This window comes from Lygodium microphyllum, chromosome 17, assembly GCF_053477565.2.
Source record: "Lygodium microphyllum isolate KBCC chromosome 17, Lygodium_microphyllum_v1.1.10, whole genome shotgun sequence".
In the NCBI taxonomy this organism is placed as follows: domain Eukaryota; kingdom Viridiplantae; phylum Streptophyta; class Polypodiopsida; order Schizaeales; family Lygodiaceae; genus Lygodium; species Lygodium microphyllum.
The window spans coordinates 14,653,220-14,725,308 of record NC_141151.1 but is presented as its reverse complement, the minus strand read 5'-3'; the positions used below and the strand labels follow the sequence as shown (position 1 = coordinate 14,725,308).

At 38.1% G+C, this 72,089-nt stretch overlaps 1 protein-coding gene across 6 annotated transcripts; it reads right to left on the bottom strand.

Annotated features, from left to right (window-relative positions):
• Positions 1-44,517: 44,517 nt before the first annotated feature.
• Positions 44,518-69,434, bottom strand: LOC148021591 (3-oxo-5-alpha-steroid 4-dehydrogenase (DUF1295)). Of its 6 annotated transcripts, none has more exons than XM_087697032.1 (11): positions 69,199-69,433; positions 69,049-69,127; positions 68,891-68,960; positions 68,733-68,800; positions 68,500-68,561; positions 47,155-47,236; positions 46,835-47,068; positions 46,193-46,321; positions 46,037-46,098; positions 45,000-45,147; positions 44,518-44,876 (listed from the first exon to the last, which is right to left on the bottom strand). In XM_087697032.1, exons 2-10 carry the CDS (start codon positions 69,097-69,099, stop codon positions 45,003-45,005), a joined length of 903 nt encoding a protein of 300 aa, XP_087553158.1. In that variant the 5' UTR covers positions 69,100-69,127; positions 69,199-69,433; the 3' UTR covers positions 44,518-44,876; positions 45,000-45,002. The 6 variants fall into 6 exon arrangements, with proteins under 6 accessions (XP_087553158.1, XP_087553163.1, XP_087553157.1 ...); XM_087697037.1 differs by having other exon boundaries at positions 45,044-45,147; positions 69,049-69,104; XM_087697031.1 differs by having other exon boundaries at positions 69,049-69,104; positions 69,199-69,432.
• Positions 69,435-72,089: the final 2,655 nt, after the last annotated feature.

Sequence of the window (72,089 nt, the reverse complement as noted above, 5' to 3'; positions counted from 1 at the left end):
GTGAGATCACTTGCTTCCAAAGGAACTTAGTCGTATTCTAGCATCATTCTTTCTCGTGCCTCAAGCTTCGGCCCATTTTGTAAGGTAGTCTATTTCCACAATGATATATTTGGCTTGGGAGTACTGTGTCATGGGATTGATTGGACCAATGAAGTCAATGCCCCATTTTTCGAATGGTTGGCATGCTATGACTAGGGTCAACTCCATCATATCTTTACAAATAGGAGCCTTAGTCCTTTGACACTTATCACAATGCTTTACAAATTTGGCAGCATTGTGGAATAGGGTGGGCTATCACCATTGAGATTGTAGCACCTTGCAAGCCGTAGTATCTCTACTGAAGTATTCTCCAACAATTCCACCATGCACTTCGGTCACACATCATGCATTTCATGCTCACATACGCATCTCCGCAATATGCCATCTTGTCCTAACCTATAAAGTTGGCCGGCGATCAATTTTGATCGAGTTGAATCTTAAGGATAAGGCGCCTTAGCCTAGCCTTCTCAATAGGTCTCTCTGGCAGTCAGTGCTCTAGGATTTAGACTATATCATCAGCCCAATAAGGCTTCAAATCAGCTCTAAATAAATTCTTTTCATTGGACATGCTAAAAAAGTGTGCATCAGGTAGATCATCTATAATGCCCTATCTAGCGTCCTCTCCTCTGGGTACGTGGGACATGTGATCTACCATGTAATGTTGCTTGCATTTGCATACAACCATAGAAAAATCAAACTCTAAAAGCAGAAGTAGCTAATAAGCTATGTGTCCAATAGCACAAGGTTTGTTGACAAGATAAAGCAAGGCTTGATGGTCAACAAAGAAGGTAAAGGGCATAGCCAAAAGATAATGCCGCAAATACCATGGCCAAACTCTTCCTCTCCATTGTGGAGTAGTTGGTCTCCGTATCTGTGAGTTTTCTCTGCTAGCAAAAGCTCACTACATTATCAAGGTTATGTTCACCAAGCTGGCACAAAACGACTCCAATGGCAAACTTTGACACATCAATATGCACATGGAATGTTATGTTTTAGTATGGGGCTCGTAAAATTGGTATGGTAGTGAGAGCCTTCTTCAATTCCTCATAAGCGTATTGGCACTCCTTAGTCTACTCAAATACAATCAACAACTTGTAGAGTGGTCTAGTAATCAATGCATCCTTCAGAAGCTCCAATAATACCTTGTGTGTCCTAGGAAGCATTGAACTCCCTTATAGTTGGTTTGTGGTGGCAAGTCGACAATAACCTTGATCTTAAAGAAGTTAGTGGCAATGTCATTCTTGGACACCATGTGTCCTAAGATACATCTATGTTTCACCCAGAATTGGCACTTAAAGGGGTTCAAAGAGAGACTATAGAGCCTACATCTTTCAAAGACTACAGGAAGCTTATCCAGGTGTTCTTTCTAACTAAAGTGCACACATAGATCATCAACAAATACTTCTAGCTCTCATCTAAGCATGTATTTGAAGATGGTGCACATTAGACATTGAAAGGTAGTAGGTGGGTTCATCAGCCCAAATGGCATGACTATGTATGCAAATATACCCTATTCCATGGAGAATGCTATCTTATGCCTATCATCGATGTGTACTTGAACTTGCTTGTAACTTGAGAAGCCATCCAAGAAACTATAGGCCTCTCTCCCTAGTACTCTCTCAAGCATGTGCTCCATGTAAGGCAACAGATAATTATCTCTCTTAGTTATTGCATTGACCTTCTTGTAGTTCACGCACACTCGGATTTTTTTGTTCTTTCAAGATGATCATAATGGATGACACCCATTTCATGTGCTCATTCTCGTAGATGAATCCTGCCTTCAATAGCTTATCAATCTCTTTCTTCATGGCATGAGCATGCTTTGGCTTCATCAAGTAAGGTCAATGCTTTAGTGGCATTGCATCACGAGTCATTGGGATGTTATGCATTACGACTCTTGGATCAACTCCTCTAAGTTCATCTAAGGACCACGTGAACACATCTATATACTCTCGCAAGATAGCAATAAGATCAGCCCCTTCTTGCTTGGTCAAGTCGTCGGCTATAAACACGGGTCGAGACCTCTTCCCTCCCCTCCTAAGTTGACTTCCTTGACTTTGGCAAGTCCTTCTATTAGTTCACTTGTCCGTCCTTGTCTCTTTGCGCCCAACAAGATCATTACCATGTCCCCTTTTCTTGAATTTAGTAAAGCACTTTGGTAGGTCTTAGGGTTTCTTTTGATGTTCGGCTTTCAACCTCTTGGTTCTCTCTTTTGCTCCTTCAACTGTCTGTGCCTTAGGTGGAATGGCAAGTCCCCTTTGGTGTGTTTGGTTTTAGGTGGTTGGGGTATCTGTGAATCACTCTAGAGCTTACCTCTGATTCCAAGTTGAAGTCACAACGCTCACTAGAATATGGAGTTTCTCTTGGTGGTCGCAACTCTAAGGTTGACTCTATCCTGAATAGAGGGGCAACACTTGGCTGAACTAGCCCTACTTGCTCATAGTCTATCACACCTAAGTGATCCAACCAAGTGTGATTGCATTGAGTTCTCAAGACTCCTCTTTCAATTCTAAATGCATTGGCTCTCTATAGCTTGGAGTCTACTTTTATTTGTTCGATCACTCGGTCATGAGTGTCGTACTATATCATCTCGGCCTCTTGTTCACTGCTTTCATTCAAGGAATAGCAATCCTAGTACTCCTCGCTTGAATTATTACATTCTGACTGCTTGTCGTCATCTAGGTCTCTATTCTCAACTCTCTTTTCATCCACCGTGAGTGCCCAATCATACATAAGGTTTAGGTTGTGCACTCTAGTCCATCTCGAATCTTGGAGCAGCTTAAGGTTAGCAATTGGGTGATTAGCTAGCTCCCTTATTGGCACTTGTGTACCAAGCTGATAAACCATACTTTATGGCCTGCTTCTAGCTAATGATTGGTGGCCTAGCCATAGGTCCTCTTGCACTAGTACCTGCCTTTGAGGAACATATTAGGTTAAGGCCCATTAGAGCTAGCTCTTCTACTCTTGAGGGTTGCTCTAGTAATCTTTTAACTGCTAGGACTATGGCTTCTTGCTCTTGTTTTCTAAGACACTCCTCCACCTCTTGTTGTTTTTTCCTTTGTTCCTCTTCTTCCCTCTTAGAGGCTTCTTTTTCTTTTTCAAGATCTTTCTCCTCTTCAAGCATGCCCTTCTCTTGTTTAGCTAATACCCTGATGATAAAATTTTCCCCTTATTTCCTTTGATTAATCATGATTGTGGTTTCCATAACTGCTATTGGGTTTCTAGCCTCTGATATTGTGGATCTTAGAACCTCTTACTTCTCAATTGGGGTGGTCACTCTAGTGCCATGACTTGAGCCTAAATATTTGTGCTATTATGGGCTATGATTGAGTTACTTCTTGTTCTCAAATTGAGCTTGTCATGAAGGCTTTGACTACCATACTTTTACTAGGTGATTTCTTGGTTTAGAGCTTTTGCCATGTGGCTATGAGCCTTTTAGCAATCTCCTCTATCTCTAACTACAATTTTTTGATTTTGTGTTCTTCTTGATCTCTCGAGGGTCCGTGCTCCAGGGTTTCAGTGCATATGGATGACACCTCTTGTGTTGCTATGCCTAGATGTTCTCGTGTTGATATTTTTGCTATTGGATGCGATTCATTGATGGCTTATTGTATAATGGATGTTAGTGCACCCTCGAACCCTACTACAGTGGCCTTGGTTGTTGCCTTCTTCCTTTCTACCTCTCTAGTTGCTAATATGGGACCTAATTTCTTAGACTCTTATGCTCCAAATCTTAATGCCTTTGCTGCATCATGGATCGTTTTTATGATGTAGGCATTGAGATTTTTGTTATCCATCACCCAAGCAACCACAATTTCTAGCATTGTTACTTGGATCCTTCTCATCATGAAGTTGCATCTATTTCCAAAGAATAGAGCATGTATCAATTTAGCTTGAATTTTAATTGAGGGATCTAGGATTTCTTCTAGACTAATGCCATCATTAGTGAAAACCTTCTATTTATCCATCCTTAGCATTGCATAGGAATCTCTCTTTGGTCCCTTCTCTTGCTTGTTTAGCAGGCCAATTTTTCCATGTATTCGTTTAGCCCACACTAGTCTACTAATTCCCTAGCATCTAAATTTTTAGTTGTCACCTCTTTTAGGTTTTGTACCACAAGTGGCAATATCCCTTAACTTTCATGATCTACTTGTACTCTGCCTAATCTTTTTTTAGAAATGGTGTTTGGGCTTGGTCGTCTTTTCCCATGTAACTTTTTCTTCTTGTCCTGCCATATTTAAAGTCTAATAATATTTTATGGTGAGATTTTGAGAAGTATTGAATCTATTAAGAATGAAAAAAAAAATACATCTTACCAAGAAAACTAAAATTTCACCAAAAATAAATGAAATTTGCATATCAAAAAAATAATAAATTTGCAAAGTTTATGCTAGGTGCAAGCTTCTCCTCCTCCCAATGGATTGCAATACTTTCACAAGGGGGTCTAAGGATTTGAGTCTGAAACTACTAGTCCACTATCTTACATACAAGGAGACTCTCAACTATTTTTGCAACCACCAATCGTAGAAGTGTAGATTATATACCATGGTGGCGTAATGGTCCATATCCTATGATCATATGCTAATATAAGTAATACATGTCAAAAAATTAATGAGAATATCCTTTGAAGCTATTTGGCCATATCATGTGGTCAAATGTTAATATGAGTAATACACGTCAAAACATTAATGAGAAGGTCCTATGAAGCTATTTGACTAGCAATATGAAGCTCTTCTTCACTAAGGACTAGATCCATGTATGGATACGCTATCACATTATCTTCTAATGGATGTCTATGGATTAAAGCAAGTACCTAAAATGAAGTGGGGGCAACATAAGTAGGATCATACTCTAACATCTTAAAGCCATGTTGTTGCTTTGCATTGGTTATGATCTGGCATCCCCCTCTTTCCTATTATACTCATAAACTAAATCAATTCTACAAGAATGAGGAGTTGGTTTGTGCAAGATGATCGAGGTTAGCAAGTTCATTAGGGGTGCTCTCAACACAACTATGTTTGAAGGAGGTGATTTGTCTTCCCTTCAAGGCCTACTCTTATGAAACTTGAGTTGGAATGAGCTCCTCAATGATTGAGGCAAGCTTAATAAAGATGAATTTATATTTCTCCCATGAACATGGTAGAGACTTCACATCCTTTGTGATATTTTCATCAAGGAGCCCTAGATCAAGTCATTCGCAGAGCTACATGCAAATAGAGTAAACGTGTTATCCAGCCATCAAATTCATGTGACTATGCTATCTTTAGTATCCACAACCTTGCTAGCAGCTAGTTCCAAGAGAGAATACCTCTCGTAAGAAGGTCAGAGGCCTAGGGGAAATTTTGGCTTTTGGTGATTGATTTGATCAAGAGATATGATTGCTTAATTTTGGCTTGGAGTCATTGAGTTGAGGGAGTGTTCTTAGGTTCAAATAGGGGTCTCCTTAACTTCTATTTAGACTTGGGTTTGAGGATGAGAATGAGGCATAATTCTAGTAGTCCTTGACTTCTCCTCACATTTAGAGATTGCTAGCCTATGTGGGTGGGTTTGTTAGTTTAGTGAACTAGGATTCCTTGCAAGTTTGACAGTGTTCAAAGTCTAGGCTTTTTGTAGGATTGACTTATTCAGATGTTGATCTCTACATGAGCTAGCATCCACAATGCGCCTTGATGATGTGGCACGATATCATTCACTAGCATATTAGGTAACCGACACTAGGATACACCAATGATTCTACAGTTGGACTACACACACGTGGTCCATCCTTAGTTATGGCACATTCATTGTGCCACCCCTTCTTTCCTAACAAGTTCATACTTAGTGACCATGTGTACATACATTGTGGTATTTTCACATTAGTCTTTTATCATGTTGTAGACTTAGTTTCTTTGTATGGAAGAAGAAAGGAGAAGAAGATTTTAGCCCTATCTCTCTGTGTTCTCAAGTCTCCATTGCTTTTTTGTATGTGTGCTCTTGGTCTCTTCACCTCTCTTTCCTCTCATCTATTTTCATAATATCAATTACAAGTTTTTGCAAGGTCTTTTGTTTTGTCAATGTCTAACAATTTCAACCAAATTATAAGCAAAAAGATTGATAATAACAATTATCTTGTAGGATGACAAATTTATTAAAGGGTAAAGGTGTTTGGAATTACATTGAAGGAGACATGGCAGTAGCACCTAAAGTTCTTGTAGGAAATGCTACTATAGAGCAGATAAAGGCTAAGAAAGATTGGGAGCAAACATAGAGTATAGCTATGTATTGGTTGTCTTGCCAATGTCACAAATAGCATGATGCACTATTTGTAAGAATATGAAACCCCTGCCATTACATGGAAGAATTTCGCAAGGCTATTCGGAGTAAATACAAAGGTCAGTAAGCTACAACTCAAGTCAAAGTCGAACCAAGTGAAAAGAGAAAACATGTCCACTAATGATTATGCCTTGAAGATCAAGAGTATTGTGAAAGATCTTGGATCTATCAGTGTGGTAGTTGATGATGATGTTGTTGTGTATGCATGCTTAGATGGACTTGGAGATGAATACAAGAGTTTTAGATCATCTATGAATACAAGGGATGATATCTCTAATCTTGTAGACTTGATTTCTATGTTGATACTTGAGGAGAAAAACCTTGGCTTGGATTCCTTTTCTTCTCAAAGCAAAAACAAGTCTGAACAGGGTTTTACTCTACTAGTAGAGAAAGAGGTCGTGGCAGAGGTCAAGGTAATAGTCGTGGTAAGGTTATAATGCATAGCAAAATAGAGGATGATAGTCCCAATGAAGCAAGAGTCAAAGAGGGTAAGTTGTAGATTCTAATAGGCAGCAGAATTTTAGTGATAGTAGAGAGTGGTGGCATTGTGGTCAAAAAGGCCACATTTCTAAATATTGCTTCAAAAAGAAGGCTAACATTAGAATGGAAAAAAGCAGCAAGGTAATTATGCATCCAGTAAGCAGAAACAATAATGACAGAAGTGAACAATTGTTTGCTATGCAGCACTTTATGAATACTATGACTGTTAATGGTTCATTAAAGAATGATGTATGGTATGTAGATTTAGGTACCTCTAACCACATGACTTCTCATGGAGAGTGGTTTAGAGAGATGCACCGTTCAGAGTCTTTGGGCTATGTGGAAATAGGGGACGATACACTTCACCCCATTATTCATATTGAAAATATTCCTTTGAGTATGCAGGATGGCAAAAGTAAGTACTTGGTTGATGTGCTGTGTATATCAAATATTACAAAAAACTTGGTTTCTATTGGTTAGATGGTAGAACAGGGATTGCAGGTTTCTGTTCACATTTGATGGTTGTTGTGTAGAATATCTCAAAAATGATTGCATGTTGATTGCAAAAGGAAAACATGCTAGCAAATAGTTTGCTCTTGATATAAGTCTACGTAAAATGGATGATGCCATATTTGCACAAGGTTCAGGTGTTGTGATTGATATTGAAATTTGGCATAAGAGAATTGGTCATGTGAATGTGCAATGATTGAAAGACATGCAGTCAAAAAATTTTGTGGATAGCTTGCCCAAGTTTAGGATTGATGGGATACATAAAGTATGTGAAGCATGTCAATTTGGAAAGCAAGCAAGGCATGTGTTTCCACATGAAAAGCATGAATGCAAGAATCCACTTGAATTGACTAATATATGGGGTCCTATAAAGACTGCAACTTTGAGTGGTTGTAGGTATTATGTTTCTTTTATTAATAATCATACTCGCAAAGCATGGTTTTACTTTATGTGTGAGAAAATTGAGGTGTTCACTCACTTTAAAAGCTTTAAGGATTTGGTTGAGAATGCATATTAGATGCCTAAGGCTGAATGGAGGGGGTGAATATCTCTCCAATGAGTTTTCTAATTTTTGTAAGCAAAGACAATATACATTTAGATATACTCCATAGCAAAATGGAGTTGCTGAGCAAAAAAATAGGCATATTGTAGAGGTGGCTTGTGCACTAATGTTAGAAAGAACCTAGCCTCATTACTATTGAGATGAAGCAATTGCTACTTATGTATACATTATGAACAGGATACCCACTATTATCGTATATGGTATGACACATGAAGAGAAGTTTATGGGTAGAAAACCAAATCTATCCTGTCTAAAAGTATTTGGATGTATTGCTTGTGTGCATATTCCTGATGAGTTGCATAGTAAATTGGATCCCAAAGTAAAAAAATGTGTATTTGTTGGATATTCTCTTGAGTAAAAGAGATATAGATATTATAACCATGTTACACATGATCTGAGAGTTAGTAGCGATGTTGTTTTTTATGAAATGAGTAGCTGGTATAGTAATGTGCAGAATACAATTGGGATTGATGAGCATGAGAGTGTGGCTGTGTAGAAAATAGGTCAGTAATCACAAACATTGAGTGGACCACAAGAGTCTCTTAGCCATGGTTCTGTTGACATACCTTGGAGTGGAAGATTAAGGTCACAAGTTACTCCACCAAGTATATCACAGATGTCAAGAAAAGATAAAGAGAAAGTTGGGAACTCACCTATTGTGACATATGTATCATCGTATTTCTCTCATGTTGATACTGATTCAGATGCCTCTAAGCATAGCTTGGATGAGGAGTTTGGGATTTTGTCTATTAAAATACCTAGTGTGTGGAAGGCGCAAAAGAATGCTAAAGCACTTGATAGTGATCTAGGTCCATGCAAGTCAAGTAGAGTGAGAAAGCCAATGTAACAATTGGCATATGATAGCTATGTAGCTCATCACTATGCATACATGGCTAAGGTTGTGAAGGATGTGGAACCCACTTGTTTTGAGGATACATTGGATAATGAGTATTGGGATCATGCTATATATGAAAAAATGTATGTACTTATGGATAATGACACATGGAAGTTAGTGCCCTTACCTGAAGGTAAGAAAGCTATTAGTTGTAAATGGGTTTACAAGGTCAATAGATGGATCTATTGAGTGCTATAAGGCATGATTAGTTTGCCAAAGGGTATGTGCAGACCCATGGTATTGATTATGAGGAGACATTTGCTCCATGCTAAAATGGTCAATGTAAGGGTTGTCATAGCAGTGGTTGAATCAAAAGGTTGGATCATGCATCAAATGGATGTTAAGAATGTTTTCATACAAGGGGAGTTGCAAGAGGAAGTTTATATGGAGCAGCCACCTGGTTATGTGAACAAGAATCATCCAGATTATATGTGCAAGCTTCGTAAGGCCTTGTATGGGGTAAAGTAAGTACCTAGGGCATGGCATAGTAGGATTGCAGAATATTTTGTCAGCATTTGATTTCACAAAGGACAAGTTGATCACTCACTCTATGTACATGAGAGTGATGCAGATATTGTGGTCATTACTATATATGTGGATGATTTGATCATTGTGGTTGATACTAAGATAGAGATTGACAATGTGAATCGTCTTCTTAAGGTTGAATTTGAGATGAAGGATTTGGGAGAGTTGTGATATTTTCTCAGCATAGAGTTTATCATGACTCTAGAGCATATGATTGTCACAGAGACAATATTGGATATGTTGAAGAAGTATGGTATGGTTGATTGCAAGTCTATCTCTATACCTTTGGATATTAATGCTAAGCTTAGTGCATATAAGGGTGGCTTGATTGAGGATGTTACTATGTATTGAAAGATTATGGGCACCCTTATCTATTTGATGATCACAATGCCAAACCTAAACTACATAGTTGGTTTAGAGAGTTAGTTTATGCAACTTCCATGGAAGCCATATTTGGGTGCAATGTCATGCACATTGTGCTATATTAAGTCCACATTTGACAATGCCATATTATACAGTGCAAGTGTACCATTGGATTTGCATGGTTACAAAGATGTAGATTGGGCTAATAGTATTTCAAATAGAAGATCTACCAGTGGTTTTATGTTTTCCTTTGGTAGTATTGTTGTTACTTGGAGCAGCAAGAAACAAGTGATAGTCACCTTGTCTAGTACTACGAAGGCAGAGTATAGAGGTGCTACAATTGCAATATGTGAGGTAGTTTAGTTATGCAAGAAACTACTTGGTGATCTAGAAATGTAGGTGGATAAGAAGGTTATCATCCACTATGATAACCTTAGCAATATTCAATTGGCTAGAAACCTAGTGTATCATGCATGGACCAAACACATTGAGATCTATTACATTTCATTTGGGAGTGGCAAGAAGATAAAGAAGATTTTAACCCTATCTCTATGTGTTCTCAAGTCTCCATTACTCTTGTGTATGTGTGCTCTTAATCTCTTCACCTCTCTTGCCTCTTATTTATTTTCATGACTAGTGGTGCTTGTGGCTCTCTTGTTTCAGAGGCTTGTTGACATACAATACTGGGTGCTAGTGGTTGTGGTGCTTGTCTTCTTGGTTGTGGAGGCTTGGCATCCTAGGATTTTTTATGTGGGGATACCAAGGTAGTCTTGCGTGCAAAAGATTCAGCAACCAAATGTATTTGTTGCCAATGTAATAGCCTTGCACATTGAGCAGAGCTTTAAGAAACCATCAAGTTGGTTTGGGGTGTGATGTTTGCATCGCCACCATACTTGGTTAGGGGTTAATTTTTGTTGGTGATGCACATGAGTGAACATGTTTGCTTCTTCTATTTAGCATCAAAATCCACTCTTGATGGTTTCTTTTGGACTAAGGTACATGACTGACCCGGCTTACTATGGTCTACCTAAGCTTTGAGCAATTACTTGAGTAGAATATCATTGCTCTTTTTAAGGGGTAAATTGGGATGTATGGGGATTATTAGTGGTATTGCCTTCTCAATTGAGGTATTAGTACCCTTGCTGAAAGTTATAATGATCCTGACATTGGGTAATTCCATATGAATGCATTGTAGTTTGAGGTTGACTATACACTTGGTTAGTTGTTCAAATGGGCATCCCAACAGTATCTCATTACCAACTCCTTTAGTATTAGGCAACATATAGAAGATGGTGAGTAGAACTTCAACCTCGATGATCAACATGATTTGGCATTTCTCTAATAATGTGTGAGATTCTTTGTATGGTTTTACTTTTGCAGTCATTGATGTGAGGACCAATTGCCCAATTCCAATCCAGTCATTATCAAAATATCACAATTAACACCTTCATCAATTAGGTTAGTGAATTTGTGAGATTTCCTTATAGTCAGCATGATACTCAGGTAAGTTGCGAGTAATAGGTGATCATGCCATTAGGGGTTCATGTGGTGGCTGTGTAGGTGGATAATATTTTTTATATAGCTTCTCTTGAAGAATTCTATGCCTTTGTCGTTCAATGTTTCAAGCTCGACATTACTGGTTCTACTAATCATACACATTTGAAAAGGGCCTAGACCTCAGAATTTCATTTTTTGCTTATGACCTTTGATGGAGTAGAGTAAGACAAGGTCACCCTTTTCAAAATCTGATTGCTTGACGTGTTTGTCAAACCAAGCCTTTCATCATGCTTTTTCACAAATAAGAGTATGTCACTAATAATCGAGTTTTGATATTTGTTTTAATTTTGTTACACAGGTTGTCCAAGCTTTTCTCCGTTCGCATTGCTCTTGCACAACCACTCTCAAGCTAGGGACAAAGAATTTGACTAGCATAATTGCATCTGTACTATAAGTCAATTTAAAGGGGGTTTGGCTAGTTGTGATCTTGTAAGCTATGTGATAAGCCCATGACACTGCCATCAACTTGTCCTAGTTACTCCAAGAGGTAGAGACTATTTTAATCATGACATTAATCATGATTTTGTTTGTGGCTTCAACATGACCATTTGCTTGTGGATAGTATGGGAAGGATTTTTATGTATGATCATGAATGCGGATAGCAAGTGTGAAATCACCTCATTAATGAAGAAGTGTATGCCTTGATTGTTCACAATCTCAACGAGACAACCAAACCATGAGATTATCTGCTCCCATAAGTATTTTGATATTTTTCTCATATCATTTTTCCTCTAGCCCTAGCCTCAACCCACCCGGTCATGTAATCAATAGCAACGATAATATATCTAGCCTAAAAATGTTGAGTTCCGAAACTTACAAGCCCTACAAATTCTATCCCCCACTTTTCAAATGGTTATCGTGCAATCATTTGTGTTGCCTCCATCTTGTCCTTTCTAACTCCAACTTTTATGCATTGGCATTTGTCACAAGGCTTGATGAACCTTACAACATGGTAGAATAGGCCACCATAACTAAGATTGCAAGATTTTCCAAGCTATGTGGAGTCTCCATCAAAGTGACCCCCTACAATACTCGCATGTGCTTTAGCCAAAACTTTATCCAACTCTTGCTCATAGGACATGACACCTTAAGAGGCCATCTTGGCTTAACCGATATGCAATGGTCCAGTGGCGAGTTGAGGGTTGCAATTTGATTTTATGAGTCAGCAAAGTCAAGCATTTTCTATTGACCAGTTAGGTATTCCATTTTGCAATACCTCAACAATGTCATCAACCCAATGGGATGTGAGGTCAGCTTTAAAGAGATCTTCTACTTGACATTTTGAACAAATGTGCATTTGGCAGATCATTTGTGATGCCCTTTTCTATTGTCTCTCCATTAGGTCAGGATAAATGGTCACCATACAATGTTTCTTTTCCTTTTGTGCTATGAGTCTAGTAGCACATGGCTTATTAACAAGATATAGTAGAGCCTAGTGGTCCACGAAGAAAGTAAAGGGCATCGCTAGTGAATAATGCTAAAACTTCTTTACAAACAAACACCATAACCAATCCTTCTCTTTTAGTGGTGGAATAGTTCATATTGGTATCCACAAAGTGGCGACTAGCAAAGCATGTTGGTAGTCTAGTTTATGTTCTCCAAGTTGGCACAAAACCACTTCCATGACAAACTTTGATGTGTCAACATGCACATGGAAGGTTGTATTCCAATTTGGGGCTCATAAAATTGGTGTTGTGGTTAGAGCCTCTTTTAATGTTTCATAGATACATTAACATTCTTCAATCCATTCGAAAGTAATTAATGGTATTTCACCTAGTAGTCATAGCTTAGAAGCAATCCTAATTTCATATACAGTCACTAGATTTTCCTAATTGAGTCTTGCTTGCTATTAATCTAGTACTTCCAAGTACTCTAGCCAAGTTCTATTGCAATCCATTTTGACTAGTCCATCAACAAGAAGCACGTGCGTTTCTTTAATTTTTAAGTAAACAATGATTTGTTCAATCACATGCCCTATTGAATGCTGAAATGACTTTTTTTTTGTTGAATTTTGTTGTTTTTGAGGGCTAAATGGTTGATTTTGCATTATGATTGATTGGTTTGGAGGTGATTTGAGAGTGTTTTGGATAGGGTGGAATGGTCTTGATAAGCTCATGACGTTTTTTAGTAGAGATATGAGGTTCTATGATGTTCTACTATGTTTTGTTGATGTCTTGATAGTGTTTGATCGGTTTTGATAGCTTCTATTTTGCTTCTGTTTTGTTATGTTTTTCTTTTGTATGAAGGATGGAGTAATGATTGATGAAGTTTAAGGTTGACTGAAAACTCATTGAATGGTTTTTTATGATTTTGATTGGTTTTGGTTGAGTTGGATGCTTTTTGTTGATCTTATGTAACCCTTTGTTGAGCTTTTGTAGAGCCTTTGTTCCTGTTTTGTTCTATTTTGTATGCCTCTGTAAGTGTTCTATTGGATGAGGGTGTAGTATGGAAAAGTTTTCTATCCTTGGAAAGAGGTGAATGCAAGTTCAAAAGAGCTCAAAGAAGTGGAAGAAGTAGCTGTTGAAGACTCAAGAGAAGATTGGAGTGAAGTGACAGTGATGAGCTATGAAGAGTCACTGTAGTGGCTCTAGTGACCTTTCATAGTAGACACATCTCTTGGGGAGAAGTATTTACAACCAAAGAAGGGTTATTGTGAGTGGTTATTGAGTATTGTAGTGAGGAGATGATGTACTATTGAGAGAGAGAGAGAGAGAGAGAGAGAGAGAGAGAGAGAGAGAGAGAGAGAGAGAAAGAGAGAGAGAGTCAGAGATAGCCAATTCTATGAAAGACAATGTATCTAACTATGAGAGATTTTAAGAGAAAGCTATGGAATCTCAGAACATGAATCATATGTGATATCTTTCCATTCAAAGTGTTTTATTCTCTTGTGTTTTCAATGTCTATCAAAGAATTATATGAAGAATATGAAGAGAATGATGAATTTTGTTAAAGTTAAAGCCACGGGAGAATTGTTTGACTACCTGAAGATTTCTTGTTCATGGTGTTATTTTCTTGGTTGAGATCATATCAAATATGAAAAATATGGTTGTTGATGATACAAGATAGATTTTCTTACAATAGAAACCTCATTTTTATTAGTGTCTCTCTTGGCACTCCATGTTTTTGGTGCACAGTCGGGGAAAACTGCTATCAACAAGTATTTGAAGAGGCTAAAAATGAAGGAAATTGCATTGCCAAGAGAAGAAGAATTCAATGGATGCTTGCAAAGTTCCTTCTACCACTGAAGAATTGGAGATTCTCATTGCCAAATCTACTTTCTACAAGAGGTTTATCCCACAATGTCAGAAGCATATTACCATCATGACACAGGCTCTATGTGGTGGACTATTTCCTCTCCCTATTGAAGCAACAAAGACGTGCATCTTGGTAGCAAACTGTTTGGTGAAGTGCAGAAATAGAGAGAATGATCATCCATGGGAGATTTGGCATTCATTGAGAATTTTCTTGACATCATCAAGTGGGAGATTGTGAAGAAGCTTTAGGAGTCGTGGTCAATGGAAGTTCATGAAAATAAGAAAGAAAAGAGTTGGAATTTATTTGTGGATACTCAATAGCAGCACACGTGGGACTCATGGTGCACTAATAATCTCCTGTTTGCCCAATTGCAATCCACCAAAAGCTAGTAGACAAAGTTTTCTTCACAACATACACTATTGAAACCATCAGACGTTGGCAATACTATGATGATGGCACCCCTAAGCATTACAATGCCAGAACCCCTGAGCATTGGTTCGTGATATTCCCTACCACTTTTAAAGAGGGCATTTCATTGGTATGAGAGACAAGCAGCAAGAACTTTTGGCACATGGGACGACCTGAAGTTGGCCTTCCTCGCTAAATTTAGGTGTGAAGGTTTTGAAGAGTGGATGCGAGAGGAGTTCATGAATCTAAGTCAACAATCCTCTGGTGAATGAGTCCTCTGGTGAATGAGTAGAAGCCTATTCTTGCGAATGGAATCCATACTGTAGAGAATGACTAACCATCATTTGGATGAAGACATCCAGAAGGGAGTTTTCCTTAGAGACCTACAACCAAAAGTTCACAAGTTTGTGGAATTGAGAAGACTAGGCAATCTGCAAGCTGCAATGGAAGGTGCAAGACTGTATAATGAAGTTGAAGCAAGGCTGCCACCAATGACCTCAGAAAGCGGAGTCCTACCTCCTCCCATGCTAAGAATGGCATACCCACCAAATGCAATCCTAGGGGCAGTTACCTACCCCTATCCTCAGATGCAAACAATGCCACAGTACAGTGCACCAAATCCACAATGGCCATATACAAAAGTGCCTCAAATGATGGTTCAACCACAACAAAAGTGGCCTCAGAAATTCCCCCAATGGCGACTCAACAACAGTGGAATCCTACCAACTGGAATCAACAATACCCAGTCTCAATAGGAGCTCTGAATCAAAACTCCCTCTAGACCAACTCAACCAATTTATGCGGTGATCACATAAGCTTCCCAAAACCCTACTATAAGTATCCCGAGAGGGGAAATTTTGAAGGACTACTTGTCCAATTCAGCCGCAAGCATAAAGAAGGAGCTTATGGATGTGATTACAGAATATCTATAGACATTGAAAGTGAATACCACCAACATATCCACTCCTGTAGTAGGAGGTGGGAGAGATGTGATGCATTCTAATACATGGTGTGGAAAGTGCCATCAAGCAAGACATTTAGCCACTAAACGTACCCGAAAACTAACCATTAATGGAGCCTTCTATTCATACTGTTTGAGAAAGAACCATACAAAGAATATCTACTCTCTAAAGGAGATGTACGATAGAAGAAAGAAAGATAAAGAAGCAAGATTCAACTTGCTAGAATCCAAGATGACCACCCATGACATTGGACCAAAGCCTAGGGAGTTCGGTCCAAGGAGGTTTCCCTCTTAGAGTTGCAAAGGACGATAGTCTAGCAGTGGCCAAAGATCAAAGGTGGAGTGTTACAAATGTGGAGAAAAATGTCATATCTCACCGAACTATAAAAAACCCTAGAAGGTCTATGGACCACAAGCCCTTATGTAGTCGATTCAAAGGAAAAGGCCACACTACAAAAGACTATCCAAGTCTAGCTCCTGTGAAAGCTACCTCCAAGACCCAACAGAAGACCCAAGAACCTACTTCCAATTTGGTGGAATTGAAAGTTGCTGCAATAATGTGTGCAAAGAAAGGAGAACCCGCGGTTCCAAAAGAGGACATTCCCTCTGCCAAGACAGTGAAGTCCAACCTTACCAAGGAGAAACATAATATTGCAGCACAGAACAATGTAGTACAGAGCCACAAAGAGCTCCAAAGACATATGCAAAAACAAGATGAGAGGTCCAAGAGCTAGAGGAAGCTAAAGTACCTCATGAAGGAGAAGAAGCACAGATATTGCCACTCCTAGAAAAGGGAAGATAAAAGTGGGTGTGGCCCCTCCTTAGCCGATTGGAGAATCCTATGGATCCTATCAAAGAATATGACTTGGTCAAAGACCTAGACATTTTTAAACCAAACCTAACATTCCGACAGTTGCTAATATTGTATCCTAGCTATTTGTCAAAAGAAATTCAAAAGCATATTGAAGGAGAAGAGGTCTAACGATTGCTCCCTCAACAGCAACCAAGTCCAACAAAGCTCCTGAGCCAGTGAAGGAAGTGGATGTAGCTACTAACGCCTTCCTGGATCCTGGAACCCCAGAGATTGGTGTATGGATTGAAGGATGCTTTATAGCAGATACATTGATTAATGGAGGCTCGTCACTGAACATAACGACATATGTGACAATGAATGATCTAGTTTTGCATGGAATGCAGCCTATGCAATGGCTTATCAGATTGGTAGACAAAGCAGAATCAAGCCTTTGGGCATTCTCCCATACGTAAAGACAACCCTCACAGAAAGAGATTATTGACTAACATATCTGGTGGTCAAACCAAATTCCTATGGGACCTCATACCCTCTATTGCTAGGAAGACCTTGGCTTTTTGAAGCAAGAGCAAGGATGAATTGACTCAAAGGTACCCTAATCCTAGGCAGAGGACCTAACAAAGTGATGTTGAATTTGTATGGATCGCAAAAAGGCAATGGATCCACATCCCATCGACTCCTCCAACAAAGTAACAGATGGTACATCACGAGATGAAGAAGCTGTCAAAATAGATCTTTTCCAAGAAAATAGAGACACAGTCCCTGATAGTGGACACTGTAAACTAAGTGTCGAAAGAAGCAAAGTCTTTGTCAGTGGGTAAATACCTCCTATCTGAACCCAAATTGACTTTTGAAATTACCTCTGATAGCAAGATAGAAGCATGAATATATTGTTCCCCCTGTTACATGGCCATAACAGTAGAGCCAGAGACAAATGCAAAAATAGAAGTAGAGACAGACACAGACACAGACACAAAAGCTGAAGCAGAGGACATAATAAAGAGTCTGTTATTCTCTTATAGAGCCTCCACAGAGACAGAAATAGAGTCTAAAGAGGATAAAAATGACAATGCAGAAGAAAACCATGAAAGCGAGCTAGAAGAGTCTATTCTATCACAGAAGGAAGAGATAAGGATTAAGTTCCAAAAGCTCCAAAATCCTTAGAAGCAAAAAATTCCATGTTGTTCGAAAAAATGGCTCTAGTACCCTTTGGACTGGCTAATGGGTCACGACTTATGCAAGAGATCCATAAGAAATGAATTGAGAAGAATAAGCCTTCCTTTGGCAATGGCTCTTGTTGCCCTAATCCACCCCTCTTATGAGAAGATGATGATGATGCACCTTGCCAAAAACCCCCAGTTCGGTAGCTCAAACAAAACCCCGAGGATTCCTACTATGTGATATTCTTGGATGTATCCTCGAAAGATGAGTCCTCAAGCCAAGAAGTAACTCATTCCCAAACCAAACTTGAAATTGCAATAATACCCTTTCAGCTTCCCAAGGAGCAAGCTAAGTCTCCAATGAAAGAGGACATCAGTTCCAATGAATCATCTCAGAAGAGGAGAAAACTCCCTTGAAGGAGTCGGATCTCTACCCAGAAAAAGTAGTCCATGGGACATTCATCCGCAAAGTGGAAGGAGAAAAGCAATTAATATTTGTGGATGCTAAAGGTATTGAACGAACCATGGTCATACAAAGATTTGAAGGGGATTGATCCCACAGTGTATCAACACCATATCGACCTAGAGCTTGATGCCAAGCATGTGAAGGAAAGACAGAGACACGTGAATCCAAATTACTCTGCCCTAGTAAAGGCAGAATTACTTAGGCTCCTTAAGACTGAGTTTATCTATCCAGTGGCCAATAGTGAATGGGTTTCGCCCATTGTGGTAGTATCCAAGAAGAATGGAAAGCGGCGAATATGTGTGGATAGTTGAATTCCAAGACGAAGTAGGATCATTTCCCTATCCCTTTCATAGATCAATTGTTGGACATAGTGCCAGGCCATGAGCTCTATTCTCTCTTGGATGGATTCAACAAATATAATTAAGTCCAGATTGCAAAAGAAGATCAATCCAAAACAACCTTCACAATAGAATGGGAAACCTATGCTTACGAAGTGATGTCATCTGGGCTCTGTAACACCCCTGCTACATTCCCAAGAATGATAATGGCCGCATTCCAAAACCATCTACATGACTTCATTGTGGTGTACCTAGATGACTTTTGTGTCTATAGCCTAATCAGTGAGCATTGGGGACACCTAGAGCAGTGTTTCGACAGATGTCAAGAATATGGGAACTCTCTCAATCCCGACAAATGCGTCTTGGTGTCTCGTCAGGAGTTCTTCTGGGCCACATTGTCTCTGCATAAGGGATAGCAACAAATCCTGCGAAGATTGAGAAGATTGTCGCCTTAACAAGGCCAACCAACCTTAAACAATTGAGGGGATTCCTTGGCCATGTAGGCTATTACAGAAGATTCATTGTGCTCTTTGCAACAAAGGCAATCCCCCTGCATAAACTCCTCATAAAAGATGTAGAGTTCATGTGGGCCACTGATTATGATGAGGCATTCAACACCTTGAAGCAGTATTTGATTGAAGCACCAATCTTGCAACCTCCTAATTGGATGAAGGAGTTCCATATGTACACCAATGCATCAGTCAAAGGCCTAGATGCAATCTTATGCCAAAGGAACCCTTGAAGTTAGATCAACCTATCTATTATGCAACTTGGAGACAGGGAATGAAACTACACAGTGACGGAGCTTGAGTGCCTAGCAATGGTGTTTGCCTTGGAAATATTCTGACACTACCTACTATCGATGCACTTTAAATTCTATGTGGATCATGAAGCCATGTTCTTCTTGATGAACAAGGCAGACATGAAGGGAAGAATGATGACATGGCTCCTTCTGTTTCAGGAGTTTGACTTTGAAGTGGTTACCAAACCTGGTCGCTCTCATGTCCTAGCTGATCATCTTTCATGGATCCCTCCCAAGAAGCAAGATGATCCAGACGTTCCTGATGCTTCACTATTTCTAGTTGAAACTATTATCCCATGGTATGCAAACATAGACAACCTCCTAGCAACCCAACAGTATCCCCCTGGTATCTCAAGCCGTGAGAAGAAGAAGCTTTTGTTGGAATCAACCCCCTATACCTTGTTAGGTGGTGCTCTATATAAGAAAGGAAATGATGAAGTATTGTTAAGATGTGTTGTAGGAGAAGAGATTGGAATCATGCTGAAAGCATACCATGACGAGCTCTTTGGCGGACACTTTACAGGAGAAGTGACAGCCAGAAAGGCCTTGGTCGCAGGATATTGGTGGTTGACCCTCCATAAGGATGCCTATGACTATTGCAAACGTTGTGATGCTTGTTAGCAAATGGAAAAGTCTACCAAATCCAGCACCATGCCATTGCAACCCATCCTTTCCTTAAAGCCATTAGAGAAATGGGGAATTAATTTCGTTGGTCCCATTGATCTGCCAACTAGACGGAAGCATAATAGATACACCTTGGTCTGTATGGACTACGTAACCAAGTGGTGTGATGTCAAATCTTTGAAGCGAGATGATGGCAATAGCGTAGTCATGTTCTATACGAGAACATCATCACCCATTTTGGCAATCCCCTAGAGCTTGTAAGTGACAGAGGTACTCACTTTCTCAACAAGATTATGGAAGAATTGATAGAGCTATACAAGATCTGCCACCATACGTCCACACCCTATTACCCCAGAGCCAACGGCCAAGTCGAAGTTACCAATTACATCCTTTGCTCGATCCTGACAAGGACGATAGTCGCACATCATTGTGATTGGGACGATTGACTTATAAAGGCCCTCTAGGTGTACAGAACCTCCCATAAGGCTATTAAAGGAAAGACCTCTTTCCAACTAGTGTATAGGACATAAGCCATCTTTCTTGTTGAACTCGAGCTACCCTCCCTGCGCATGGCTATCAAAGAATGCTTGGGAGATGACGAGTCATTGCGACGCCGTCTCTTCTTGTATCTAGAATGTCTCAATGAGACTCGCAGGGAGGATGGACTTACAGTGCTTGCATGGAAGCCACGCAAGCTCGTAGAAAGGCCTATCATGGCAACTTCATCAACAAGCAAAAGGAGTTCAATGAAGGAAACTTAGTCCTAGCTTATGATTCGTGATTTGGCAAATTTCCAGGCAAGCTTCAACATTGATGGATGGGCCCTTATAAGATTCTTGCAGTTAACCCTAATGGCAGTGTGCAAGTCTAGACAGTCGATGCTTCGAATTATCCCTTCGTGATTAATGGCTATCGCCTCAAGATGTATTACCCTCCCTAGGGATCCTGACAATCATTGCAGATAGTTTCCTCATTCCTTGCACAATAGCCGATATGGCTTTACCTAATGTTCTTGGTCACCCTCTTACTGATATTGATGATGTGGCTTCATTCTGTTAGCTCTTTACACCCACCTTCCACCCCTCCTTGGCTTCCTTTCTGTCTAATCTGGCAGATGTGGTGAGGATAGTCTAATACATGGCATTCCTACCATCCTCCTCTTTCACAAGAAAAAAAAAATAGTAAATATATATCGATCATGGGAGAAAAGGACTTAGGTCCCTGTCATGCCGACCTATTCTTCGAAAAAAGGTAGAAACACCCTCTGGAGTAGGGCAAAAGAACAAAAAAGAAAAGAAAATTTTTTTAAAACAAAATTATTATGGGAGAAAAAGAAAAAAATCAATGTCATAACAGGCCTTTTCTTGTATTGTGTGTGAAAACAGAAGAAGAAACCAATGAGAAAATGTTTTGACCTCCATCTCTCTTCTTGTGTTCTTAAGTGAGCTTCCTCTTATGTATATGGTGTGTGTTTGGCATAACAACTTAAGCAAGTCCCCCCACCAGATGATTCTTGATATGGTATCAAAGCAAAGTAACTAAGAGAGATTGAATTTAGAGGCTAAAGTGAAGGAGAAGATGTAAGGATTTGAGCAAGCAAGCAACGAGTAAGAAGCTCTCCAACCACTTATCTTCATAAGGGATTGACTTTCAGGACAATCTTTTACCATTTTTCTTACTACTTACATTGTCTGAATTATAGGACACATTCTGTATTGTTATATATGTATAAATATACTCTTTGATGGCCTAAAATTACATGATGTGGAGGCTACATTATTGAATGAAGAGATTGATGGAAAGAATGGTAATGCTTCTTGTAGCTCTCATTCTTTGACAGGTCAGAGGCAATAATGCTGAGTGCTAATGATTGCTATGGGAGAGACTCTCAAAAGTCTCATTCTTAGTCCCATGGACAGTCTCACATTGATTCCATTGGTCTCATAAGTCCGCATTGACATTATTATTACAGGGAAGCATGGTCATATTTCGCCACAGTGCCATAAAATGCACGATAATAAGTGCAAGATAAAGAGAAAGGATAAAGCGTAGGAAAATATTAGTTATCATAGCATTGTCCCTAGCAAGTACAACATCAAGATTGAAGAGATTAATGCCGTGCAAACTAATTCTGAAGATGATTACATACTTGTAGCTTCTTCTCTTGATGTTTCACATTTGACCAGTGCATTGTCCACCTATACTCAATGTTGGCTGATTGATTCAAGGGTTTCATTTCATGTTACCTCTCATTGAGAGTGGTTTCACTCCTACCATAGCATGATAGAATCTATTAAATTGGATAATGAATTGGCATTGGATATTGTTGGTATTGGAGATGTCCAATTTCAAGCTTCAGGTAATATCTTTATTTTGGATGATTTGGCATTGGATATTGTGGGTATTGGAGATATCCAGCTGTAGTTTACTTTAGGCTGTATCTTTACTTTGCATGATATACACCATGTTCTAACTTTGACTAAAAGCCTACTCTCTACTAGGCAATTGAATGGTGCTAGTTACTTTGTATCTTTTGGTGATTCGTCATAGAAGCTTACTCATAAACATCTTATCCTAGTACGAGGTGCCAAGTGTGGTATTATTTATCTCTTACTTGTATCTAGGTCTATCAACAATATTTTGGTAGTGACTGTAGTACCATATGTATTGTTATGGAATTGTCGCATTAGACACATGTCATTAAAGCAAATGAAAATGCTTACACATTTGTAGTACCTTCTACCCCTTGACTATACATGTTTTGATTATTGTAATCATTGTCCTTATGACATGTAGATATGTAGTTCACATAAGAGATCTAGTATTATGCATATCGATGAGTCTCTAGCTCTTCTTCATTATGATGTTTATGGACCTATGCCTTGCAAGTCATTAAGTGGCATAAATTATTTTGTTACTTTCATTGATGATTATCAAAAGTATTAGCTACATTTCAACATTGACTTGCTTCTTTTTTTTTTTACAACTAATCCAGGTATAGGTTGAAATGCTACGATCTAACAATGGGGGAGCGTATGTATCTAAATCCTTTGAATAGTTTTGTGATGAGAAGGGAATTAAGTGATAGTTGACTCCCCATATATCCTACCCCACAATGGTATGGTTGAGTGTATAAACAAGATGATTCAAGAGAGAGTCCATAGCATATCGTAGCACTTTTGGACTAAGGTAATAAGTAGGCACCTAGGGAATGGTACCACAAGTTTAATGCTTTTATGAATTCACAAGGATATACCTACAATGATATGGATTCTTGTTTATACATGAAGAAGGCCTGTAATGGCAACCTTATGATTTTGGTCATCTACGTGGATGATATGTTGATTGTTGGGAGCGCTCATGATGAGTTGGATGCCTTGAAAAGTCGGCTTAGGAAGAGCTTTGAGATGAAAGATGTGGGACATGCCTCACATATTCTTGGGTGCATCACACATGATTCTTCTAATAGGCTCCTTTACCTATCACAAAAAGAGTACATCCAGAAGATCCTTTAGTGGTTTCATATGCAAGATGTTAAGCCTATTGGCTATCCTTTGCCTTCTCATATGAAGGTTACTCAACCCAATTATCTGCAATCTGATGAGAAGAAGTCCGAGATGGCCAATATCCCTTATGCATCTGTAGTGGTTAGTTTGATGTATGCCATAATAGCCACTCGTCTTGACATAGCATTTGTAGTGGGAGTTGTGGTACACCATATGGTTACACCCTACATGCAATATTGGGATGTCATGAAGAGTATCATAAGATATCTTAAGGGCACTATAGATATGTGCATATGTTATAAATGGCCAAGATATAGTAGTCGTGGGGTACACTAACTTGGATTATACAGAATATGTAGATAGTAGAAAATCCACCTTTGCTGGAGGTGTTGTTTCTTAGATGTCTAGGGTGCAGAAATACATGGCCCTATCTACCACCAAGGCTCAATATGTTGCATCCATTGAGGCTTGCAAGGAGGCTCTTTGGTAAGGCCGTCTAGTAGTAGACCTTGGTATTATTGATGTGGTCCCTACACTACATTCGGATTCTATGAGTGGTGCTATTAAGTTGGCCAAGAATCTAGTCTTCCATGCGAAGATAACACACATTGAGGTGTGTTACCACTTTATCAAAGAGGTTGTTGACAACAAGTCCACCACACGTGTCAAGACCTCGACTGACCAAAATCCTATAGATTTACTCACTAAAAGGCTCTCAATGGAGTATTTTACCTTCCTTAGGGCATTGGATGAGATAACATCTTTCCTAATCTTGTTGTACTTTATGTACATTTGTACTTTTTCATTTTTTCTTGTTCTCTCCTCACTAGAGGTACATTTTCCTTTAAGTGGAAGGTTGTTTGGGATAAAAGCATTTGTGCTTACATTACCCGTGCATTTTCACTACACTGATAGTATCCACACACCTATACACTATAGGTTGTGGGTGCCCATCACTGTCAATTCATTCTTTATTGTTTCAATGACTAATAAAATAAGGAAGGCCGATCGCACATTGTGACTATTGGAGTTCTCACATCTTGAGTCTATCTCTCTCTTTCTCTCTTGCTCCATCCGCCATAGCTCACACCTCCAATGCTTTTGCTTGTTGTGCTCTCACTTGGACTTCTCATTTCAATAGTAAGGAGAGTTTTTGTTGGTAGGCCTCAACTTAAAGAGGGTAGCCACTTGATGAAGGTATTGGTAGTCTATTGCTCCAAAAAAAGAGTAGCCATTATAGTAGGTTACTTATGTTTATATAGACTTCTTCCATGTAATGATTATGAGGCGATCTTAATGGTAATGACAAAGTAGCTAGTCGATCCTTTCTTGGAGTTGAATTTCCTCTTTGATTACAAGTTTGATAGGATCTAGGGCAGCTCCAACAATGGCACCCTCATCATATGTGGCTCGTTTATGGCTAGATTTTCTAGCTAACTCAAGGCTATGATTAGTCATGGGGAAAAGAGAGAGGAGTGGGTGATAACTCCAAGATTGACTTCTAGCTCAAAGCAATGGTTGAGAAGTGGTCCAATATCATGCTAGAAGTCATGGGCCTTAAAGCCACATTGGAGGCATGCTTATTCATGTTGAGGTAGAGGTGATCATGTTGATCAGCTACATAGCACAAGGTGAATTGGATAGTTAGCTCAAGTTAATGATGAGCTTGCTATCCATAATAGGTGGAAATTGGGGAGTTTAATGGCAGATTAGGTTGACTCTTTTTTCATGTAGCTCATCAATTCATATTGCAACCCAAGTTATATTAAGTTTGTTATATATATGTTTAAAAATGTATTATAATGTCATCAAGTCTCCACGCCTTAGTCATGACCCTCTATTGCTTAAATGGCCTTGACAGATTAAAAACAGTCCATTATTTAACAAAACAATCTCATAAAATGAGATATGATCTTTTTCATTAAGGCCTTTAAGACTTGTATTTCTAATATTGTCATTTTTTACTACTATTTATTTATTTGGATAATGAATATGTCTACACACTAATAGCTTGACTCTTAGAGGACCTTGTAAGATCATGGTTGGCATCAAATCAAGTAGCAACTCTTGCCTCAAAAAATTCACACATATGTTAAGTCACCCAAAACTTTATCATCAATGCAAATAAAACAATAATCATGGTTTTTGAAATTTTCTCTCTTATGACTTTGAGAAGTCAGGTCCATTAAACCACAATATGCATAAGCTTCTAAGCATGAGGTAAAAACCACATGTGGCCACACAATTGTTGTAACAAAACCATCAACTCAAAATTCAAAATAGCATGTAAATCTAGTAGTAATGATCTTCCCTTGGGATGAAACAACCCAAGGTGCCACACAATTAGAAAAAGAGAAGATTCACTAGTTGCCAATGGTTGGTACATGGGCTATGCATAAACCTACTCATCTTCGAGACTATAAACTAAATGTCATGCTTCCTTATGCATATGTAAATCAAGCATTCAATGGCTTGTTGATAGAAAAAGATATCAAACCAGTCTTGTACTTCATGAAGGCTCAAGTTTAAACTTATCTCGATAGAAATAGCAATAGGCTTGCCCCTAATTCTTTGCAATAATGCCTCAACATATTTTGTTTGATGAAAGCAACCTCCAACACCCTAGAACTAAATGCCCAAATGATGATGCAATATCCCCAAATCTAATCTAACATGTCAAAAGCTAAAACTCAACTCAACCTTAAAATCAACAATATGTATCTCATTAGGACCAATAATAGCATGTCATTGGCATAAACCACAATCATTTGATGCACTCACCCTCATGTCTAACATAGGTGATCTCAATTGGACTATTTTGAAAACCATGTGTAGTCAAGTAGGCATATATCTTCTCATACCAACCTTAAGATGTTGCTTCAAACCATACAATGCCTTTTTCAATGTGCACACATCATTTCCCATCCACTCTAAACAAAACCATGAGATTGAAAAACATACACTTCCTCATGTGAATCACCATTGAGAATTGCAATTTTTAGGTCTGATTGTTTACGTTCCAAGCATTATGACTTGCTAATGCACAAATGTTGTGAATTGTTGCCATATGGCAAGTGGGAGAGCAAAGGTTTAACTTTTTGCTAGGAGGCAAGTAATATAAGAATCAAGTACTATTTTTGACAATAATGTCATATCTAGATTGCATAATAGCCATTAAATTTTTTGAATTCTGTACCTCTTTAAAAGAAATAGGTTCATTCTCATCATACAAATTAGAAATAGCCAATGCATAATAATTTGTTGCATATGAGGCACTAAAAGAGCTAAAACAAGTGCAGCTAGACAAATATGTATCCAATTTATTGTCGTGCAATGTTTTTGCCATAGTCCTAGAATGCTCAATCTCTCATCAAGAGGTACATCATTCACCTATACATTACAAATAGGCCAATTTACAAATTCATGAGAAATGTGCATAGACTTAAAACATTGGTATTCCTTTTTTAATAGTTGCGATAATTTCTTCATGCATTCTTTTCATCTCTTCTGATAGTTCAGCTTAGACATTTTCACAAATTTCTTTCTCCATTTCTAGGCTCATGATTTGCAATAGGAAGCAATTTCTTGCTACATGTAAAAGTTCACAGGATAACATGTTAGATCTTGTGTTGTCAAACATAGTATTTGAGCCAATAGTAATTGGTAAACACTAGTTTAGAATACATTACTACAATTAGGCATCAACACTTCTACTCTGAATAAGAAAGCGCTTTAGTGACTTAAATTACCATAAGGGTGTCAGGTTTGGGGCCAATAGTGCCATCTTTTTAAGTTTGGAAGTATTCTAGTTTCTTGATTACAATTTATTTCATTATGCTCACAAACTTATATTCCTATTATCCTTTGGTTTCACCAAAAACCAATTGCACTTTATGTTTATCTACTTCACTTTGAAATTGTGCCCCAACTTGAATGTATTATTTGATGCGTAAAATGATCATTATTCCTTCATTACATTACTTTATTTTATTTGACCCTACTAATTTTATAGTGATCATTCCTTTCCTCTAGGCCCTTTTGATTACACCACCTGGTTGAGACAAGGGTAATAAAATTACAAGCTTCTCAAGGGGTTCACTATATATAAACCCTCTATATCAAGTGTGTTCAAAGCTGATTTAAAAACACCCTTATTTGTGGATCTTCCCTCAATAAAACATACCCCTTTTCTATTTAATATATAAATAACCCCTTTATATGCACCCTTTGTATATAAAAAATGTGTTAAAATTGTATTTTAAAAATCCCTTATGTTGAACCCACGTGATACTTGATAAATTAATATAGCATCACTAGATATGAAGCTTACCTAACCTTCTAGATATATAAACTTCATGTCTAAATGCACATGTGATACTAGTTAACTAGACATGGAGAAAGTGAGATGCAAAGATACAATGTAGTGTTTTGACAAAGATGGTGCTATTGTCTAGAAATAGATGAGTTGTGCAACGATGGTTACATTGAGTTTTCAAGAAGTAAAGCAGTTTCTTTGAATGAATATTAAATTATTTGAGTTTAATAAAATTTTAAAACACATCTAGAGTTTTTAGACAAAAAACTTTGAAGAAACTCTTAAATTATTGATAGAGCTGTAAATGTGAGTGACCATACAATGATGTGAGATGAGTGCATGTACATGTTTACGTGAAGATTTTTCTAACAACCCTACTATGAGGACTTTATGCTTATCCAACATCATGGACTTCTTTACCATTGATAAGCACCTAATTTGCCAAGATGGCAATTTACTAACCTAACAACTTGGGTATAATAATGATCCACCAAATGGATCACATCATGTATCTCTTGGCTTTTGGAAAAAAGTTACAATCTAAAGGAAGCTCCAAATCTAGCTTGTCTACAATGAAAGCTATGTTTTATCTTTTCACTCCATTATATAGGCTTATAGCACATGCTTTTAATTAAATATCCAACATTGAGTAAGGTTATTTTAAAATATGCTTGATGGTCATTTGAAAGGTTCTTGCATGGTGGTATAGTAGAGCTCTTTACCTTCTTATATTATTGATCTTGGTGAATACTTACAATAGTGTATAGTACTTAAGATGTCAATAGAAATACCTTAAGAAATAGTAAGAATCCATAATAATCTTGGAGTCTCTTGTGATCCTTTCAAAACTATTTTATTTTGCAAAGTATGGTGAATCTTATTTCAAAAATGTTTAATTGACATTAATAAACCTCCAAAATTCTAAGTTTTTTCTTTGAAAATATAGCTAATTAACAAATATTAGTTGCTAAAATATGTTGGTACATGAGGTGGTGGACTCACCACCCCATCTAAGTAATAGCCCAACAAAGGAGGTCACATGTCACAATGATGGTGGCATTCATTACCTCAGGCTAGGGAAATGGACCATGCCTGAAGGGATTAATCCAAATAGACATCCTCATTTTTCTCTCTCCTCTCTCTTCTTGGATGAATGTCACTTTTACTTTGACACAAGACAATAACATTTTTTATCCTTCTAAAATATAAAATGAATATATCTATTGCATGTTTTGGCTTAAATGTATAAACATTTTTGCAAAAGGCACTACTATGCGACCACTAAAGGTAGTACATTACTGTTGGCAAACATTGCTAATGTCACAAGTGGGACTAGCCATAGTCATCCCCAAACCTTGTTACGCATTCATTTAGTTGTGCACACACACGTGCGTGCACGCACACGCGCGCGCGCGCGCGCGCGCGCGCGCGTGTGTGTGTGTGTGTGTGTGTGTGTGTGTGTGTGTGTGTGTGTGTGTGTGTGTGTGTGTGTGTGTGTGTGTGTGTGTGTGTGTGTGTGTGTGTGTGTGTGTGTGTGTGTGTGTGTGTGTGTGTGTGTGTGTGTGTGTGTGTGTGTGTGTGTGTGTGTGTGTGTGTGTGTGTGTGTGTGTGTGTGTGTGTGTGTGTGTGTGTGTGTGTGTGTGTGTGTGTGAAAGTAGTAGTGTGACATAAAATTGATAAATATGTGGTCATGTTTATAACAAAGAATTGAAGATCACAATCAATTTGTAGTATCTAGACCTTCATTCTTGGTGTATCACAACCTATTTGTAGGGCATCAAATGTAGGAAGTAGGTTACATAGGTCAGGATCACACTTATTATTGCATATTAGGCACACCATAATATAGAGTTGCACCACTAACTTTTGCAATCACATAGGACTAGGACACTTTGCAGTAAGACCTTAGGGATCATGTGACACAATTTGTGTATGTGACCATCACCTTATGAAAAATAAGAGAGTGAATGAAAAGGTGTAATTGCTTGCTAATTGTTGAACAACCACTTTGGTGGCCAATACTAGTTGTATAGACTCAAGAATACTCCAACACTTAACCATGAAGAAGCCACTCTCATATGTGCATGAACCCAAGCAACATGTGACTCATGCATCAATATCCAATGAAGCAACTACTATGAAGCTTGTGACTGAAAAGGTTGAAACTACAATCCCAACACATAACACAGCCTGAAAGCCATGCAAATATTGTGCCCAAAAGTGAACATACATTGAAGGCAAACACAACTCTAAAAGTACCACAAGACCACAATCGTTAGTTAGAATGAAGGCAATCAATTTATCAAATGACCATGGCACTGGCCAAAAAAACTCATCTTTCAATAGTTGAATGTTTCACATAGTTGGAATGACATTTGAGATACTTGCTAAATTAGAGTTGTTATGGTCTAGCTATACCTATACGTTGCACTCTTTTTGTCATATTGTATAGTACTACTAGAATATATGGTTTATAGTTGATTTGCCTATTCTACCCATCCTTTTGACTTGAAGTCCTCCCCTCATCTTTGAGAACTTGCAAAATAGTATTTACTTAGCAAGGAATGTCTCACTCACTTCATATATCCACTTCTCCTGAGAAGTAAGATTAAACAAAGAGAAAAAGAAAAATAACAAAAAATAAAGGGAACAAAGGCTCCAACTTAGATAGGTGCACCTTCCATTCATTGCAGACACGCCTCCCATTCATTACACCTAGGGATCCTTAAGTTTAGGTACATCCAATGGCCTCAATTGTTCGGCTCTATTTCTAACCTCCTAGCCCAAGATTAAGGGCAAGTCATCTCAAGCTGCTCAGATGACTTGTCACCCTGAGATTTGCACTATATAATAAAACCTTGTACTAATTGTGTCCTAAAGTATGGGATGACACTCCAAGCTTATTCAAAGTTTGAGACATCTCCTACTTGCACTTGTATGAGCATGTTGCACTGCATAATAAGGCAGACACACCCCCAAGGAAAGCATGTTGATTACAAGTTTACTGAAGACCAAAGGAGCATCCAATGACATTAATGGCCATTCATCTTCTGCAATGATCATGCATCCATAAAAGCCTCATCCACATCCCCAAGAGCTAGAATGACAGGCCTACCATGTCATCAAGAATGAGTACTACTCCTCCAACTGCTAGGACCATCACTTCATGACCATCCCCGACATGAAGCTCCATGATGTTGCATGCCAAGGGGTGCATACTCATCTAAAACATGGGTAATGTTAACCTCAATTTTGGAGAGCAAGCTAAAGGACAAAGGAATCGCAAAATCTTTAATGAACACTTTATGGATACATGTGATAGAATCTTCATCAAGTTGAATTTGGAATACTTGTAATTTTCAAAAAGTTATTATGTTATAGTTATATTATTTGAGAGTCGAGCTCGCTTCCATGCAAATTGTATTGCTTCTTTAAGTCCCAATATGTATGCATGCGTTACAAGGACTAGTCGAGAGCCCAAGAAATGGATTAAATGCCCAACTTTTGGAAGAAAGCCTAAAAATTTGATTCCATGTATAAAAGATTGAAAATTAAATAGAAGAGGTTATTCTTGCATATGCCAACTTTGAGATCTCTTATTATTGCTTCTATCTTATCCATTGGAGCATATTGTGAGAGTGAGAGAGAGTGTATGCATATGTGTGTTTATGTGTGTGAGGGTGTGAGGGAGAGTGAGGGACCATTAGAGAAGCTCTTCTCCAAGTCTTGTGCCATCTTCTTCTTCTCTTCATTCACAATCCCTTGGATCATACGTGGATTGTATTGGAGCTATGGAGTAGTGGATCAAAAGGCAACACTTGGATCATGGAGCCACTTGTGAGCCCAACAAGTGACAAGAAATGCAACAAGATAGATAAGTAGGTGAGCTCTCTACAACTTGAATCTAATCATGTATTCATCCTCTTTGTTGCAAACCAATTTTATTGCATAGTTGGATATAGATAGAGTTTTAGTGGCTAGATGCAATGTAACATAGCTAACATGATTGAAGCTCTTGAATCAATAAGAGTTCCATTAAGTTCGACCATTGAGAAAAAAATCCAACTATATCCTTATTTGTACTACCACCATAGAGATTCGTGATCTAGATGTTCTTTCAAGATTCAAGATCTAAGAATCATGTTTGCTTCAAAGTGTTGCTTTTGGATGTCAAAAGAGCCATCTATTTTTGCAAATATGTGTTAGAAATAAGCTTGCACAAGTCTTAAGTACTAGCATACATTACAAAGATAAGCTTTCAACTACTTTATGTATTTTCTTGTATGCTATAGAGCAAAGTGTTAATTTTGGATATGATAATAATCATGTGAGTGTTTAGTAGTAGCAAAGGTTACATTATGTGTGTGTTAGTTTCTTGATTAATTTTTGGTATTATTATTTAAAACTATTTATGTATATAAAGATACTGTAATTTTTTGCATCGCAGTAATAATAATATATATGTAGAGGTGTATACAACTCAACTTTGTGTGATATATACATATACAGGTACCATATCCAACGTGAGTCTTTTTATTCAATCATTTTGTTAATATTATTCTGACCAAATGCAATTCTTTTAATGCCAATAATAAGCAACAAGTGTTGAATACTAGAAGAAGTTGAGTGCATGCATGTAATATATTTTTGCCTTGCTTGTGTTGTACCAAGGTATGATGCAAGTTGTGTTGTGGTAGTGCAACACAATGTGAAACATAATAGATCTTTTGAAAGGAAGATCTATAACATTACTACCATATAGTGCAAGCTATATGCGAGTATTGTGACATATAGGTTATTGTGTTTCATTATTACTAGCATTACTCGTTCATGTGTTTCATAATCTATTGTTAAAGAATGCAATTCATTTTATTTGTTATTGTGTGAGTTCCATGCATGTGTGATTTCAATAATGCATTTATAATATGGAAATTTATTAACATCCAAGTACCACCAATGCCAATCAGAATGCAAGGAAACTATCAAGGAGTAAGGAGAACATGGAGTTGGGTAGTGGCAAGAGCTTGAGTAAGGATGTGTGGAGGCTTTCTTGTGGACTTGATCATGCAGTCATGTGTAGCACAAGAATTGACACCTCGTGCTTCCCTTCTCTTGGCAATTATCTAGGAGCCTCTCATTGTCCAAAGCTACTTCAAGTTTGATGAGAGCCTCGATTCTTCCTAAATTTGGATTTTTTGCATCCCAAATGTTTGATGCATATTCCAATATTGATTGAAAACTATCAATGAAAAATATATGGGGTGGGCCAGGATTAGTCCAAAGAAGATTGAGATGATTCACCATAATGGTGATATGGATATGCTTAGCTAGTTATAGAGCTACGACTGTAAACAAATCAAGGCAAGAGGGGAGTTTACATGCCTTAGGTACCAATTAGGACTTAGTGTCACAATGAGTTAGGGTGGTAAAGAATAAGATACTTAAGTGAGTAGACTCTGCTTCAATTTTGTAGGCCAACTTGTCATAATCAAGTCAATATTCTCATCATATTCAACTTTGGTTGTGATAAAAAACCATGTGCTAGCAGCTAAATTACAAGCTACAAGGGCCTGAAAGTGGAAAGTGCTTGACCTTTGTTCTATAGTAAAGACCTCATTTGAATCAGGCTTGGATGAAGATGGCTAGTTTCTTCTTGGTGACAATTGGTATAATGTGAGGTGAGTAGTCTCATCAAGAGGTGGGAGGACAAGCTCTTTTGTATGCATATCATGCTGAAGGTGAAATGCTCAATGTTTGTAAATATGTTGGTGATTCAATTGGAAAGAAGCCCCATCAAAAGCTAAGTGTGTAGGGTTTGCCAAGGGAGATGCATCTCTATTTGCAACTAATTCAGTTGCAATCAAAAGCCTACAAAGATGGATTCAATCCTAGTAGAGAGAAGCTAAGATTGGAAAATTTAATCTATTAGAAAGGATTGCATAGGGTGACATGTCTTGGACTTTCCAAAAATGTACCTCAAGGGTTTTATTTGAATGACAATGAAGCTAGATGGCTGCAAGATTGCATGGGAAAGGACTCTCTGATCCTCAACTCAAGGGATCAATAAAGTCAACCCTCTGAAGTTTTCGGTTTCTAGCAAGGAAAGAATCTTACTAAGCTAAAGGGTGGGGGGGGACTCCAACAAACAAACAATCTCTTCTGTTGGTCGAGAAATACAAAGCAACTTAGAATACCAAATTTCCAAATGATCCTTTACATGCTTGGAGAAATAGGGTTAAAGATTTTATAAAGGTGACATCCTCAAATCAAATAAACATTTTCCTCTAAAAATCTAAGAAGATTTGGAAAAGGATTCATAGTTGATGCACAATGCTAGTTTTCATTGTAGCATAGACACATACAAGTGCAAGTGTATGAATCTTGAATCTTTTCAAGTGTGGCCTTGATCATAGCTGCAATCACGAAGACAATACATTATGTCAATGATGCAATTGTGCATGAGAAAGCTAATTTTTAAAGGAGGTATAGAGGATACCTTTCTAGTTTGCTCAAAATATTTTGACTTTTATTGAGCTCCTCAAGAGGAGGAGACCCTGCACTAGGGTTTTCTATTATGGTTTGAGAAAGGAGTTCCTTTTCCGATGCAGGAAAAAGGAACTCTATTAACATAATCTTTCCTTTGTTTACATTAAAATAAAGAGTTTTAAATAGAGCCATTCTCTATATACAAAGTGCACTAGAATAATCCCTAAGAACTTTCAACTTGACAAGGATCAACAAATAGTGATAGATGCATCCATTCCAATAGAATAGTGTTGTAATGTTATCTCTCTTTTACAAATGCCCCCCATATGCATGAGACATGCAACTTTATCTAGCTATGGAATTTTTGTATCAACTTAGAAGTTTGAATGGAGAAAGTTTTTGCTTTCAAACCTCAACTTTAGTCTATGTCTTCGTTGCTCAATTACAGCATTTCTTACATTGTTGATGTAATGTACTTGGGTTTTCGCTTTCAAAATTTATGCTCAACTCTCTTCTTGTTTTATTTTGTTGCTCAATTACAATATTTATTACATTGGTGATGTAATGTACACGAGTTTTTCTTAGAGTATCAAACTTACAATACCCTTTCTAACTTGGAATCTCGTCCTGGCCATATTGACACATAATAACATAGAGCCACCCAAGAACTGAGATGTAAAGATCAACACTAAGTAACATTACCTATTTAGCTATTTAGGTTATTGAAATAATGCAAAGACTACCTGGCTAGTTAATACTGTAATACTCATATTAAATATTAAAATTTTAATTAGCAATAGTTTTTCCAATACTTGAAGTTATCAAAGATTAATCTAATGAATATATATAGTGGCATCAACTAAACTAAATTGGTTAGTTGATAGCTCATTGATAGGGTTATTAATAAACAAAATAGATTAGTTAGTTAAGTTAGGTAGTTAATTAGTATCGATAGATTTGTATTACTTGAGGTAGGTTAGTATGGTAGATTTAGTAATGTAAGGTTTTAAAACCCTTAGCTAATTAAATCCCTTTCTATCCCATTTTAAGGTACTGCCTTGTATCATCTCCATCTCCCTTGTTACAATTACATCACCTTCTCTGACTCGGCTATCTTAGCTAGAGGTTGGTATGTCACACATAGTATCAAAGCAAAACCTAATGGTGAATTGGTTGATATCATTAACCCTTAGCGGAGGAACTCATCATGCAAATGAATGGAATTAGAATAAAAATTAATACCCTAGTTCTTGTCAAGATGAGGATACCTCGATTTCTCTATGGGAAAGAGGATATAATGTACTTGAGTTATCCCTAAAGTATCAATTTTGCAACCCTTTCTTACTCAGAAACTCACCATGCTCACATACACAATAACATGAAGACATACAAGAGCCAATATAGAAAGGTTAATACTAAGTAGCATTATGTAGTTAGTCAAGTTAGCTACTTAGGTAATTGAGGTAATGTGGGGATTACCTAGCTAGTTAGTAGCATAGTATTTATATTAAATATTAAAATTTTAATAAATAAGATTCGACCCAATACCCAATGTTATCAAATATTAAGCTAATGAATAGGGTTAATCATATCAACCAAAATAGATTAGTTAGCTAAGTTAGATAATTAATTAGTATGAACAAATTAGGATTAGTTAAGGTGAGATAGTAAGGTAGATTGAATAATGTAAGGTTTTATAAACCTTAGTATATTAATCCCTTTCTATCCCATTGTAAGGAGGTGGCTTTTATCATCTCTATTGCCCCTATCACAATTACATCAACTCCTCTGGCATGTCTATCTTGGTGAGGGGTGGGCACATTGCAATTGATTTCAACATCTAAAACATATAGAAGATTGCCAAAACCTATTGCACACTTTGGATGATTTCACATACGTGACTAATCATTTGATTATAAATCCCTATGCATTGTGAGGGGGTCAGTAAGCTCACCTATTTTGTTTCATGACAAAAATGTTAGGAGGTGTCTAGGCCTAAGTCAAGCATTTAGAGCCATTTTTATGGATTGTAAAGCCCTCATTCTTTATCAAAATGTGACGGGACTTTACACCTACACTTGTGAGGTGGCCAATATGTCAAATGCTTATTTTCCTCAAAAAATGATGCTGAGAAGGGCTTGGTTGGCATCTAGGGCCATTTTCCTACTAAAACAAGTATGTGACCTATTGACCACCTCGTGAGTGTATGTGCAAAGTCCCATCGCATTCCAATAAAGAATGAGGGATTTACAATCACATGAAAATGGCTCTAGACACATGAGTTAGTCCCAAGGACCTCTTGACATTTTTTAGTGGAGAAGCAATTGATTGATTATCTCCAACAAGGATTTATTCAACCTACTTCTTCTCCATGAGCTTCTCCAATATTATTAGTGAAGAAAAAGAATGGTTCCATGCATATATGTATAGACTACTGTGGTTTAAGTGTGATCGCAATAAAAGTAAGTATCCACTTCCTCATATGAATGAGTTGTTTGATCCAACTTAAAGGAGCACGATACTTTACAAATATTGACTTAAGGTTAGGGTACCACCAAGTGCAAATACACATGAAGGATGTATCTAAAACTATCTTTCAAACACATTTTGGCCATTATGAGTTTTGATTTATGCCCTTCGGCCTAACTAATGCTCCCGCCACATTCATGACAATTATGGATAGCCTCTTATGTCCATATCTTGAAAGAATTATTATTATTTTCTTTGATGATATCCTTATTTATAGTCATTGTGAAGAAGAACCTTGGAAATATCTTCACTTAATCTTTGAATTACTCAGGAAGCACAAACTTTATGCTAAGGAAAGTAAATGTGATTTCTTAAAGTCTAAAGTTCACTACCTTGGCCATATCATATTTGAAGAAGGTATTTGAATGGATCCAAAAAAGGTCCAAACTATCTTACAATGTCCTCACCCTATAAATCTAGAGGAGTTACAAATATTCCATGGTTTAGTAAGATTTTATCGTAAGTTTATCAAAGATTATGCTAAGATAGCAATTCCTATGATGCACCAATTGAAAACTCAAGGTTGGACTTTCTCTTGGGGTGAGAAACAACAACACAATTTTGATAAACTTAAAGTAGCTATTGCTACTATTCCAAATCCTAGCTATAGTGGATCCACACAAACCATTTGTGGTGGAAAGTGATGCTAGTGTCATAGCCATTGGAGTTGTGCTACATCAAGATGGTAGACCTTTAGCTTTGAAAGTAAAATGCTAGATAAGACTCAATAGAATTATTTTGCTTATGAAAATGAGCTCTACACAATTGTCTATGCTTTGAAAAAATGGTGCCATTATTTGTATGGTACTACATTTGAGGTAGTATTCGATAAAGAGAGGATCAAATGGCTTAGTACCCAAAAGGATTTAAAAGGAAGAAAGGCTTAATGGGTTGAATTCCTTCAAGAGTTTAACTACATGCCACCATATCGCAAGGGTTGATATAATGTTGTAGTCGATGCTGTAAGTAGAATCCCTAAGATTAACACTCTCTTATTTATAATATTAAAGAGTGATCTATTAGAATCTCTACGAGCCAAATGTGGGCATGATCAATCTTAAGTGGGTAAACCAAGTTCTAGAAGATATGCTACAAGTATATGTAAGCAAAAAACAATCTAATTGGGAAGATTATTTACGTAGATTAGAGTCTGCTTATTATGATAGTGCTATGCATGTGACTATAAGGTGTAGTCTATTCATGCTTATGAATAAATTTCAACCTCGATCACTGATTACAATGGGATTAACCAATGAGAAAATCCAACATATCAAGGACTTTCTTCAAGATCATTTTGATATGCTAAAAGAAGCATGCTTGAATGTTAAGCAAGATCAATACCATTATAATAAATATGCAAATGAACATAGACATATGGTCACTTTGAAAAAAGTGATAAGGTCTACTTACATGTTCTAGAACATTCAAGTAGTTTGAAGTCTAGATTGGTCCCTAAGTTATCTCGCTAGCTTCACTAGCACTAAGTCGATAAGATGTGAACTACTGGATTTACTTATTGGTAAAACATCAATACCATGTGTTACATTACATTCAGGAGGTAAACCTGGAGGGCCAATCAGGAGAAAATAGATTGTTTTATTTGTTAAGTTGTTGGCACATCTTATTATATACATGTAGTAGAGAATGAGAAAAGGAGTTTGTAAAGGAATGCTACAGTGAGAAATTTTTCTTTAAAGAGGGGAGAGAGAGAGAGAGAGAGAGAGAGAGAGAGAGAATATACTTAATTTGTCATTGGATTCTAGTAAAGAAATATCCACAACATCATTAATAGAAGGTTAATAGAAGACAAAGACTTGTGTGAAGAAACAAAAGGAGACAATACATAACAAAAATAGACATCTTTTATTTCATTATGTTTGGCCAAATAATGAAGTTTAGCTCTACATATAAGAGGGGATGGCAGAACATTCTCCTCAACATGTAATAAAACATGCATGGCATTGTCCTAAAAAACAATATTGTTATGTTGATAACTACATTTTAATGAGTCACCCAAACTATACAACCATTCTCAGCCCAACACTAGATCTGCCCTAGATGAGTTCATAACTTGAAAATATATTTTCATAGTGTGCCCTTGCACCTCACGAAACATCATGGAATTTTTTATTCCGCACATCCTTGTCACTCCCATTCATGAGAGAGACGACATAAGTATGAGTATTACGTGCTTGGGAAAAATGTAGCTTCTTAACCAATGTATAGTTAATGAAATTGTGAGTTGACCCATCATTGGGTTGCCATGGTGCAGTGATCAAGCAACATTCATGCTCATTAGTTTGATGGCTAACTTGTACAACCAAATATTTAGAACAAGCTTCCAAATGAAGCATCTACACCATGTGTACTACTTTTTTTGTGTTCATACTTATCAAGCTCATGGTCTTTGAGTTTTGGACAATCCTTTTCTTCACGAGGGCCTAAGCAATTGAAGCATAACTTCTCCTTATATGCCCTCGCAAGCTCTTTGCTTAAGAGTGGCCATTTAGTCCCTTTAGGCTTCTTTAGCATTCTCCTCTTTGGATGCAACATTTAATTCCTCTTTCTTACTGATGTCAATCAATTTTTGAACATGCAAAGGCATATGTAAATGTTTTCCTATCTAACATATCATGAAAAATCGATGCACTCTTGATGGCTTCTTATAGTTTTTTACGATGTTGAGTTTTCACCTTGGCCTTGTACTCATTGTCCAAGTCTCGAATGAATCCTCTAACCTTTTGAAAATCATCTAAGCCTATAGTTTGAGGATGATTTCTCTATATTTGGAGATGTACTGAGTTAATGTCATACTGTCCATCCAACACTTATCCTACATAGTCTAATTTTGATCCTTTTCATTCTCAAGAAGAAATTATTTTTTGAACATTTCCTCAAACTTGGCCCACGTCATAGGACAAGTAGTGGTATCGAGACTCATCCACCACCTATAGGCCTTACCCTCAAGTGTGAGGCTTGCCTCAAGGGCTCTAACACAAAATCTAGTGTACGGCATAACCAATGCAAGTCACTTCATTCTTGTAAAAAAGTGTTGACCACATCCTTGTTATGATCCCGTTTCTCTCCTTGAAATACAAATGGCTTTATGTTCTCTAGCATATTATTAACATCATGTGTATCGAGAGAGCCAGAGACCCCAATGCTTGAGGTAGCCCTATTGACAAAGTAGCTCCAGAAGCAACCCCATCTTCAAGAGGCATACCTAGGACACTCAATATCTATGTAATATTTTCTCACACTTTATATGTATACAGGGAATATGTATTATAAATGTTAGGTATACGTGATACATGTATTTCTCTCGGGTAGTTAACTATATGCATACCCTCTATATATCATGTGCATTCAAGGCCTATTTATAAATATCCTTATTTGTGAATTTCCTCTTAATAAAACATAACCCTTTTCTATTGAATTTGTAAGTGACCCCTTTATATGGGATCCTTCTGTATGTAAAAAATGTGTAAAAATGGTATTTTAAAAATCCCTTATGTTGAACCCACGTGATACATACATATATTTATCACTGATCTACACGGGGTATCTCACTAGTAGTGATTGCTCCATGGTCGATGCTAGGCTGACAATATTTAGGCAAATTCAAGGTATGATGACCTTATACCTTTCGTAAACCTTTGTAGAAAATCTTATAGACATTATACACAAATCAAAAGCTTTAAAGGGCTATCAAAGTCTCCCCCATAATCCTTATCCATCTATCCATAGGGTTGTTGAATCATTAACCTATGATCCTCCATTTAAACTAGGTCGAGAGGAAACTAAATTGGCTAATACACATCTACACCGACACAAATGCATATTGAATTTAAAACTATTACATTGATCATTATGTTTACACAAAATAGAATGGAATGGTCAGTATATAAATACTGAAAAAGATAATTTCATAGAAAAAAAAATCATTGCATTAAACAGAGTCTGATTTGACTCAATACATTGTATGAATACATAGGTAATACACAATAGTTATAAGGACACAAACATACATATCTAAATGGACACTTTTGATGGACACCTAAGATATTCTATGACTTAGTACATTGTGTAATATATGGATAATATGACACAAGAGTTAAACTGCTTGTATTTAAATGGCATGCAAATTTAAATAGACATAAGGAACCAATAGTTTATAGGCTTTCTAGACCTCGACTTCCAAAACATTCAAAACATCCTACATAAAAGAAGTACTCACCACAGTAAAGTAGATCAAGAGTTATGTGCTTCGCCTACACCTTGTATTACACTTGCATGTTATTAAAATGTAACACTTCAATAAAAATAAAAAATAACCAATCAGTCACATGAATCTTGGCAACACAAAAGAGGAAATTTTTACTTGTAAGGTAATTTGGAGAAGGCAAGATGGAATCTTTACTCTGCCATGTGTTAATTATTGCAAAAACACTAGATTGTAAAGTTATGATAATCAAAACTTATTTAAAATAATAGATATAAAAAAGCATTAATCCCTCCAACAAAAAATAACTAATCATTCATACAAATTTTGGCAACACAAAAGGGAACAATTTTACTTATAAGGTGATTTGCAGAATAGAAGATGGAATCTCTACTCTATCCTATATTGATTGTTGCAATAATAAATTGATTCTTTAGTTATGATAGTCAAAACCTATTGAAAATGATAGATATGAGAAAATGAAATAGTAATCCCTCTTAACACAGGGATCTGAATTAATTAAAGAAATGATACAATTGTGATACAAGGGAGAGAAGTTTTATTTATGATAGATAACAATCAAACTCACCAAAATACTGATCCTCGTCAAGCTAGGTTATAGCTTCCTTGCAACATTTTATTGCACTTGCACATTGAAGAGACAAATATACCAATACAAATCCAAACATGGTTATCAAACCTTAAAGCCATAGCATTATGAAGCATGAAAACTTACATATAGAAATATCTATATGAGAGAAGGTACAAGCTTTGCTCAAAGTTTGATATATGCAAGAAGATAGAAGAAAGAGTTAGAGCCAACATCAAACCCTACTATTAAAATAGTAAAAAAGAGAATTGAGATATATATATATATATATATATATATATATATATATATATATATATATATATATATATATATATATAGCTTCATAAAAACTTACATATAGAAATATCTATATGAGAGAAGGTACAAGCTTTGCTCAAAGTTTGATATATGCAAGAAGATAGAAGAAAGAGTTAGAGCCAACATCAAACCCTACTATTAAAATAGTAAAAAAGAGAATTGAGATAGATATATATATATATATGAGCACATATGTAATCTTTTCCAAATTCATCTCTCCAAGAAAGCAATAACAAGAGTTAGAACCAACATAAAACAGATATCAAGCTCTAGTCAAAAAGTAATAATAAAGAAAAACCACAAAGGGATAGAGAGAAAGAGAGAAATGAACATATGCCTCTTGCCTAAAATTATCTTCGTAAAAAGACAACAAGAGTTGGTCAACATTAAACCCTACAAATAAACAACAAATAATATAAAATATAGAGAGATATGTACTTAAATATTTCATAAAATCTACACCTATAATGAGAAAAATTTATAGAGAAGCATATTGATTAGAACCATGATTGTTCTCACTAAGGAGCTTCAATGATGACAAAAATTCACCAAAGTGCAGAAGACAAGGAAATAAGTCTACTGTCCAATTTTTGGGTCAATTTGATTTCTTTGAAGGGAAGAAAAGTAAAATTGAAAAATACCCCAAAAACGAGGAAAAGTACAAGGATAGAGATATTCAAAATTTATACATCATTTATACCCCCTTTTTTTACTCCCCCACTATTCGCTTTTTAAATCAAATACCTAATATTTGGAGGCAAAAAGTTCACTCTTCATGGATATCAATATCTTACATTCCTATCGGATAATCCAAAAGTCTCATCTCTTAAAACAATAATATTTTGAAAAACCAACTCATATTGAAGTTTGTAAAAAAAATGCCATAAAAGCATCTATACATTCAAGGTTTTTTTATCATTTCTATCACACCAAACTATGAAAAGGGGGATCCATAAGGAAAAGATGCAAACAACATTTTAATATTGGAACAAGGGCAAATGATTAAGCCATGTCCTATTGAGTTGAAGATAAAACAGGTTCATAAGTAATATGTTCATATATTGGAAAAGTTGAAGCAATTGTCACTACTACATCCATAAGTGAATTTCAAATTAGAAAAAGAATGCATACAATTACTACAACTATTAATATTGTTAAGTCTTGATAGATTCAAGAATGCAAATTGTTCACTTGTATCACATTGAATCTTACATAACTAAGTTCATTTAATTTAAAGAAGCATAAACTAACTTAGTATTTATCACAATTTTTACTTTGCCCAAAAATAAGGTATATTTCAATTAAAAACTTTCAAAAAACTAAGAAAGCTACATTTATATTTAAGAATGTGAACCTTGAATAACCATAAGCCACAAAAGAAATTGCAATTTTTTATGCATTCTATCCTTGCTCAATTTTAGAGAAAGAAATACCAAATCTATGATAGATGTTACAATTAGATATTTAGTTGGTTTAAATAAGTGATTTGATTATGACTTACATGGAAAAAAAAATTTAGGCCATTCAACATACGATCATGACTCGTTGCATGTGTGAACATATAGCACCCATTGTACTATATAAGATGGATGACGAGAGAATTAATGTTTCGTAGTTTTAGTGGGCAACTATTACACTTAAAAAATTAGAGGAAACTATGAGCTTCTGTTATGAAATGCAAATAATTATTTTTAGTATGTATTAAAAAGACACCTCCTAAGTCATCATCAATATTTCTCTCCTAGTTAGAGTACTTTCAAATAGCCTTAAGCTCTTCACTTAAAATCTATCTACATCGCCATATGAGCTTCACAATGGAAGCACAGAGGTGTATAAAGCCATCTTTCTATCAATTTATTTGGAATCAAAGAAATTTCTATTTTAAGGTATCCATCTTCACCTTTGCAAAGCAAATAAGCCTCTAATTACTTGTGCATAACAAGTAGTATTTTCCAATTCATAAGTAACTCCAAATAAATGGCACCCGACAACAATGATGAATGTCCTTGCTTATCCAAAAGCATTCTTCAACAATAGAAGGTAGAACTACTCCAACACAACTTAGCAACAACACTCACAAGTCTCTCGAGATGAAGATGATCACATCACATGCATCCTTCATGGTGTCTTCAATGCACAACAAGCTCAAAAGGAGAAAAATTTTAGTTGTAAATCTTTTCAATTCACAAAATTTGATGTACTAAACGTTCTTATAGATATGTTACAACAATTGAGCTTCAAAATAGTATCAAATAGAAAGCCATGCACCGGTACCCTTGTTTATATTGTTTTGTTTATATGGTTCATTGGTTTGTATAATTGTACTTGTTTATATGGTTCATTGGTTCATTTGTAAAATTTTACTTGTTTATATGGTTTATTGGTTCATTGTCTATATTTGTTTGTATAAGGGGAGAACCATATCCATTACATTTATTTGTGTGTGTGTGTGTGTGTGTGTGCGTGTGAGAGAGAGAGAGAGAGATTAACAAGAAGCTTTCCCACGGCACAAAATCAGAACATGGAACGTATAGGGGCGACAATAGAAAGGCCCTAAGTTTCTTCCCCCTTCACTTCAACAAAATAAGTGATTTTTGTCATTCAAGTATCCTGCAGGAATTTGGACCAAATCCTTGGTACATTGTTCAGGGAACCTTGTACGATTGTACCATCATCTACATGTGAAGCACAGCAAAACTGCTCATAATTGTTTCACTGAATCATCATCACACTGCTCGTCAACGATCACCGAAACATGTAACGGTATCAACAACATGTTTGATATCAACAATGATCTGAGCACAGAAAGTGATGCTACCAAAACTCCCTATTATGTCAATCTGTCAAATCAGAATAAGCACTTCAGATTGCTAGATTGTGCACGCAAATATTTGATCAGTCCGTCCAATGTTATTCTTCAAAATGAGATATTGAATACTAATGAATACTAAACAAGCATTTACTTATTAAGATTCTGCCGTCGCATCGGACTGCAAACGCTCCTCACCAGATGACAATTTCTCACTGTAGAACGGAAACTCGAAGAGGAATACCGTCTTGAACCAGCCAGGTAGACTCCCGTATATAGGCGGAGGAAGAAGCACAAGGGGACTGCAACGGCAGTAACTTCATTAGAAAAAGTGAAAACAGAGTGAGACCTTACAGATCCAGGCCCAACTATCTAACATCTCCAGTAGATGCACGCACTATTGGTGATCTGGATGATTCTGAATTACTTCTCACTTACTTACACATTACAATCAACTTATTATCACATTGTTTTATGTATCTTCCTTCGAAAACTCGAAATCTGTACAAAACATGCAGACATCGCGCTTAGAACCTAGCATTCAACCTCCCGATTGATTTGTCCAACACTATCTAGTGCTTCGAACATATTAAATTCAACTATTGCAACTCTAGGGAGACAGCAGAGGGACTCGGGAGTATCTACCAGGGTACATGCAAAATGAGCAACTAAACAGGTGAGACCCTCTTGTATTTAGAAGCTTCTACTTTTCAGGAAGCCAGCAGCACATCCAGAACGTGTGGTCCACAGTAATTACCAGCAGAAAAGGGGACTACAATTGGCTGCAGCGATGTTGAGAAGGCTATGCACTTACACTCATCTAAGCTCTTTTGAAAAAGGCCTGATAAACTTGATTCATGAAAAAACTTACACCAGAAGCGTAGTGTTTCCGTTCTATAAGCACAATGCCTTGGAAAAATAGTAAGTTCCATGAATAATAAGGTAGGCAGACTGGCAGGCAAGCATGCATACAACAGACATCGACGTATGTGTGTAAACTAGCCCGGACTCGTTCTTCAAACCACACTCGAAATCAACCAGACCATAGCTAGAAGTAGCTAGAAATCAGACCCTTTTGTTTCACCACAGTTTCTTCCAATTAGAAGTAGCTAGAAATCAGACCCTTCTGTTTCACCACAGTTTCTTCCAATTAAAGTCTTCTGTTTTACACGACTGAAGCATCACGAGTACCTTGTCCTTCTTTTGTATCTTCTATACTCAGCATTGCCTCCATATCGCTTGTCTGCAGAGGCCTAAACAAGCCAAATGCAATCACATCAATACAACTGGCCAGAACCTTCTAAGCAGACCACATTAAAGTTGGACAGTTAGCCAAAACATAAATACCTCCAGCAGAGGAATGCCACTTAAAAACAAGAGAACTATAGTGATGAATATTGGTCCAGCAATCACTGCCCACATGCCCCCCGTCAAAACTGGTGTTGCACCAATAAATATTCCCCACCACAACAGAATCTGTTTAAAAAAATAACGATCTCTTTACAACATGAAAGATGATAGTAACAATGTAAATTAAGGTGCTACTTGGGTCTAAAACATGCACATGAAAATATGGCTAGGAGCATCTCAAGGCTTCTTATACGCCTGATGGCTAAACCTCCAATAAGTAGAACTCGTAGGTGTGCAAGCTCGGGCCAGCAAGGCTAGTCTTATAACTAGATTTAGCACATAAGTTATGTAGAAGGCTAAGTGGTCCAAGAATCTTTTTAAAGCTTGGTCTAACCACACTCCTAACTTGTCCCAACTCCAGTACTAGCTTTATTACTAGACATAATGGCCAGCTAACTACAAACAAACACATTGGCTGAAAATTGGCAATTTCACACTGCAAAATGCAGCCTGCTCAGAACTGATACAACTATTCAAATTCAGTTACAAGGCCAATCAAATTTAAGACCTCAATTCACTGGAAAAATACTGGACAGCTTTCAGGTTAATAATATCACATGATAAACATCTCATCCATACCTCCCCAAAATAATTTGGATGACGAGAACATCCCCAAAGACCAGTGTTACACCACTTCCCCTTATTGCCAGAATTGTTTTTGAATGCCAGCTTTTGCTGGTCTGCAACAGCCTCAATAGCAAAGCCTATTGCCCATAGAACCCAACCTATGATATCAACTGCACCAACAGCTGGGTTCTTATCACTTGCATTAACAATGGTGACTGGAAGACTGACAGTCCAAACCCAAACAGCCTGTCATTTAAACAAAATATTGCAATCAAATACACACCTATTGTATCAACTAGCTCCCCAAAGGAGTGGCAGTGAGACTAACAGACCTGTAGGATCCAAAAAATGGCAAACTTCACAAGATCTTCACGTTTTTCATCAAAGCGACGATCCTCACCCCACTGCAATATTCTGAAAATAGCTGTGATATTAGATCTCTCATGTAAATGGCACTACTAGCATGCAGGAATACACAAGAAAAAGAACTGCTCTAAAATGAGCATCAAACACAGGCAACAGAACTAAGATCCACGTCTTCAAGTCAACATTGTGACTTTTCCATTTTGGTATATTCTGGTCTGAAAGCTATGACAACTCTGCACCCTTGCTGCCACATCACCTTTTGCTGCTTCCCAATAGGACCGGAAGTCATCACAGTCGATCTAGGCTATGCATAATATTTGACTAGGAAGTTCTAACATTACTTCACTTTGGTTTGACAGATTTTACTGCTGTACTGAAAAGCCACACGTTTGTCGAGCTGGTCTTGGAAGAAGAAAATCTGTTAAATTTTCCATGTGTCAGATTTCAAGCTTGCAAGCCTCCAGTCTTACACCAGAATGTGATGATCATTGAAAGGGGATGGGTTCTTTCATCACAACTGCTGGTATCGATGTTTCAACATCTTTCACCTCAGTTTCTCTTGTTAGGCAAGTTGTCATCAGCTAAGCCCAGTTGTCTTAGGGTGCTGTCAGAACTCATTTCTTCGAGGTCAACTTTTTTGGCCAGCAGAATTATCATCTCTTATCATGGCTGAACAAGAAGAGCGCAAAGGCAAGCTGTCAAGTAAGCTCTAAGCACTGAGAGTAAATAAGGGCTTACTGTGTATGGACTAGGTTCAATATATATGTTGTACCATTCATGATTCAATGTACATGTTGTGCATTTATCAAAAACCCTAACCCTAACCTTACAGTGACACAGATTATAATGTTACATTACACATATCAATATCTATGATTTGACAAACGAAAGACGTGCCAAGAGCCTTCTGTATGTCACTCATGGTGATGGATTATGTGCTCTTGTCATCTTCTACTTGTGAACACTATCAATCAAATAAATGGGGACATTGAGCTCACACGGCTTTAATCCATTAAGGGTCAGTTCAGTCGCTTCCATCTGTTATTGACAATGATCTGATGTCTTATGGGTGGTCACTTTGTAGTGTGCAACTGTGGCCCAATGTTATTGTGTTCTTGCCTATGGTATAGCGACTAGAGACAACTTGGTGAGTCTATAATGCCCTCTTTTCTAAGCAGTTCCCTGGCTTCATAAATGATGTCGTCATTCCTTATTTTGTTCATGTACACTCTGCTGCTGTGGTATCATCATCACAGATTTCATTCTCATTGGTGCTGCTGTTGACAGTTGTGTTTCACTGTCCTTTCAGTTTGACAAGGTATCTGCTGCCCCAGCAGCGAGCACCTCCATCACATCATATACTTTCCAGCTGATTATTGCTTCTTGTCCGGATCACATCAAAGTTATTGTTTTTACTCTAGGTGGCTAAAGGAAGAGGATCTAGAAAAAGGAGATGGAAGAAAATCAAAGTTGAAATGTAATCTCATTGGTGTTCAAGAAATAAAATCACAAGAGCTAGGCAACTTCCTTCCACAGTCCACCTATTTGATGCCCAAACAGCTGCCTTTTCAGCATAGGAGCAGCAGCTGGATTTGCATTTCAGGTGGCGCTTCCACACCGCCTGATTTGTATTTCTAGATGGATGCCACATATTGCAGCATTTCTCATCTTTGAAGGAGCCATACTCTCATCAGGGGCAGGGAGCATTCCAGGCACTAGATGGACAACATACAAGAGGACAATCTCAAGTCCAAAGGAGCAAACTGCAAAACAGACCTATGTTTTCATGCTGCCATGTACCATAGACTTGCATTTTCTACACTGATACAAATCTTAGACCTCCAAGAAAACGCCCTACAATAATGTACTGGAGGCCTGCATATGTTGCCCACGAGCACCACATCTGTGTTTCGTGATAAAAACAAGAGGGCTAACAAGGAACTCACAATATTGTACAAATAACATGACTAACAAATAATTACTTATGATCAAAAGTAATGAATTTATACTGTAGTGTATGAATGAATATTACAATGCTCAAAGCAAAGGTGAGAAAAGGTTTACTCAATGAGGGTTTGCAGAGAAAACACTGAGAATGTACAGACATGACTAACATAATGAACTCAAACAAACACAAATGAAAAAGATGATGACAATGATGATGAAGAATGAATGAAGTATAAATGCTGAATGAATAAAATAGATCAATGCAAGATGTGATGCAATGGATGCTGGAGGAGTGTAGGGCTTTCCAACAACCACTCTCTCATGGGAGCGTCAAAGAGTGCTATCCTCAATGAACGGATCCCAAGTGCAGTAAGCTACCAAACCTAATGCCAAGTAATAAGAGAAAAGTCACCTGGTCCAACATGCGACAGCAACAGCTGAAAAATGTAATGGTCCTTCAGGTCATGAGCAGTCTGAAACAGTCACGCAGCACGAGCAATGGTGGTAGGGGCAGCATCAAAACACAACGCCTACAGGCTGGGACAGGGGCAGGAGACACAGCTATCACGAATAACAGGGTGTAGACAGCTGGTCAGTAGCCACAAAGGGAAGATATCATGATGAGAATGATAACAAAGATGATAGAGACAGAGAGGATGCCAGCAATGAGCTTTTGGGGCACCAAGGTGATGTAGGAGAGCTGGCACTGTAGAGGAATAAAGAGCAACGAAAATGGCACTACACAACGAGTCCCTTTTCATTTCTGAGTCACTTGACCTAACATATTTCTAGATACTTGTATTCATTGACTTAAACCTTTTTGTGTTTTAAGAGCCTGAAAAATGCCATAAGATCATGAATAATTAGATGCAACTTCTTGGTGCTTGACACCCCCTCTCAAGCCTTTAAGGATGATCAAAGAAACTACCAGGGCTCTAAGTACTGGCCTAAAAGGTCCCACACCAAAGAGACCAACATATTGGGCCAAGAGTGCACCATAAGACTGCCAAAGCTATCTAGGAAGACTTACTGCAATCAATCTCTTCAAAGCACCTCAAATCACACCAAAACAGCACAAAACTGCTCCAAAACCACTCAAAAGGTCCCAAAACAGCATTATCTGGTAGCCACCAAATTTCCTTTTCCAATTGTACACTAAATGGAGGGAAAAGTGTTATATCTTTAGCACAAGCCATTGCACATTTCATTTGTGTAAGATCTACTCTCTCCAACTTGCATCTCTTCACAATTTGGCATTCCTCGAGCTTCACAACAAACTCCAAAGTCAATAGTGTTAATTAATATAGTTTATAGAAACATATTAAAATAAGTGTATTGTATCATATTATCAGCGTTATATTACAACAAGGCAATACCTTTTATCCATTGCATGTTGTAGAAATGAGCCATTGTACATTGCAATTTAATCAAGCCAAAACAAATATTATTACACTCATTTATTCATAGGAAATTTTTTCCTTGTCCTTGGTTTCGTCAACTTCCATATACTCTTTGATGAAAATTATTGTCCTTCGATTCTCCAATTGATGAATTTTGTATTTGTTGCATTCAATTAAGTCGAAATGGACGAGGTAAGACAATATGTTTTAGCTTATTATAAGCTAAGATAGCTATGACCTTATCAGAACAGCCATCAACTGGTTCCAGGCAGCTATCACCCGTGACCCAGCTCCAACAAACATTTGCCAAGAGGGACAGCTCCTCCTTTGGAACCATAGTTGAGGGAAACTTTGGAATGACAACAGAAACGGGAATGGGGATGGGAACGGGAATTTTCAAAAGGGGCAAAACGGGAACAGGAATGCCACATCATCTAGGGAAAACAAGGATTACAAGATATCCTAGTTAATAAGATTTCAAGAGTTTCTTTAAAAACTTATATTTATCAATATGCAAAAACTTACAGTTGTAAGCTGGAAGATGTTATATGAAGCTATAAGCTGGAATGCATTATAAGTTGGAGAGAGAGAGAGAGAGAGAGATCACTTGATTAACGGACTATAGTTGGAACCAAATTGTGGGCACAATCCTCATTTCAATTGTTCTTTTTTAATGTTCGCACATGGAATAATCAAGATTTTTCTTTTATGAAAGGTCGTGATTGAAAGGGCTAGTGCAGATCCCTTTTTACTTGTAACAAGTTGTATTGAAATGGTTCATCTGACTATGCTTGATCAACACTCAAAACGGCATATTTGTGAATCAAAATATATTACATCTTCTTTAAAGGTTCCAAACCTTCAAATTTTTACCATAAACATTGCATGCTATTCCATGCAGACTTTTTATGTCCCAAAACGTTTTCTGAAATGTTTCAAGTTTGGCCTAAAATGGCACATGGCACCATTTTGCGATTACGAAACGTTTTGGTCTAGAAAACGCATTTCAGGAGAGAGCTCCATCACCATCAAGATCAGCGCCACCAACCAAGAAAACAACATGATGAACACGGAGAACTCTACAGTCAGCAATTAAAGATGATGATCTATGGCCTCTAATGAAGGAAATCTGTGTTTCGTGCCTTCCTTCAAATGATTGAAAGCCACAATCTCCTTTTCAGCCCATCTAAAAGGCACTCCTTTCTTCTCTAAAGCATAAAGAGGAGAGGCAATCTCTATGAAACGGTAGATCAACCACTTGTAGTAAGAACATAAGCCTAGGAAATCGTGAACATCATGCAAATTTTGCAACTTGGTCAACTACAAATGGTCTCCACTTTAGCCATCCTGATACCAATTTGAGAGATTGTGTGCTCTAACAAATGAACATCCTCCAAGAACTTACTCTTGTTACAAGTACTAACCAATCCATGCTTGAGTAATTCCTAAAACGCTATAGCCACAAGCTACCTATGCTTCATCTCATTCCTTGAATAAATATGATATCATAAAAGAAAGTCCCCACAAGAGATGTAGGTTGATGAAAGATCCTATCTGTCGTTTGATTGAATGTTGCAAGAGCATTGGTAAGCCCAAATGGCGTCATGAGAAACTCATACAAGCCAAGGTTGTCCCAAAAGTTCTTGTGCACATCTTCTTTCAAATGCATATCAATTGATACCCACTCTTCAAATCTATTGGGCTGAAAATTGTAGATCTTTCCAGCCTATCAAGGATGTCATCTAAGGATATCAATCTTGAGGGAAAAAAAACATCATCAAGAATATCACCTACCTTTAGAATAGAATATTGATTCTTGATGGTAATCTTGTTCAAGGCATGGTAATCAATGTTCACACACCATGAACCACCCTTCTTCTAGACCAAAAGAATAGATGAGTAGAAAGCAATGAGCTAGACCAAATCAACCCCTTGTCTAGTAAGCCCTTCACTTGATCCACAACCTCTTATTCTTAGGCTGCACTCACTCTATACAGTGGCCAATTTGGCGGATTAGTGCTCGGCACTAAATCAATGGGATGGTCCTCAAGCCTCTTAGACAGAAGTTCTCCCAAAAAGACTAAGAAATCCGCTTTATACTACCAAAGATTGTTGAGCTAAAAATTCATTACATCTTGATTAGCTCTTTAAAACAGCCCCAAAACAGCAAATTACCAAAAGTTTCATTAAACAAGGAGTGGTTCTAGAGAGTTTATGTGTCCCACATGCAAAACCCTAATTTGGGAGAATCCTTCCACATCTATAAATAGACAAGTTGCCCACCATTTAGCACAATCTCGTTTTTGCAAGTTTTAGGTGCTAGAACTTCATTGTTCACACCCCTTTCACGAAGGACATCTCAACCCCATACTTGCTTCATCCATCCGGCGACTATTTCCAATCGAAGCTGCCCCCTTTCTTCATCCATGAAGCACCTATTTCTAGCCTCTACCTTGTCGCTTGTGCCACTTTGTGCCATTTTATTGCTATGTTTTGCTGCGGCATTTTATAGCTCCGTCTGTCACAGATCCAACATCTACTATTGTGTTTACGGCTGCCAAACATCAATGGAGGCTACCTTGTTGCATTTCAGGATCCGTCTTCAATGGACATCACACTCCAACACTCATCACTCTGCCCTTGAGCATTCTATACACTCTTACAGTCATTTACTGCATTGATCCATTTACTTCCAAGTTCTCTTACTTCTCTATCTGTGTTTGTATTTTTTGTCTTTGGAGTTTTGAGTTTTGCATTTTTCTTTTAGAGTTTGATTTTTGCACGTCACTGTCTGAGACTTTGTGTTTCAATCGTAGTCGTGCATTCTTGTTGCCTCAATACAACCATAGCATATCTTCACAGAGATATCAGCCCTATCCTTATCCAACTTAGATAACCATTTTCAATTTCATTATCACTTTTATCTCTAGCAAAATCCAAGTGCGCACAAAAATGGTTTTCTATTACATTAGAAAAAGTTGGAGTTGATCTCGCAAGGACTAATTCTTCCTTAAGTTTTATATCCAAAACAAGAATATTTTCCCTATGGTCTAGGGTAAGTTTTATAATAGCTGTCCACCACTCCATGAACCCTATGGCACTAGGGCACACCCAACAGAACATTGCAATCCTCAAGTAGCATGACATAGAGTCATATAATTTCACATGACTCTAAATATGGATCCTCAACTTTCTTATAACAAGCATAATCAGCCTAGGATGACCAAGACAAGTCAAACCTAACTCACTCATAGGCCCCCTCCTCTAAACAAATTCCAATCTTCTTGTGAACTTTGTAGATACAAAGTTCACCCATGCACTTGGGTCAAAGAAGATTGAAGTTGTCTAATCTCTCACTTTACCCCAAGCTCTACACAACTCTATAGCATGTTGAGCTAAAATTCATTACCATTGATTAGCTCTTTAAAACAGCCCCAAAACAGCAAATTACCAAAAGTTTCATTAAATGGGGAGGGGTTCTAGAGAGTTTCTATCCCACATGCAAAACCCTAATTTGGGAGGATCTACATCTATAAATAGACAAGCTGCCCACCATTCAGCCCTATCCTTGTCTTGCAAGTTTCAGCCATCAACCCTCTTCCACTTGTTGTCCAGCCCTAGAGACCGCTGCTGCGTGGTCTACAACAGTCGCCTAGCCTCCCACCGTTGCTCATGATCAACTCTTATCATCTACATCAGGTCATTTTTGTGTTTTCATAACATTTCTTGTAGCAATCACTCCAAAAGGCCCACTCCTTCACAAGGTGCATCTCAATTGGAGCACTCTACTAATGAGACAGATCACCTCTCAATTGAGGAAAGACTATCCACTTAGAACACAGCTAAAGTTCAAACTCTTCACAATCAAGCCTAGTGGAAGTTCATACGATCCATTTTTGTATGAGTTTAATTTTGAAATTTTGTCTATGTTGTTAGAAAATGATTGCCAACTATGGAGGAGAGAAAAGAGAGACAATGGCAGTGTGCTGAAGCAAAAGAGTAGAGTGTACTTGTTGAACTGAAAGAATGAGAATGAAAGGTACAAGATAGGTCTAAGATAGACCGAGCTCTAACTCAACTAGAGTTAACTAACTCTAACTCTGACTCTAAGAGTGGTGACACAACTTATAACTTTAGTTGTGTTCACACTAAGAATCGAAAAAGAAATAAAGACTAAAACATTGGGCACTGCCCATAGAATTGGCAAATTCTAACACCCCCTTGTAGTGCCAATGTGGTAAAGTACAGGAATGATCAATTACCAAAGGGTAACAAGTTTAAAGACTTGTGAAAAGCCTCAAACTTCTCACAAGGTAGTACCTTGGTGAAAATGTCTACAACATTTTCCTATGTAGAAACATACATCAAGTTGATCTCTCCTGCATAGCATCTCTCTCTCACATAATGGTAATGCAACTCAATATGTTTCGTGTGAGCATGAAACACAAGATTTCATGCTACTACAATAGCACTCTGACTATCAGAAAGAATGGGTGTAGGACCCTTCAAAGGTAAATGTAGATCAGTCAACAATCTACGTAACCATACACATTTCATTGTTGCCGTGAAGGCTGCCCTATACTCAGCTTCACATGACAAGGTAGCCATTGTAGGCTATTTCTTGCTTAGCCATGAAATGCACGGGCGGCCCAGAAAGAAACAGTGTCCACTAGCAAACTGCCTAGTGTCTGCATCACCGACCCAATCTAAATCATTGTAAGCTTGTAATTACAAATCTCCCCCAAGAAATAATAATGTATGTGACTGAGTACCTTGCAAGTATCTAAAGATCTGCTTAATAGCTTGCCAATATATAGCATATTGAATGTCAGGGCATGTGTTGCAAAGATAAATAAGACAACCAATAGCATGGCTATAAATTGCAACATCAGACATCTCTTCACCATCATGCATAGACAGCTTTAAGCCTAGCTCCATATGAGTGTACATAGGTTTGTAATCTTGCACATTAAACCTATGTAACAGCTTATCCACATACTGTGACTGTGACATGATAATACCATGCTGATTTTGGGTGAACTCGATCCCCAAATAATAGTGTAGACAGCCCATATCTAACATAACAAATTCATGTTTTAATTCAGCCTTAAAATCTGCAATTTTTGCATTTGAAGGTCCAGTGAGTAGCATGTCATCTACATAAAGAATGATAATCAGCAAGCCTCCCCCTTCATTCTTAATGTATAGAGTGGGAGCAATTGGAATGTCTTTGAATCCTTTGCTGGCCAAATATGCGTCAATTTTAGAGTACCATGCACAAGGAGCTTGTCTGAGACCATAAAAAGCTTTGTTTAGCTTGCATACCATGTGCTATTTCCCCTTAACCACAAACCCTAGAGGTTTTGACACATAAACATTCTCATGTAAATCCCCATTCAAGAATGTTGTCTTCATGTTCAACTAATGTACCTTACTCATACAAGATGTAAGAGCAAAAGTCTCTTCATAATCTATACCATTCTTCTGTGCATAGCCTTTTGCTACTAATCGTGCTTTATACCTGTCAATGGTACCATTAGCTTAGCATTTGAGTTTAAAACCCCATTTTGTGCCAATGGCCTTCTTGCCAAGTGGTAAATCCACAAGATCCCATGTAGAGTTAGTGGCAATAGAGTCTAGCTCATCCTGCATGGCTTGCATCCAATGTACATCTTGCTGAGTTTCATCCAAGGAAGTAGACTCATCATCATCCAACAGTGAGCTCATAAATACATGCTCATCACAATCATCTACTTCCGTAAAATCAGCCAAATGGGCTCCCCCTGCATCACGTGCTGCATGTCTAGCAACCCTTCTAGTATGTTGAGCTAAAGGAGCATCCATTTAACTCTCTTGGAGAGTTTGTAACAGCCATCTCGAGACTGTTTTTGCTGCATTTACAGCAGCCCTTTCATGCTGTAATGCATCTTCCACTGCGTGTGGCAAACCATCATCAATACCTTGATGTTCAGGAGCATATGGTGCAGCAACAGCTTGCTGTATTATGTCTATCCGGCCATTTACAGCAGGCTCAAACTCCAAACAAAGTGGCAAGAGACCCTCAAAGACAGCATTTTTAGCAAATATGACATTCCTACTGACAAAAACTTTCTTTGTGCGTGGGTCATATAAGCAATAGCCCTTGCTTTCCAAACTGTAGCCAATAAATATGCATTTTACAACATTGTCATCAAGCTTCCCACGAAGCTCTTTCGGAACATGTGGATAGGCTATGCAACCAAACACCCAAAAGTAGTCAACCTTGGTTTTCTTGCCATGGCAAGCTTCATACGGGGTGGTCGTCTTTAGTGCCTTAGTGGATACACGATTCAATACATGATTTGCACACTGAAGGCCTTCTAACCAAAATTAATAAGACAACCCCTTGCTTTTGAGCATACAACAAGTCATCTCCATAAGAATGTGATTCTTCCTTTTAGCAACACCATTCTGCTAAGGAGTCATGAAGAGATTTAGAAGCATGGAGTCAGAAGCATCTGCAGCAATAATAGTGACCATCCCAATGCCACAAACATCATAACTACTGTTGTTCACATATGTAACACACTTCCCAACAGGGTTGAATGCAAAGAGGAAAACAAACACTCCCTAAAGGTGATGTGCTTTGAAGCTCCACTATCAATACCATGTATGCTGCATTTAGCAACATTAAATGCTGAATCAGCCATTGAAGAATCATAACTACAAGTCAAAAATGCATAGTCCTCCTCAACAAAGTTGATTGAAGCATCACCATCAATAGATTTGCTAGCTGATATCTCTTGGACAGCCAAACCGAATTCCTTTTTCTTCCCTTTGGCTAGTCTCTTATGGCATTTTGTCATGCGGACATGTATTTTTGAAACCTCACTTGACATGTGGATTAAATTTTAACCACATGGTTAAGTAAATGTTGCACATGTGAGATGTAACTGGGGTTAGAGTAAATTTACGAGCCCAGGACCTGAGGAAATCACGGGATATCAAAGGCAAAAGTTGCTGTCAATTATACCGCACACGTACTTGGTGGTATCTGGTGCTAGTTGTTGACCTAGGTCTTTCATTTGGCCATAAGTGTCAATTGTTGGTGACACTAGAGAAGTGGCATTTAATGGTACCTAACGCCAATCTAATTATCAAAGATAGCACAAAGACACTCAAGAATGGAAGTTGCATAGTCAATTTAATTATTGGCCAGTCGGATTATTTTTCAGGGTGCCAAAATAATTATTAGATTAATTTTCAATATTTAAAGACTAAAAATTAATATTTAATTATGAATAATGCTGAAAAAACTATTTGGGAAAACTGTTACTTGTCAAAAATGCCTATGTAAGTCTGAAAAAACGTCATAGGCTTGAATGAGGCATTTTGAGTGTATTTAGCCTACAAGAGAGAGGAAGGAGATGCTACTAGTCTGATTTGCAGCCATTGGAGGACCTTTTAGGGCAACTAGGGATAGGAGAAAACCAATCAACAACAACTGACAGCATCTATTGAGACAGAGCAGCAGCAGTAAATGACTGACTTTCTTCACTTCTTTACATCCACAAGCTGTTGAGACAGGGCAGCAACAATAAATGCTAGATTTTCTTCAATTATTCACGAAGAAAGTCTGAATTTTTTCTCTCCTCAGCATTCTCTCTCATCTCCCAACCTTTCTATAGACTTGCTCCAAAGATTACAGCATTGAGATCACCAAAGACTCAAAGAAATTTTAGATTTCTCTATTGTAAACCCTAACCTGTAGAAGAAATTAGGGTTTAGCATAAGCCTCGGGAAGCATGCCTGAAATTGGAAGCTCCAAGACTTAGATTCAACAGGGGTGAAGTTGTTTTTAGTCAAATTTAAGTGGAGGGACCAGCAAATCAATGAATTTGGGACATTTTTCATCTCCATCAAAGTGGATGAAGGCCAATTGTTTGCTCGAATCAAGGGGCAAATCAGATTAAAGACTTGCTGGTCATTTTGGACAGCAATAGTAGTTGAAATACCGAAAGGATTGGGAGAATCCCACTGTACATCAACTTCTTCTTCAATAAAGTTAAATAAATACTGAAAGGGGAGCCAGTTTTGGGAACAACAGGATGTCCATTGTCCAAGATTATAAGTTAATTTGCATTTCTCAATTTTGTAATAAATGTTACTATTGTAGCTAAGTTGTAATTAGGGAATTACCACCTATCCACGGAAGGAAGGCTGGTTACAACATTCATCAATATAGTGACCTGGCTTCTTGCAATAATGGCATTTCCCCTTCTTTTAAGACTATTCTATGTCTTGAATAGCCTTATTTGATGGCTTTCCAACATCGCCCTTTTGCTAATTTTTTGCATTTTCCTTTACTTTTCCTTTGCCTTTGAACTTGGAAAGCATAGCCACATCTCCTAACGCAATGCGACATTCTTCCAAGTCTATTCCTCTTGCAACAAGAGGCCTTTCAACTCCACAAATACAAGGGGCTACTGCTCTCCCTCAAAGACAACATCAAAGAGGTATGGAAACCAAGATACGACTCTGGAAGAGAGTTCAATGTGATGTTTACCAATTTAGCATCCTGACTGATTTCATCCACATTGAGCAGCTGCTCGCGCAAATCTTGTATGTGGTAAGATAATCTGTCATGCTATCACCCTCATCCATGTTCACATTGGCCAACTTTCTATGGAGATAAGATATTCTGGCCTCATTACATATTGCAAACATGCGCTCGAGTACATCCCATGCTGATTTTGAGGTCTTACAAGTCTGGATGTGTAAAATGATCGATCTTTTCACTAACAAGGCAATCAAAGAAAGTGTCTGCGCATCTTACCTGTAACATAGTCCCACAAGTCCTTCTCACTACAAGAAGGTTGCGGACCATAAAACTCCACAATGGGTAGTTTGATCCATCAAGTTTGTACTCTTGAGTGAGACAATCAAGGATTTACTTTGATCATTAGTCCCTTGACATGCCATGTTGTCAGTAATTGACAAAAATCTACAGCCAAATACTTCTCTGTTGAAGTATAGATTGTACTTCTCAAAGTACCAAAAATCCCCTCAAGCTTATGCAACAAGTACCAAACTATCACACAAATGCCAAAGTGTGTCCAATTTGACCCAAATTAACACTCAGCCAAGAGATAACAGCAATGCACTGTTGTACTATATCTGCCTCGTAATGTATACCCTCAAAAGTACAAATTATAGCAACTTAATGCCGATTCTTACGAAAATTTACCGAATTTCCTTAAAATTTTCTGCTCAATCTGACTGTAACAAGAATTCAATGTTGCTATACCACAAGTTTGCCGCCTTGGAATGCGTGTCGAGTAAAAATCCCAAATTTCTTTCTAAAATTTCAAAGGAAATGAAGAAATGGATACCTTACAACTTGAAATTCTACAGTAATGTCACCTCGAAGTGCGTGCCAACAACGAACAACAGCTAGAATCTGCCTCATGATGTGTGCTGAAGCCTCTAGGACAAAAAGCTCCAAATTTCTTCCACAAATGTCGATGAAATTATGCAAAGTTGGCATTACCAATGAATATTTACATGCGGGACTGCAAATCAAGAAAAAGCCCCAAAAGTTTTGACGAGAGTGATAAAGAAATCGTGAAATTTCTTTGAATTCATTGTCAATATGAAATCTAGCACCAAAATTGACAAAAGCCCCAAATTTTGGGAGGCACGAGCTGAGAATCAAAAAGAGATGACCAAAATGGATGGGAAATTGCAGACATTTCAAAAAAACCCCAAATCTGAAAATTAGGGTTTTGCACTTTTTAGGGTTTGCAGAAAATCGCATGCAAGGCTGAGAATATCGCAGGTAGAGGTGAGAAAAAAAGGAGCAGAGCTGAAAACAACAACAACTCCTCCAAAATGAGTAGCTCCTCTAGCTACATACGGGACTGTGCGTAGCGCTACGGCAGGCTGAAAATAGCAGTAGCTCGTCCTTCTCTTCCTCGAGCAGAGAGCTGGCTGTGATAGCAATAGGACCTTAGGCGGAGCAGCACTGGCTGAGGGTGGTTGAATTGAATCCGCACATAGAACCTTGCTCACCAAATGTTGGAAATTGACAGCCAGCTATGGAGGAGAGAAAAGAGAGACAATGAGAGTGTGTTAAAGCAAAGGAGTAGAGTGTACTTGCTGAACTGAAAGAATGAGAATGAAAGGTACAAAATATGTCTAAGATAGACCTAGCTCTAACTCAACTAGAGTTAACTAACTCTAACTCTGAGAGTGGTGACAACTTATAACATTAGTTCTATTCACAATAACAACTAAAAAAGAACTAAAGACTAAAACATTGGGCACTACCCATAGAATTGGCAAATTCTAACATATTTTGCTCCTGTTATACAAGAATCAACCGTAAGTCACCATAGAGATCCAAATTGGTACCAGTATGGGTTTGAAGAAAACTCTATGTTCCAAGATGTTGCACAAAGTAATCCTTCCTTTGTTTCATTTGAGTATGACTTTGGTGCTTTCCATTCACCTTTGCATTTTCCACCCTTCCCTCTGACATTCACTTCACATTTAGATTCCTCTTCTTTCAATCTAGATCCTTACTTTAGAAATTGGTACTAAGATGTTCCGAGATGTTCCACAAAGTAATCCTTAGTCCTCTATTTCATTTGAGTATGAGTTTGGTGCTTCCCATTCACCTTTGCATTTCTCGCCCTTCCCTTCCACATTCACTTCATATTTAGACTCCTCTTCTTTCAATCTAGATCCTTACTTTAGACCTCTAGTAGGTTACCCAGTCTTAGCGCACATTTTCTTTGATGCACATCAAGGCTTTAGACCATCACTAGCCACTCAGAAGTATATCACTCTGTGCCTTGGTGCATCATTAGCGAGAATGCCACCCTGATACATTGTTAGCAGGAATGCCACCCTTTGGTCCTATTGTGTGGGGAATCCCCGTCTTGCAAACTGTTCGACCCTCCTCAATTGCTCAAATGCATGAATCCCCATCTTGTGTTGATGAGTCACCTCCTTCTTTGAAGAAAACAAGGAGTTGAAAGGAATCACCTCCACATTTAGACCCAATTCCGCCTTCCCCAATGGCCCTTGAACACAGAACACATTCTAATGCTGATGGTTAATCTCCTTCTTTAAAGGATAAAGGCAACAGTACATTCACACCCTCACAAAGATCCTCTTGGCACTTCTTACCTGAAAAGAACAGGTTTTGCACTTTTTGCCACAAACTGAGCCATGTAGATGACAATTGTCGCTCAAAGGCCAAGGGTCTTAGGTCCACACCTAAAATCACCTCATCCCCAGCTAAGAGTCTTCTACCCACACCAAAGCTGAATCCAATCCCTAGTTCTAAACCAACCTCAATCCCTTCTAACAATGTTAGTACCACTCCAAGGAAGTTGAGAGAGATCTTCCCCGAGAGGTAGCACAATTTCTCCACCCCTTGGTATCTATGTCCATAAGTGATCACTAGCCCACCAATGCAATGGATCCAGGATCTCCCCCTCACTTCAATGCCTCATAGCATCTCTGATTGGTTTGGTCATTACCTTCCCTTGGGCTAGTCTCTTAGGAGTCCTTGGATCATGCTTAGGAGTCTTAGGCTAGTTTCATATAGGCTTAGCCATATTTTTTCAATCTTCTCCTACATTCACTCATACACACACCTCATTGCATTGCTTTTCATTTAGTTTTACTTTTCCGTTTTGTTTTAATCTATCTCACTACTAACCTTTATTTTACAAATTCTGAACTCTCTTGCAGGGTAATGTATTTCACTGTAGGGCGAAAATGCAAGTTTGAATCAATCCTTTTTGGACTGAAGACATGGCCTGTGCTCCATTACTTTCATGGTTTCATCTTCCTAGGAGATTTGCTCTTCTACCAACATGGAGGCTTCCCCTCCAAAGGTAGATCGTGCATCATCTCTCATTGATGCTATCACGGATGATGGTAGTGACTTCTACCTTGCTCTTCCAATCGGGGTGCTTCATCCTCATCTTCATCTTCATGGTTCTTGGTACCACACCAAAACCGATATTAAGTTCCTCTTCCTAGTTTGGCTTCAACATCCATGGTTGAGGGAGACCTCCTACCCTTTCTTAGTATTCTACAAGTTTCGGCACTCGTCTTCAACATTGGCCTCTCTTCCCTGTTGTCCCTTCTCCTTTGCATTGCATAATTTCATCATCTTTATAAAGGGTGCTTGGGCAAGTGGACAATTTTTCTACAAGGGACATTGTCCAAGTGGCACTTGCATTCTCTTCATGTAGCACACTACTTTTTATGCATCTCATTATGCAGAGCACACCTAGACGAATCCTGAGATGTCCTTGCACTAGCGGTTCTCACCACCACACCACCTTACTACGACACCCTTTTCCTTGGCATCAATACCCTCAAGTGGTTGGGTTAGCTTGTTTGTTTTGTGATGTGTTAGATCGAAACATCCCGGTTCATTCTCCCCCTGGGGCATTGTTACTTGAAAAGCTGCAAACCATATCCATTTTCCCAACAAAAAAAAGAAGGATTTAATGTGGTTTCATTAGCCTTTGCAGATTTTGGTAAGCCACTGGGCAATCGACAGCACCCTTTGTTCGATGCTTGGCCTCTCTAGGTGATCACTTAAGACTCCCTTGGTTAGATAATCATTCTCTCTCTAGTCTTGGTAGGCCACTACGCAGCCAACGTGCTCCTTTCTCCGATGCCTTGGCTGCTTTGGGATGGAATGCCTTGGGGCAAAAATGGGCTTGAGCCATTATTCTAGTCCCTTCTTGGTTCCAACTTTGGGCCTAAGAGGGGATGTTGAGCTAAAATTTCATTACCCATTGATAAGCTCTTTAAAACAGCCCTAAAATAGCAAATTACCAAAAGTTTCATTAAACAGGCAACAGTTCTAGAGAGTTTCTGTGTCCCACATTCTAGAGAGTTTCTATGTCCTACATGCAAAACCCTAATTTGGGAGGACCAACCCTCTTCCACGAGTTGTCCAACCCCCAACAGCTGTTACTACGTGCTCTACAGTTGTCGCCCAACCATCAACCCTCTTCCACTAGCTGTCAAGCCCCCAGCGACTACTGCTACATAGTCTATAGCTATCGGCCAGCCTCCCACTACTATCAATGATCAACTCCCATCACCTACATTAGGTCATTTTTTTATTTTCAGCACTTTTCTTTATCAACCTTTACTCCGACTCAAGGTTATTGCATTAGGATCTATCTCTGATAGATAACATACAACGACACCTCCCTAAGCCCACTCTTGCAAGAGCCACCAACTATTGGACAGCTCTACCCTTGAGCATCTTGTAAATTCTTCCCTTCATTTACAGCATTGATTCATTTACTTCAGAGTTCTCTTTGTTCTCTATTTGTGTTTGTGTTTTTGCATTCTGCATTTTGCATTTAGGGATTGAGTTTTGCATATCACTGCCTAAGTCTCTATGTTTCAACCGTGGTAATACTTTCTATGTTTTCTACGTGCAAAACCTAGCATATCTTCACATAGCATCTAAGAGACATGATCTACTTCTACTTGCTTTTATTCCATTTTATCATATAGTTCATGATGAGACATTGTTTCACTTGCACTACAAACTTGGGCCTCATAGGTCACTTGGCCTTCTGCAAGCATTAATCTCTCTCTCTCTCTCTCATATGTACACCTCCCATTTAAGATTAATCTCTCTTTCTTAATTGATCCTCTAATGAAAGTCCTATCATAGGCTTCCACAAGAACACTTTACCTAACAAGATTTCTTAGAGATCCAAGCATTCATTAATATATTCTTCCGTAACTCTACTCATCATTTCATTTTTCAAATCTTGTTCGCCTTCTCTCCACCACAAAACTTCATCAAGTACCAATATATGCTACCCATCATCTGCAAATTGACCAATAAGTTTTCCAAGCAGTCCATGGCTCTTGCTCATCAAGCAAAATTGAACCCAAAGGGGTATAACCAATCCCTGTTAGCAGTCCAAACAGCTCATGTGAGTCATGTCGAGCATGGCTAGGTTATTTAGGCATTTTATTATAGTTATTGTGATCCTAATTTGAGGCATTTTATGTTGGCCAACCTGCCCCTATTTTGGCATTATTTTCTTCTTTATATACCCAGCTCACGAGGGAGCCGGTACCAATGCCTTGGAGCCAAAGACTCACTGTTGTACGTGTCATTCTCGTGTTTGGTATATGGATTCCATTTCCTAAGCACATCTCTAAGTTCTCTTCTTTTGCAATGTTCTTTTGTTTTCTTTCTCCTCTCGTATTCAGCACTTTATTTCAGCACTTGTCTATGCCTTCATCGATGCCACTTCTGACATGGAGTCAAATTGCAACATCTAAGTTCCTATTGCAATTTTTTTTGTTGATTACAAGTCTTTTTTCCCCCTGCTGATCAAGCCTGCGTTTTTCAGACCAGCAACCTGCGTTCTCAGCCTGTGCCTAGATTCCAGCCTGCAATCATCAATTTACTGCATTAAATGCTCCACCAGCCTGCATTTTTCATTTTTTGCCCGACCATGGCTGGGCAAACCATACATGACATTTTTGCTATTTCTCGCATTTTTGCACTATTTTTTGTTCATTTTGCACCAATTGCCCTTCGTTTTTTATCAAATTTTGGTTACATTGCATGTGAATTCTCAATTTGTGAAGCTTTGCTATTGGTTTGGCTATATTCCCTCTCCATATACTCTCTATTCTCTATCTTCTCTTCTCTCTCAATGGCTCCTCCGTGCACTTCTACAAATGATAAGTTACATGGATCTCACTATCTTACATGGAGTGCTATGATGAAAGCATGGTTTGTGTAGAAGCAAATTTGGTACATTGTATGTGGAGCTATTCCTCGGCCTCAATATCATTTTCCTCTTCCCAAAGATTTTGATAAGGACAACCATGAGAAAGCTATGATTACATGGGATTCAAACGATACACATGCATATTTTGCACTGATTCAGTGTATCTCTAAAGAGGTTCTATCAACACTCACCTCCTACATGGCATCACCAAAAATATGGTCGAAGCTTCAAATGTTATACGAGATATTTTCCCCCATGCATGTTCGGGCCCTTTATGGACAGCTTCAGTAGATCAAGTTTGAGCCAAAGAACACCATTCAATCATTTTTGTTCCATGTTACACAAGTCCAAGACTAGCTTTGACACATGCAATTTGTCTTTCCAAAGGCACATCTAGTGGAAACGGTACTCTACAAGCTCCCCCTAGAGTTTCATGGAGTGGTGAATGCTTTGAGGACGCATACATCATTTTTATACATATATCCTCGATGTTGCTTGAGCATGACTCATGAGGCATCTTTCCATTTATAGGGGCGGCTTTCGTCTCATTCCAGAGGGTCTAGTGAGGTATTTACAACTTCAAAGAGGGGTGATAGGAAAAAGAAGTTGAAGGCCCAGTGTTATCATTACGGTAAAAAGGGCCACTTAAAAAAGACTGCAAGGAGTTAGTGGCCTCACAGAAGTAGAAGACAAAGAAAAAGAGGGATGTGGACTCCTCCGACAAGTCGTCCTCTTCCTCAAACTCTGACTCTAATCCTTCGGCCGAGAAGTCCAAGGCACGACAGGGATCCACTTCTTTAAACCGAGAGAAGGACTTGGCTGCCCCTTCCTCTAATACTTTCTAGTCCAGGTGAGGCAGTCATCCCTCATGACTCTCCAGTGCCAAAGAGAGAGTGTGAGAATGTGGTGAGATGGGGCAATCGAGCCTCATCTATATAAGTATACAGGTACACACATTCCAGAGAGGGACGTTCCTAACGCATCAACCAAAGTCTGGCAAATTCAAATCCTGGGGCTGGAAATAACATCCGCGTTCATGATGGGCTATTTCTTTGGCAAAAAGAGGGATTGGCTCCTAATCCAAGCTTGTGAGGGGACACTTTGGCAGTTTTGTATGTTGTTGGGAGACATTGTTGATGAACACAAAGATCTATTATGACTCTTCTTTATTTTCAGAAGTTGATACAATTGACATCAACATTAGGTTCTCTCCGAGGCACCATGATGGTGGCTTGATCACCCACAAGCTTGGGTATCCATGGTTCTACTCTAGGGGTTCTTTGTTGTATAGACTATAATTAGTCTTTATCATTGTATCATTGTATTGTATCACATCACCCATGATCTGAGAGAGAGTGTTAGCAGTCCAGACAGCTCATGTGTAAGTCTGACCTACGCGGAGCATGGCTAGGTTATTTAGGCATTTCATTATGATGCTTATTTGGGGCATTTTATACTAGCCAACTAGCATTAAATGTTAGTCGATCTGCCCCTATTTTGGCATTATTTTCTTCTTTATGTACCCGACTCCCTCATTTAGATGTATCTTCACCTACAAGTTTTGTGGAGAGAGGGAGCCAGTGCCAGTGCCTTGGAGCTAGAGACTCACTATTATACGCGTCATCTCGTGTTTGATATATGGATTCCATTTTCCAAGCACATCTCTAAGTTCTCTTCTTTTGCAATTTTCTTTTGTTTTATTTCTCTTCTATCTTGTGTTCAACAATTTATTTCAGCACTTGTCTATGCTTTCATTGTTGCACCACTTTTGACAATCCTAGAGTGCTCTATGGCATCAATGAATTTGAAAATCTCTTTAGTTGAGGAATCAAGCAATGTCAAAACAATTCTCTAGAATGGGCTCAAGTCAGCATACAATTGTACATGCCAAACAGCACAATGATATTGGTTTTCCAAGAAACAATGTCAAACGAGCAAGCTACTTCAAATGCACTGTAAGGAGTAAACCTTGCCTACACAATAGTGCAGCCATGTACACTTTTGTATTGGGAAAGAAGGCATGTGCAAATGTATCAATACACACTTTAGAGAGTTTGAGCTGATTTGAGATTTCAAGCCACAAAGGCAACATGATATTGTGATGCAAACATTACTCCTTTCATATCACCCCATTTTGAGATATATCCAAACTTACAATTCTTTTAGAATGCATAAGATTACATAGTAAGTTAATTGGAACATCTCATGTGGCACCCTTGTGCCTAACTTCATTCTTATGCTATGGCAATCATATGAAAGGAGAACGTCCCTAATTACAATCTTGCACAAACTAGCTTGGCAAAACATACTTTGATCTTTACAAATGATCAAGCAATGCCTAAAGTGGGCAAAATGCATTATGTGCAAGAAGCCTAGGGACTCCCAAGGGAGGCTATGAAAAATGCGCGGAAAGAACCAAAACTATCTCTCACTACCCCAAGGAGGAACCTTTTGGGATGAATCTAAGTTGTTGATCTCAATTGATGTTGTTTGGGGGAAAAAGAAGTGATCTACCCACCTTTGCACAAGATGGATGTGAGTTCTGGACATTAGAAACACATATTTTACCTTTTGAAGCAATGTTCAAGAACTTTGTTGCATCCTCAAAATAATGAAGTAAATTCATAGCCTTGATTTTGGCATTGCTTGTTTCTAATACTATGTGCCCCAATAACTTTACTCTAGGTTAACCAAGATGATATTTATTGGGATGTAATTTTTCTCCACAAGCGTGCAACCTATTGATGGATAAACTTGATGTTTGATGATGCTGAGGGTCTAGAACTATAAAATCACCAAGAAAAATCTCTACAAGTAAAGGGCAATAACCTAGCTTATGCTCTTTCTAAACCATCATGGATCGTTTGATAATCCAAAAGGAAGGACCTCATAGCAGAATCAGCCCCAACTTTCAAGAAGTTCATTAAAGTGGTCAACTTTTAATTGTTAAAACTAAGTAGTGTTCCCATACTGACATGGTATTAGTTAGTTTTAAATCCCACTAAGATGTTCTACTGCAGCTGTACCAGCTCCAATCCTACTTTATTGTTTGCATCAGCATCATTGTAGTCATACCCCGTATTGCTACTTGCTTGTACCAGTATCATCGTACTAGATTAGGCATTAGACAACCAAAGGGAACACACTTCTTGAGACATTGACAGAGTAGCATATTTACCGAAGAAGTAAGAATATCCCCAAACGAAGACCCCATATTGCCACGAAAGCAGTCAAAACAATCTGTCCAAGGTATACATTGTTATAAATATAGGCAACAACAGAATAAAGCAAAAGTGAACGGATGATAAAAGCCATGCAATATGATATCTGCAAACCCCGACATAATACGATAACAAAACTATTACCATTTTCTTAGTGTAAGATAAGACAATAACAATGTTACTCATGTACCTGCCTAAAATGCCATGATCCATGCAGGATGGCAGTGAGAAGAGCCAAAATCACGAAATTGGTACTCCCTGTCATCCAATGATTTTGAAAGAAAATTCAACACTATCATTTTTAAAACTATCTCAAGCGGAAAATACCGAGCAATGTGAGGAGACTACCTGCAAAGTCGGTTACTTTGTCAAACTTACACGCTGCTGCGATTAAGAAGAAAAACAGCTGGTATGCAACCTGAACAGGCAAATGCCAGCCATTATCAGTACGTGGACGATAATCCCCAGGAAAATGACCAATTGAAATATGAGTGAAGATAACCAACAGTCACAATAGCTGTAATGGCAAGATAGTTTTCATCCAGTACTCTGGCCATCTAGCCTAGCAAAGGGAAAGACAGAGATCTGCTGAAAATCAGTTCAATATACAAACTTGATGGGCAGACAATGCATGGAAAGATTAGATTGCAAACAACCTGGAAGTACTGCTGCAGTCATCAACAACCTTGTCTAACAATGATAAAGTGAAAACTCAGAAAGCAGGCGGGCAGTTATTATGGCGTACTGTGCAATCCAGGCAGCGTAGGTAGTGCATGCGAGCAGACAACAGGATCCTGCTTCTCTTCTCGGAGACTCGTAGTGGAGAGAGACGTCTATCACAACAAACGAATGTCTTTCGCGTCGCATTTCTGGCCACAAATTGTTTTGGATTGGCTTGTTTTGAACGACCGAACCACTGTGACTTTTCTTTATTTCAAGAAGAAAAGCATCCCATTGGTTTCTAGAGAATTTAAATTTTGTATTGCAAACGTGGCAGTGTGTTTTTGGGCGTCTATGTGTTAGGAGGGTTTCCCATGGGGCATAATTTGTTGGTTTACCATGAAAAGTATACTTTGGATTTGTAACTCTATCGAAAGAGCAAAAGTTAGGAAATAGCGGCATAGTTTGTCATGTGAAGGTGTAGAAAAGCAAACATTAAATTACAGTGCAATCTGTGTGTGAAGGCCCTCTTATATGTATGTTGAGTCTATACAGGACGTAATGTTCTTAAGTGTAACTTGTAAATTGAGCTTTGTAGCATGCTTTTCTACATATAGTAAAGATACTAATCTCCTTTCCATATTGAACTCTACTCTTTCAATGTTTCTTATATACATGTGGCTTGTTGCACTATTGATGAGTGTGTGACTCTTGGCCTATTGGGGGTAAAGGCATATGTGCCTAGCTGCCTATGTATTAGTTACACTCATAGTACCTACACTGTGTATTAGTTACACGCACACTTGTACACTTCTGGTGTGGTAGGCACCCATCACTGTCACTTTATTCTTTATTCTTTCAGTGACATTTGAATAAAGGGAAGGCCGGTCACACATTGTGACTGTGAGAGTTCCCACATCTTGTGTGTGTGTGTGTGTGTGTGTGTGTGTGTGTGTGTGTGTGTGTGTCTCTCTCTCTCTCTCTCTCCATAGCCCCTGCTTTTGCTCCATGCTTCCACTTCATGGCTCACTCCTCCCCACCGGTATCAGAGCCATTGCAACGGCATTAAGGAGCTCAACTCGGCCTTGCTTCAACTCATGGAGAATACTTACAGTTCAAGGTTTCATTGGCAGCCATAGCCTCACCACTTGAGGTTTGTATTGATCATCCATTGCTCTAGCATTCATCGGGATCTCTTGAGGCCTTGATCTAGGACCTTGTTAGAGGTCATTGATCATCGTTTTGAGCCCTATAGCGGGCAACACAGGCAGTAGCAATAGGAGAGCACTTGGTGTGATTTACACTTGATCTTCAGGCTATTTTTGGATAGCACATGTGGCAGCTCAATGCTTGCTCAGACACTTCAACAATCATTGGGCATTGCTAGTAACTCTGTATCATAAGCATTGTGGTCTTGGATACTCCTATTGAGCTAAAAGATCTTTGACATTGGTTGTATATTGTGGAAAGTTTATTGTAATAACATCTGGGACAACATACTCTCAGAGTTTCGAGCTCTTGTTTATGTCTATTGATTCTCATACCCCGATACTTGAGGAATGCCATGGCATTGTCTTGGATGCTTCTTGGACTGATTTGAGCACTTATTTGCTCAATTTTACTGAGGTTTTTTACTACTATAATAAGCATTCCTAAATACTATTTTGTCAGAGAAACTTAATGCATATTGCTTGTTGATGCTTATCGACTACTCGGCATGCTACATTGATGTCTATGGTTGATGCCACATACTTGGTTGTACTTCTGGAATGCTCTTGAGTTGAGATTGCAACTTTGCCTCTTGACATTGGCTCTCATTCACTATTATATATGGTCATTTGATGCTATCGTAAGAGCCATGTGAGTTACTTGGGTTGGATGATCCCAAATATATGCTACTTGGATCTTGGATGTATAGATGCCTTCCACATGATGTTTTGAGCCTTGTCTGCTCATCTAGCATTTGAATTTCGTCACAGTGGGAGCTGTTGGGCTTTATGTATTGAGTCCAATTGACACTTGGATGTTACATTGAGCATTAGGTTATGTAGTTGAGCTTGAGGGTCTTGTAGTGAGACCATGGGACTCGGTGACATGTACATGCTCTCGTCATGCTCTATTACTTAGTTGATGCTTAGTGGGCTAATCTGGCATTGCTTTTAGGCTGGCACCTATCTCTGTCACGATGTTGCCAATAGCATATGCATCTTGGTTGGCTATGTATTGAGCTTCCATTACATTGCTCAGTTCATTATGCCTTTCGTCGATCTCTTCTATTACCTAGTCAAACCTACTCTATGCATGATGGTTATGCCTATGGGATGCATCTCAGTCTGACACATTGATCCTTCGATACTCTTGGTACCCGTCACATATTCACTCATCACTACTAGTTTAGTTATTCATTGGCAGTTGTAGTTTGTCTTGTATCAGTGATTATCTTTTTTTAGCATTGATTTCTTATTGTTGTACTCCATTTTTAGCATGTTGTAATTATAGTTTACTACACTGTTCATGTGAGCAATCACCTCCATTTTACAATCTTTTGCATTGAGTTTGTAGATAGCTCATTATTTTGGCAATTCCCCTTGTTTTTAGCTTGATATGGCAGAGGTTTTGGGGTTGATTTGCAAGTTATTATAGTAGCCTATTTTTCCCCTTTGTGCATTTTCTTGGTCTCAGTATGGCTAGTGGTTCCAATGAGAGTGCTACCTTTAATATTGACAAGTTGGATGGCCCCAACTACAACTATTGGAAGGCCTAAATCTAGCATATTTTAGTGTAAAAAATGCAAGTTAAGCCTTTGAAACATAAGGGTGTTAAGCCAAACGTATTGATGTAGAGGATTGGGCTAAATTAGATGAGCTATGTAAGTCCACCATCATTT

Bases quoted from the DNA above. Each gene is read 5' to 3' on its own strand.
- LOC148021591 (XM_087697032.1), bottom strand. From the start codon at position 69,099: ATGGCCAGAGTACTGGATGAAAACTATCTTGCCATTACAGCTATTGTG. The intron at 68,562-68,732 runs GTACATGAGTAA...TACCTTGGACAG, and splicing joins GATCATGGCATTTTAGGCAG to ATTGTTTTGACTGCTTTCGT. The intron at 47,237-68,499 runs GTAAATATGCTA...AGCTATTTTCAG, and splicing joins GGGATATTCTTACTTCTTCG to AATATTGCAGTGGGGTGAGG.